The 72,089-nt window shown below is 37.4% G+C and overlaps 6 protein-coding genes across 8 annotated transcripts in view; 2 read left to right on the plus strand and 4 right to left on the minus strand.

Moving 5' to 3' along the window:
- The window catches only part of LOC126793569 (linoleate 13S-lipoxygenase 2-1, chloroplastic-like), a 5,200-nt gene extending 295 nt beyond the window's left edge, over positions 1-4,905 (minus strand). Inside the window, exons 1-9 of the mRNA XM_050520128.1 lie at positions 4,523-4,905; positions 4,076-4,353; positions 3,003-3,240; positions 1,885-2,205; positions 1,682-1,767; positions 1,444-1,554; positions 1,035-1,336; positions 671-937; positions 1-583 (exon numbers count right to left, since the gene is read on the minus strand). The exon at positions 1-583 is cut by the window's left edge and continues 295 nt beyond it. Coding sequence (XP_050376085.1) covers positions 1-583; positions 671-937; positions 1,035-1,336; positions 1,444-1,554; positions 1,682-1,767; positions 1,885-2,205; positions 3,003-3,240; positions 4,076-4,353; positions 4,523-4,835 — 2,499 coding nt within the window. The 5' untranslated portion in view covers positions 4,836-4,905. The remainder of the gene's footprint in view (positions 584-670; positions 938-1,034; positions 1,337-1,443; positions 1,555-1,681; positions 1,768-1,884; positions 2,206-3,002; positions 3,241-4,075; positions 4,354-4,522) is intronic.
- Positions 4,906-21,881: 16,976 nt separating this feature from the next.
- Positions 21,882-30,101, minus strand: LOC126793194 (AT-rich interactive domain-containing protein 5). Its single transcript, XM_050519647.1, has 14 exons — positions 29,880-30,101; positions 29,500-29,804; positions 29,281-29,411; positions 29,144-29,183; positions 26,550-26,602; positions 26,324-26,369; positions 25,389-25,481; positions 25,088-25,210; positions 24,924-24,975; positions 24,772-24,844; positions 24,208-24,274; positions 24,045-24,095; positions 22,941-23,033; positions 21,882-22,281 (listed from the first exon to the last, which is right to left on the minus strand). Exons 2-14 carry the CDS (start codon positions 29,779-29,781, stop codon positions 22,177-22,179), a joined length of 1,209 nt encoding a protein of 402 aa, XP_050375604.1. The 5' UTR covers positions 29,782-29,804; positions 29,880-30,101; the 3' UTR covers positions 21,882-22,176.
- A 928-nt stretch (positions 30,102-31,029) lies between these two features.
- Positions 31,030-36,768, plus strand: LOC126794154 (DEAD-box ATP-dependent RNA helicase 42). 3 transcript variants are annotated; one of them, XR_007672124.1, is made up of 4 exons: positions 31,030-31,207; positions 32,563-35,992; positions 36,340-36,396; positions 36,524-36,768. XR_007672124.1 is itself a non-coding variant. In XM_050520814.1 (3 exons), the coding sequence occupies exon 2, from the start codon at positions 32,572-32,574 to the stop codon at positions 35,965-35,967; it is 3,396 nt and encodes a 1,131-aa protein (XP_050376771.1). In that variant the 5' UTR covers positions 31,031-31,207; positions 32,563-32,571; the 3' UTR covers positions 35,968-35,992; positions 36,524-36,768. The 3 variants fall into 3 exon arrangements, 1 of the variants encoding a protein (XP_050376771.1); XR_007672123.1 differs by having other exon boundaries at positions 32,563-36,396; XM_050520814.1 differs by lacking the exon at positions 36,340-36,396 and having other exon boundaries at positions 31,031-31,207.
- A 3,707-nt stretch (positions 36,769-40,475) lies between these two features.
- Positions 40,476-43,525, plus strand: LOC126794020 (uncharacterized). The gene is made up of 3 exons (XM_050520662.1): positions 40,476-40,652; positions 40,839-42,108; positions 43,169-43,525. The coding sequence occupies exons 2-3, from the start codon at positions 40,916-40,918 to the stop codon at positions 43,281-43,283; spliced, it is 1,308 nt and encodes a 435-aa protein (XP_050376619.1). The 5' UTR covers positions 40,476-40,652; positions 40,839-40,915; the 3' UTR covers positions 43,284-43,525.
- Positions 43,526-62,940: 19,415 nt separating this feature from the next.
- On the minus strand, positions 62,941-66,844 carry LOC126794564 (putative pentatricopeptide repeat-containing protein At3g01580). The gene is given in 5 exon segments (XM_050521312.1): positions 62,941-63,522; positions 63,604-63,881; positions 64,986-65,464; positions 65,466-66,169; positions 66,172-66,844. Coding segments are annotated over 4 exon segments (2,070 nt in total). The 3' UTR covers positions 62,941-63,522; positions 63,604-63,667.
- Positions 66,845-66,984: 140 nt separating this feature from the next.
- On the minus strand, positions 66,985-69,532 carry LOC126794836 (ribosomal RNA-processing protein 8). Its single transcript, XM_050521620.1, has 9 exons — positions 69,294-69,532; positions 69,133-69,194; positions 68,753-68,804; positions 68,535-68,649; positions 68,310-68,404; positions 67,837-67,943; positions 67,642-67,756; positions 67,510-67,554; positions 66,985-67,392 (listed from the first exon to the last, which is right to left on the minus strand). Exons 1-9 carry the CDS (start codon positions 69,459-69,461, stop codon positions 67,321-67,323), a joined length of 831 nt encoding a protein of 276 aa, XP_050377577.1. The 5' UTR covers positions 69,462-69,532; the 3' UTR covers positions 66,985-67,320.
- Between the last annotated feature and the right edge of the window lie 2,557 nt (positions 69,533-72,089).

A 72,089-nucleotide genomic window follows, 5' to 3' on the forward strand; every position in this document is an offset into this window, starting at 1 on the left:
CACTTTTATGATAGCATTTTCAGCCCAAGATGACTCCATAATTTCCCCAATATACTCTTCATCAGGTGAATGATTCGACAACACGTCTAAAACAGCCATCACTTTGGTAGCTTGAATCTGTGAGGGGAAGCACATTAGCAATTCAGATTCTGGCTTCTTCAAAAAGTTTTGGAAGGACTCCTCAGATGGATCTTCAGTTGGCATGTTGGTTCGAGCTATTGTAGGTCGGTTTGGGAAATATCCGGCATACGTATATTGTCCAAAGTTTACTGCTGCATGATGACCAGCTGTCACCCAAATTATTGTTGTCAAAACCTGTGTAAGGTCTTCTAAGGTTTTCAGAACTGGCCACCATGGCTCGTCCTTTTTGTCAGCATGGCCTTTAGTTCTAACGTCTGTCCACCAAGTTTGGAGCTCTTGATCATTCTCAACGAGAGATGGGTCAGGATAGTAGTGGTTCACATAGTCCCTCACCCACTCCTTAATGGCATCCCATAGAATTAGACCATCATTTGCAAATGGGTAGTCTTCAATTGTTAGCTTCAAGCCGTGCTCAGCTGTGGGATCCTCAACTGCCATTCCCCTAATAATTGAAATTAAAGCAAGGAATTATACGGGGTACGTTCACAGGTATTAAGTAATAATCTAGATCCATGTATGTGTTAATTACCTTCTGATCAAATCTGCTGGCAAAGCTTCCATGTCAAAGCGCCATAACTTGTCATAAGCAGCTGAGCTGAGCTCCATGGAGTACTTGGCCGGTGAGAAGGTAGTCTCAATGATTCCACCTGCATTAATCAGGCTTTCTCGAGCCAGGGCATTGATTTCCATTGTGTACCGAAAATGAGGAAGTAGAAGTCTATAGATGGGATGCATTGCACTCATTTGGCGATTGGCAGCAATTATGTATGGCTCAGTACAGCAATGAGTCCTCAGCCTGTGAAGATATATATCAAAAGTACAAGCTAAGAAGTTAGTGTCCATGGCTTGGCTCATATTTTCTAATCCTAGTAATTGTGTTACCAATTGCTTACCAGTGGATGACGAGCTGATGATAGCCAGCATCATGAGCGCAAACATGCGCTTTAGCGATTCTCCACAGCCAGCATCCAGTGGCATCCCAGGTAGGAGTAAACACTTGCTTCCAGTGTGGCTTGTCGCCAACAGGCGGACGGGACAGTTCAATGGCAATAGGCCTCAACGTGCCCTCTCTAGTGAGGAAAAAGAGTGTCCTGGAACCATACAGTGTGGTTCCTTCGATTTCTCTCACTTTGTTCACGTAAGGCATGAGCAGATCATGATAATCCAAAACAAACATCTTCTTTCTTTTGATGGCCTGCATTTCCAATTCAAACATGTTGATTTCGGAAACAGACAATGAACAGTACGTTTCATATGAGGATTGTGACAATTAAAGAAAATATGGTCTTAGTTCTCAATTACCTCCTCGACAGTCATGCAACCTCTTATTTCGGTCTCCACTACCCCTGTGGTGATCAATGATTCAGGCGGACCGTAAATCTTTGGGTCAAGTTTGCTTCTCAATGGCCATTCCTGAGCGCATATAATTAACGAGGAAAAAGAATTTAGATTGATCACACCAAAAAGATGGCAAGATAAATAGGAAGAGTTAAAAGAGTTGTATCAGCAAAATTAAAAAAGAAGAAGAGAAAGTATATACCGTGACTAGCTCTATACTGAATGGATTAAGACCTGCTAGTGTTTGCCTAGAGAATTCTTCATCTCTAAACCAGGAAAACTTATCACCTGCACATTTCCAATGGAAGTTTAATGCACACATGGTTGTTTCTTATGGTAAAAAGGAACAAGATCTTCGTTAATTATATATTTTACAGAGAGAGAAAGTGACGGAATGAGACATACGATCAATTATTTCAGGCGTCTCAAAGAGCAAAAGATCGTCTTGACTTTCATTAATAGCCTTCACTAGTCTTGGGATGATGGATTGAAAAAGCCCAGTAGTTTTTGGCTTCGGCATTGTGACTCCTTCATCATACAGTGAATCTATGGCTGTGAAGTATGGAAACCCTAGGTTTGGATTAACAAGTGCAATCTCAAGCTGAGGAAGCAGTGCGTGCAGCACCGATTTCAGGGTCTTTGCCGCGAATGTCACTAGTTTCACCTCTGCAAAAGCTTCATCTCTTGGTACATATACATCGCTGCTTCTCTCCTCCGATAATGGATCTGCATTTATGTTACAATAGGGCACTTATTAAACATATCTTCTACAGTTTCTCAACAATGTTACATGCACGTTGAAATGGTCTAATGGTTCATCTCCAACAAGTTAGTATATATGACCTGTGGATGTATAATTTTTATGTTAGGAACCATACAAGTTAAAACGCATACAGATATATTCGTATATGTCGACAAATTACTTCTTCGCAAGAGTTTAGTAGTTAAGTACTAATCATCTAATTAGAATACAAATTCGCTCGAAGCTTTTTATATCCCAAGTCCCGGCTGACTTGGTGTGCTACCTTGTTTATTTCTAATAAGTACAATTACTAATTTACTATTTTGCTAGTATAGCTTTGTAAGTGTTTAGCAATGATTGATTTTTTTATTAATTAATAATAACTTCTTCTTTTTCAAGCAATACTTCTGACAATGCAGAATTGTTGATTTAATAATCGTAGCGCTGACATCATGATATATAAATATGTTCATACATACATAAAAAGTTAGTCATCTATCTATCTATCTGTATAGATCATATATATTTAAAGAGGTGCTCTATCATATATCCACTTTTAAATTTAAGCGAGAAATTTCTTATTTGGTTAATTTTCGATTTTATACATGCATATAACTTCTATTTCAAAATACAATTAGATTAAAATGACTGGTGTTTCAATCTTTATGCTGCAAGTAATTAACCCTTCGACGGAATTATTTCAGTACTATTATCCATGCAGTCCATAACCTAGATAGCATATAGAGCTAGCTTAAATTTCAAATGGTTAGTGGTTTTTTACCCTTTTTTGTGCGTGGCCGCCCTGTTCTGCAGCGCCTAGGGTATGGGCGCTTTTTGCCGCCGAGCACAGGTCTGGCCAATCCATCTTCGCTATCCGGATCTCCAAGATCATTGTATGTTTCATAATCATAAATCCTATCTGATGTTTTTCTTTCACCCTCTCCATTTCCTCGCAAATGTTGCAGCTCCAGTTCCCTTAGCCTCTTCAACCCACTCGGTGTCGCTGATGGTAAGTAAGACTGTTCCATATAGTTTACATTATTAATAGCCTCAGATATGTGTGTGTGTGTCTATATATATATATATATATATATATATATATATATGAAAGTAACATCGGAAAATAAAAAATAAGAAAGCTAAACGATTGACTAAACCCAATAGTACAATATCACATTGGCCTAAACTATAATGAAACCCCCTATGGGACACAGAAGCATATATAGTTCGAGCATGTTCGACTTATTGAAGTGATACAAAAATAATCAAGCCAGCTAATTGATGTTTTAATAGTAAATCAGTGATAACATACTAATACATCCCAAGGTTCGAAAAAACACTAGGCGGTAGCCGGGCAGACAGTCACCACCTAGCGCTTAAATTGCGCATATGCGGTTTTGAATTATTAAATATTTATTTATTTTTATACATGTATTTAATACTATTTATATGATTTAAATATATAATGAGTAAAAAAATGCTCAATATTAATGTTTAACAATCAAAATAGTCTCAACTCTCATCTAAAGTTCATACCATAATATTAGAAATTTAGAACAAAAGGTAAATACTTTTTTACAATCACAAATGGCCTAACCCCCAAATCCAAAAAAATGAGATTGAAAATAAAATAAAAGTCAAACCGCCTAGGACGCCTAATCACCCGACCGCTACGGATAACCGAATAGCCTAAAAACGCAACAGTGACCCGCTGCCTGTGTCTGTTTTTTAGAACACTAATATATCCCAATCTGGGCTGATGCCAATTTTTTACCAACCTAACATGTAATTTTGAGAAAGCAAAGTCAAATCTTTGGATTGATAAGATGTACGTAAGAGAACCAACCAACCAACCTTGCTGGTGAAGAAAATTCTCTTGTCTGGATTGACATGCTTGGAGTGAGCCCATGAATCACAAGGAACAATAACTGGAGAAGGATCGGGGAAGCCATTGATGTGTAAATGTATGGTCTTGATGTAAAGCTCCTCGTGGTGCTGATTTTCAAACAGAACAGCACCCACTTCTCCGAAACCAGCTGGGAGGGAGAAGGAGCTTTCGTACATCACCTCATCGTCGACTTTGCTCACTTTGTGCGCATATCCCTGGATTGTTTTCTTTTCTAATCCAGTATCTACAATAAGAACGCAGTAAAATGTATATGTTTATCACAATTCTGAGTTCTGAAAGTGAAGATCGATGTATTACGTTTACTACGTTAGTAATTTAGGATTTATCTAGAACAAAGAAAAACTGTAGTCGTCTAGGAATTTGAATTTCTTATCGTTGTAAGTAGTGCTTACTAGGGTCAAGCTCGGCGCTAACAAGCTCAAGAAGAAAGGTTCTGCCAAGCAAATCAGTAAAGATATCGAGAGGTGCTGTAATCCCAAATAGGTTGGAGAAGATGCTTCCGGCTGTTAATTTCACTGTGACCACAGCCTTCACTATAACTTCTTCCGTATTCTGGCCTAATGATGTTATAGCATTCATCAGAGATCGAGCTTCAACCTCAGTTGAAGTGGCAAGAATACGATCTTTTGTACTTGTCACGGGAAATGGAGATGACGAGGTGGAAGAGGAGGGGAGTTTCTGCAGGTGAGGATTGTTGATCATCATGATGTTTTGCTGGTCGTATAACCCAATCAGATCGAAGAGTTTGGAGATCGAGGAGGGATAAGTACAAGTAGGTTTAATCTATTTGATAGATCGAGTTGGTGCCGTGAATTTCTTCTTGGTATTGTGATGGTATATATAATACCGAGGACAGTGATCTCAAGTACTGCTTAATTTGATTCACGTGTATCGCAAGTTAAATAAAATAAGTAACTTACGCATGGAGCAAAAAAATTATTCCTACGATTGATTGTTCCGAAGAAAACAAAACAGCAAGTAAAACGTTGTGACATTATCATTTGTATGTTTTTACAGCAGCTTTTCTTCAAAGGCCGGTGTACTGATTACATGCATCACTGGACTAGTCAACTTTGATCGATCTTGAGATAGACACTGTAGCCTTAATAAGTATGATCAGATTTTTCATCTTGAGCTAGACTAAATTAGTCTGTGACCATATGAATCTAATCCGCTGCTAACTATTAAATCTTAATTGATCTAATACATGAATGTGTCAAGAAATTTATGTGTTTTGGTGCAAGAAATTTACATGACAACAAAGATTCAGTTATTTATTTTTTACTTTTTAACTTTAATATAGTTAATCTATTCTACCATGACTTATGAAACATAGTTAATTAGTCGCTGTTTGGTTGTTTTTTTTCTTGTTGTTTGGAGCTCAGGCCTATTTGGGAAATGTTCATATATTTAAGAGCAAATGCACTCCAAGAGGTAAAATGCAATGGTAATAGGGCGGTGACTTCCACCCTCGAGTATATACACCCTACTTAGGCATTGTGCATGTGGAAAATATTTTGCCAACTACTTTAAACATGTATCAGATCAATTCGACAATGGCGTTTCGGTATGTTATAATAGCTGAATTGCATGCTAATTAAATAATTAGATGATGAGTACGGTGGTAATTAGCTAATTGGTTTCTTAATTTCTATCCGAAAGTTCTTCTTTCTTATCAAAGATTACAATGAGGTTTTTGTTTTGAAACCCCCACTTAAATCTCAACTCATACCCAAAACTTTTTTCAATCTAAACCCAAATTAATTATTTTAACCTAATATTTTTATAACAAATATTTTTCATTTAGACTGGTTTCACATTTTTACCCTCTGGTTGAGAAATTGAAACTCTTCCTTAAAATTAGGTTTGATTAACTTTTTAATTTAGTTAATCTTTAATTGTATCTATCATAAATGAAAATTACAATTTCATTTCGGAAAAATTTGAGAAATTCGGGTATCAATATTAATTTAGATAAATTATAGAATATACAAGACTGAAATAGAGATATAATTGAATGAATTTTGAGTTTTTTTTTCTTATTTAAGACAATTAATTATTTTCATTTGTCATAATGAGTCTTAAATTTTGCCTTAGTTTTTGTTTCTCAATCTCTTGACGTCTAGTTAGCCTCCTATCACTTTATGTTATCAAAGATTGTTTTTTAATATACTTTTTATTCTCCCACCTATTTAGCATATTGAAAACACCTATCATAAACCAAAACAATCATATACACTATAATTTAAAGAACATAATGAAATCCCCATATTGCCTAATTCCAACACTATGGATGCAGATCTCACTAACTACTAAACAATTATACACTTTACGTATACTTGTTAAACATATGCAAATCATGTTACCTACTAAGTAGATTTTAATTCTCTATAGAATAGAACTTCTTACCTCAACTTTAGATGCACAACAAAACCACACCTACTCTACAGATACAAATCCAAACCAAATTGTAAAACTCACCTACTCAACAAAATTATGAAACCTATAAATCCCAACCATACACAAGTAACCATATGAATCCTCTCACATATTTAGCAGACTTAAGGAAAAATATACATATTTCGTAGAATCACGTACTCCACTGAATAATAAGGATTATGTTTTTACCGGTTACATAGGTTCTTCAGATTTAGCAAACACACATACAAACACACTGAAAACATAGAATAACAAAATACCTACTCTAAGGTAGTACTTGCGTAAGAGATTTGGAGGTGATAAGGAATTTCAAAAATGCAGGGATTTCAAAGTAAATGGATTAATATAAAGTGATGAGATATTAAATTGAAGCTACAATTAAGCAATTCAGAAACATACCAAATGTATTTGTACCAGTGGCAAATAAAGTAATTTTCATCAAGAACACGTTTTATTTCTTATAGCAAATAATTCTTTTTTTTATTTTTTTGGTACAAATGAGGCCTTTAGCCCAAGTAAAAAAAAAAGCAAAAAAGAAACTAGCTAGAGCTACAAGTCATAAACTCTCCAGCTCTAGAAAGACCAACAATGTCATCCAGTAGAGCATCGGAAACGAGCGTCGGAGGGTCATGTAAAATACATATTTCTCTATCATTAGAGGTACTATGTTTAGTAAGAATATCAGCTACCATATTCCTCTCTCTGTGGACATGCTTCACATTAATAAAATCAAAGGCACACATCAGGCTTATGCAGTTCATTATCAAGGTCCCAAGAGGATGCAAATTAATATTATCATGTTGAAGAAGATTGATAAGCACTAAAGAATCAGACTCAACTTCTAGTCTTGAAATTTTTAAGATACGAGCTAAGTGTAAACCATGAAACAAGTCACAAGTCTCAGTTTGTAGGACCTCCCTAGTCCTAATGTTCACCATAAACCCACTCTGCCAATAGCCAACCTCATCCCAAGCACACCCCCTGCTCCAATATTTCCATTATTCATCTTGGAGCTATCAACATTCAGTTTAAAATTTCCAATAGTTGATTTAATCCAATATAGCTGATTTTTTTAATTTCTTATTCAACCTAACCGAAAGAGATTTAAGAGTGAGTTTAGATTAAAAATGATATTGATTTTTGGGTCTATAATCAATTAAGAGCGACCTTCGAATGAATTTCAATTAGTTAATTAGTTTTTGTCGAAGCTTATTTTTCTCATGCTTAAGATACGATTGCTTTGCAATGTGGATTTGATGCCCGTACAGCATTTCATCACTACCAAATTTGACAATGGACATCAGTTGTCGAATGACAAAATGTCAATCGATTATCACTTGTTACTATTCCCCATCTTAATCAAGATTCATGAAAACTCTTCGGCACATGTCGTTGATTTTGATATGATGTTTGTTACTAAGCAGATAGATCTTCCTTGTAATTATGGATATTGCATGACAAAGCCTAAAACTATAGACAGCGCAATAGCAGAATTGTTTAGACACGAGAAAGTTATCATTCTAATACGTTTTTTAGTAAGTAGAACGTTTTTCATTTTCAACTTATTTTCCGAGTCATGGCCCTACGTTATTTCTTATCCAACCCAACCCAAATCTTTAGTTAACTTCTATCCAGAAGTAAATATACATAAACAAAGGGGAACGTGATTCTTGCTCCAATATTTATCTAATTCTTTTCAAGTCGTCAGCCAAGGTACCCCATGGGCGGAGCTATGTTTGGGTCCTCCCGGCCCGGACCCCTTCTACATGGATTAGTTAAAAATTAATTTGTGTGTAATCTGTATGTTAATCATGTAATCATACCACATTTGTATGTAATTTTTTTTTTGAAAGGTGCTCATTAATAAAAGCCTAAGATGACCATTACATATACGTCCGCTATTACCTATTTCAGGATAGACAAACACTCAGAATGCCCTAAGAGCAAACCACGATACATAAGAAAAGACACATATTCTAAATCCCCCCATTAACAAATAAGATAAGAGCATCATTTAGATGCGAAATTCCTAACACAGGAAACATGAGAAAGACCCAGAACATACCAAAAGAAAAAACGAAACAAAACAGAAAAACTAGAGTTCAAAACAACAAAATAAAAACAAAACAAAAAAATAAAACGACAAAAGCCCCCAAACAAAATCTTAAACTTTCTCCTTGCCCTTAGAACTAGGGCTTGAAGTCTTCACTAGCATTTGATAACTCAACTCTAAAGGCACTGACTTGTTCTTGTTCACTTTAGCCTTTTTATTCTGACTACCAATGGGACGCCCAAGCTTAAGTGCGTGAGAGGGAGTTTTTGCGATGCGACTAGGCCCAAAATCGATCGAGGAAATGATCCAAGAATGATTTTGTTGTGATTGGTTTGACTGTATAGTAACAGTAACAATTCACTTGACCGTAACAACGACGATTCACTTGACCGTAACAACAGAGATTTGCTTGGCCGTAACAGCAGCAAATAGAATTTACACAAAACTTACAGAAGGCATAGCCGTAAATCAAATTCACATGAAACTTACAGAAGACATGGTATGAGAGCTGGATGCTTGTGAGTTTAGTAGAGATGTGATCGCATGATTTGGATGATGATTAAGGGGTGGTGGGTAAGGGTTTGGATAACAGAGATAGAGCTTTCTCTTGCTTGAAGCTACTAGGTATTTTGGGTTGGGATCAGATCGGATCCTCTTTCTCTACAACAACAGCTACCGCCATCTTTATAGTGGAACTGGCAAAAGAAGGACAGCCTCAAGGACCGCTGGTTTATGGGATTCTTCTTCACCTTGTCGGAGGGAGAGACTGGTACAAGGGCGGCGGTGACACAGTGGTGGGCCGGTGTTTGCTCAGACCTTGGTTTTCTAGGTTCCTTAAATCACACTCTAAAAGATGAGAGGGTTGGAAATTGGAGAGATTTTAGAGGGATTTGCGCGTGATTGCTTATTCCAGATTCTCTGGTGCTGTCGGAATTAGTCAAGCACCAGTCCCAGCTGCAAAAGAATTGAACGTGTTTTCCACAATGGGGAAGAAATAGCTTATTGAATATGGGTTATCGATCATGGGCCATATGATGGGTTTTTGGGTCAGAAATGGGCTTGGGCTTCATTGCGTTGAAGATCCATTTCTCTACTAGCCCAATGTCGAATTTATTTCAACGATGGACCTCACAAGCTCTGTTACCTTCCATATCACGATCCTCGTGTAAGCCCTAAAGTGTAGCTTGGGTCTACGAGAATTACATGACATGTTTTAATCTATGCTTGGCTTGATATTAAGCTTGGCGTGATTTTAGGACCGTTGGTTCGGTTTTTCGCATGTCGGGCCTTGGCTTTGGGCTTGTGGAAAAAGAGGCATCAACAAAGTGTGGCCGGACGCTTAACACATTCCACTGCAGATGGTGATGTTGGCCGCACACGCTTCAGACTCGAGGGCGCAACTATTCCTCCAAAGGACTCCAAAAGGCCAGTAAATGACTAGATTTTAGAAAGCTTAGTCTTCAGCCCAAAAAGAACCGGTGGCTTACTTAAAACTTGCCCATCACCTTATGTTGGCTTTCCAGGCTCAAAAGGTGGCTCGGTCAAACCAGCAGCCTCAGTCAAAACCCACTAAACCCTAGCTTTTCCCGTTGAAAAAATCAGACGGAGCTTAGTCCCCCACACGCCGCTTCCCGGTGCCATCTATGCCATCTCTGAAAAATAGAATCTCAGTCTGACACACATCAAGATCTCCTAGCGGTTGCACCCCCTCCTCCGATCCATTCTCTAACGTTGAATACTTCTTCCTTTTCTTGACCCCAGCCTTTTCCAGCCTCGCCGCCATTGACGATGAGTCTGGCTACCCTTCACCCACAATGAGTCCCTGTCACAGTCACGACCCCCATAACCGAAAAAGCAGCACTCTTGGTAGATGCCATGACAACGCTCATACCGGAGGTTCAACATCACCGAGATCTCATACGAATAATCAAACCGAGATATTGCCACAATCCTCCGTCGCAGGTCATGTGTCACTTGAACTCGTTAAACAAGGTCATTTCGCTACAGCGCTGACGGGTCATATTGAACAAAAGAACCCAAATTATTTCCAATAAACTTTATTGCAATATACAATTCCAGGTGATTAAAAGATACCGCCTCCGAAGGCCCTATACCATCGTACTTTGCAAGCACCAACATATAATTGTTGAAATACCATGGCCCTCCATCCAGGATATCATTCCTCACCTTCTCAGTCTTGAACTAAAAGATGAATATTATTTCTTCCTCCTCTCGTATCAGAAGCTTCTCCGTGAGGCCCCAAAGCCTAGACACCGCAACAGCTAGCACCGGAATTACCACCGGTTTCTTCAAAGAAAGAAAACGACCGGACAAGTACGAGAAGGAGTCACGACCCACATCGCAAACCCCGATCTGTGCTACCGACTCTAAAGGCGCCTTTGTCATCACACAAGATCAGATCCGCCACTAGAGAAACCCTAACAGAGGATAGCCACAGTTTATTTTAGAACTTGCACTTTCCACATTTGTATGTAATTTGATTAGTGAACCCCACCTACAATTCCTAATTATTAATCATGCTTATGTTAATTTTCTTAATCATTCCCTTAATGATGTTCCATAATAGCTAGACTCATTAACATATATATATATATATATATATATATATATATATATATATATAAAATTTTATGGCGAGTTTCATAAACTAAACTTTATTGATCGTTTTGCTTATGAGAAAAATACATTCATACGTTATTTTACAACCGTTTTAATTGAGACCCCTCTCCATATGATAAAATCCTGGCTTCGTTACTGAAGGTACGTGCTTCTCACTTGATCGGTTAGAGCCTAAATTCATCGTATTATATATTGACAAGATCTTAAAACGTCACAATTAGATCATCATCACTAGGAGTTCATAGAACAAATGCTAAAACTTGGAGATTTTTGCACTTATAATCGTCGTACACTCTGTCGGCGATCCTACATTCCTACCTCTGATCATTTATGCTGTTTTGGAACAAATTTATTAAACATATATATAAGATGAAAGTCATGATCGAAACCTCTAAGGAGGGACAAGATTGAACAAAACTCAAAAAACAAAACAATTTGAAGATTTCTCCACAATTAAAATGCATAATGTATACTACGGTCAGTCGGTCACTACCTAAGCCGCGTGGAAATGATCGAGTTGGGTACCCCGTACTATATTGCGCATAGAACTTGTTTCCCAAGGGTTCAAAATTTTCTAGATCACCCCATCAATTAATTGCCTACTTTGGTGTAATAGTGATCTCTACTCTAGCGGTCTACGTACTCAATAATGGTGTCATATATAGGCCTCATCATTTAACCCGCGGATCCGAAAAACCCGCCGAGGCCGATGGGCTTTTATCCGACCCGGCCCGCGAGAAAGCCCACGAAAGCCCGAACTTAATTTAGAGGTGTGTAACCCGGCCCGACCCATAGGCTCGGCACGCCAAAAGCCCGCAAGGCCCGGCCCATAACAGTCCACCAAATAAAAAAATATTATGCATACATATTCTATTAGTTTTAGAATAAAACTATGGCATTATGAAGCAACTATATAAAGAAAACTTCTCGGGATTGATCGGCACCAGCCGATATGATCAGTATATATATTTAGTGATCCTATAAAATTTCATCTAATTTAGACATCGTTTAACCGTCAGAATTTCCGGTAAACCAAATTAGAACACTAATATGCTCTAAGGGAGGACCCATTATCAAGATGCGAACGCCGAAAACCGTTTGCATATCTGAAATCACCTAATGTTTGTCATCAATCGTGTGTGGTCGCATCAAGGAAACCAATTTGTTGAAGCCCCAGTCAATGAGGGTTTTAATATGTCAAAACGCCTATTTTTTAGTTAACCATAGATACGGTCAAACCATATCCAAAACGGACGAAATTTTTACAGGTTCCCTAAATATATATACCGACCACATCTGCTGGTGTCGATCGACCATATTTTGAACTGAAGTTGTCGATCGCCGAAGTGTCCATTAATGTATCATAACCTTTATATTAGGTTTATAATAAAACTATCTATTATGAAACTATTATATGAAGGAAACTTCTCGAGAACGATTGACACTATCCGATTTGATCAGTATATATATTTAGTGATCTAATAAAATTTCATCCAATTCGGACATCGTTTGACCGTCAGAATTTCCGGTAAACCAAAAACACAACAAATATGCCCTAAGGAAGACCCATTACCAAGATGCGAACACCGAAAACCGTTTGAATATCTGAAATCACCTAATTTTTGTCATCGATCGTGTGTGGTTGTGCTAAGAAAACCCATTTGGCAAAACCCCGATCAAAATGAGTTTTAATATGTTAAAACGTCTCTTTTTTAGTTGACCGTAGATACAAACGGTCAAATCTAGTCCAAAATGGACGAAAGTTTTACATTATGAAGCGACTATATGAAAGAAACTTCTCGGGATATGAAGTAAACCCTGCAAAGCAGTTGGTGGGGTTGTTCCTAGCCCCTAACAACGTCGATGCAGGCTGAGGTTCCAAGTTAGTACCCACAATAGTGGTTAACAAATCCATAGGAGCACTCACCATAGTATCAGTATTAGCAAACAGATCTAGAGATTTAGGTGGAGTATCAAGGGATAATGAAGATGTACCAACATATTTACGCCGAGAATGAGTAGGCAAAAGTCTCACACGCGGTGAATGAGCACTCATACCCATCAGAGCAGAGATCGACCCAATCAGCACTGAGTTATCCGTCGAAGGCGGTGATGCAGGCTTAGCGCGAGAAATGACTAGCACATGTTTCTTCATCTTGTCCATGAGCAGCTGCTAAAATGAGGCCAGAGAGCTACTCAAAGTGGACTGAAATGACGCATGCATCGACGACTCCATCATAGCCAAACGAGAAAAGTTTCATCTCTGTGAGTCTGCAGCTCAGCCTCAGGTGAAACATCTTGCTAGAAACCTCCGGCGCGTCGAGATCAGAGGACGACGGTGGGCGCTGGTTCTTAGGCTTCACCATGATCGATGGCTCGATACCACTTGTTAAGATAAGACCCAACGAGAAAGGGTTGGAAGAGAAGAGAGGAGGAGAGGAAGATAATAAAAATTAATATTAATTCATCGATAATCAAAATATATAGCTCTAGGCAATATATATCCTTGATTGGACCAACATTCAACTAACACGTGTCCGCAATATCCGGCCCGTAAAATCCTGCAAGACCTGTTTTAAGTAGACAGACTTAGATTTTTATATTTGTAAAAATACTCGGTCGTTGACGAGCCCTAGTCATATATGTGGCACTGATTATTGGTTCTCTGATACGGTGTTGTGCATGCTATGATTGTCTATGTTGCCTTTTAAGTTCATGGTGTTGATTTTAGAACCCCGAGTAGTTTGTTATCAATTTATTAGTGTTTTCGTTTATTATTTGGCGGAGGGACAAGTTGATGAATTGAACAGTAGTACTGTATGGTCTAAAACTGTAAATCGATCAGTCCTTTGCACAGCTCGACGTCACGTTTAATCCCTCCAAATTGAAAAGCTCCCAAGAGGTTTTCTTTCTTCTTCTTTTCTTTTTCTATTCATGAATTTGAACGATTTTTATTGTTTTCAGGGATTTGCATTTGGGCATAGGAGATATGATCTGATAGTGATTCCTCAACTACTGGTTAACATATAAAACTGTTCCCTTTGAAAACGAAAAAATTATACCCTAACATCTACTCATCTAGTAGGACGATTATGTATTTTAACACGTGTTTTATATATACAATTACAATTTGGCCACTTCAACGTACGACTTGTCCACCCTTAAATTTCATTTATGAGAACATGCAGCCTCGGTTTCCCTTGGGGTTACCTGAACTTGGACTACTTACCTGTGCGATGGATGGAAACAGAACTCCAGTTCTAAGAATTTACCCTAAAATAGGCTCGCGGTTTTCTCTTTTCATGTTCATTCCGGACCAAACGTGGTTCTTGCTTACAAAACTCAGATTCCTCATCATGATTAGGGTTAAATCCTAAGGTAAAGTTGGTAATGTTTTCTCTCTTTAAAAGCAACCCCTATCTAAAACATGAACCTCTTTTAGTTTGTTGTTATTCTAGATGAAAATTTACATGCATCACATTTATCGCAAGGGCAAAAACGTGTGCGTCTTGTATTTTTTTTTCTGTAATTAACCCTGTTTTTTACTCTATAACGAAATCCTAGCTAGCCATGCATGTCACCACCTCAAGACGTCGACCCGCTTTGCCCAGAATATTCTTCTTCCTCAACACCACGTTTTCCCAAATGAAACCGATGACAATTAGATGTATAGTGAGAACAGTGTTCTAAATATCGGGATATATTGGGGATATATCGGCGATATATCGGTGATATTTAGAAACCGATAGGATAAATGCCATATCGCCTTAATATATCGGTCAACTCAAAATATCGGGTCAACATGCGATATATCGGTGATATATCGGTGGATTTTTTTTCGTTTGACTTTTTTTTGGTGGACTTTTTTTTCCGTGGACTTTTTTTTTCGGAGACTTTTTTTTCGATAATGTTTTTTCGTTGACTATTTTTTTTGACTTTTTTTCTTGTTACTTTTTTTTCGGTGATTTTTTTTAAGGAGACGATGTCGTTTTGAGGAATTTCAACGCAAATAGACAGAAGGTGATTTATGAAGATGATTTTATCTCAAAAGATGAGGATGAAGATAATGGAGAAGATGATTTTGACTTTGATTCTGATGATGAGAGAATTTATAATGGATGAATGCATAATCAATATCTCAATCTATCTTTTGTGCACCTATTTTTGTTCAATTAGTACTTAGTAGTTAATATTATTTGGTATATTTTGAATATTTTGAAGTATATGTTTATAAATAAATTAAATTTAAATTAAAAATTAACAAAAACGATAAATCCGATATAATCCGATATATCTCGATATATCCCCGTTATATCCTTATTTTACAAAACCGATACGATGCCGATAACCGATATTTAGACCATTGAGTGAGAATTGCTGTTATGAGATTTGGCTTAAATCATGGTTTCTTGAAGGCATTAGGAGAAATGGTCTGGTATGTACGCATGAGGAGCACGTGATGGTGTTTATTTCTATTTAATTAAGCTAAGTAGGATTTAGTCGGGTAATTAACTCAATTATGAGGTTTCTTGTACCTGGACACGTGTTAGTTGAATGTTGGTCCGATCAAGGGTATATATTGCCCAGAGCTATATATTTTGATTATCGATGAATTAATATCAAATTTTATTATCATCCTCTCCTCCTCTCCTCTTTCAACGAGAAACTTATCCTAAGAAGTGGTATCGAGCCATCGATCATGGTGAAGACTAAGAAACAACACCCACCGTCCTCCTTTGATCTCGACGCGCCGGAGGTTTTTGGCGAGCTGTTTCTGTCACGCCCCCAAATCCGAGACCACTATTATATCGAAATATGGTCCCCGAATTAGATGTGTGACCTTTAAACCAATAAAATTTCTTCAATAAAACTGATAGAAATATATGTCTGAATAATACTTTTATTAGGAAACAAAATCAGAGTTATTTTACAATACAACGGATTTAGAAATACTGAAATTTAGCGAAGATACATGAGTCTCGCATTATTGTCTTGAAATAATAAGTGAAGAAAAACCATCATTTTATTTAGTAGATTCATCTCATTCCCCAAGCATCTACTCATTACCTGAAAATAAGATTGTGTAGCATCATGAGTAACACAGACCCAGTAAATACATAATACATTATAATAATTTGGCTAATGAGAAATTCAAATATGAACCACCAAGTAAAATGTACCAAGAATCATGTGTATTTGGTCACACGAATTCTTACTTATGCGTATAGATATACATATCAGCATCAATATATTCAATTAATTGTGTGAATTTTCAAGAAAACTTGTAATTAATTACAAAGTCAATGTTAGGGTTCACGTTTACCCAAAACACGGATAATCATCAGCATACCGAGGCCAACACGAAAGTATGTATACTCAAAGTGTCAGCTCCTATTCAAAGCTATTTGTTGGATATTCAGGATGCTTGTATTCAAGACCCTCATGCTAGTTCTATTATTTAGAAACTTCAGGCTGGTCCTTTTAGTGTTGTCTATTTCTCAATGCTTCACTCTCGGCTCATGCACAAGGGAAAAGTATATGTTCCACTCCATAGGGGCTGGGGAACTAAGATGTTATAGGAGTTTCATGGTGGCTTTATAGGGGGGCATGCAGGGGTGTTGAGAACAGAAAAGAGAGTGTCAAGGACCTTCAGTTGGCCAGGGATCCATAGAGATATTAAGTTATTTGTGGCAACTTGTCATGTGTGCCAGTTGAATCACTATGAGACAATCAAGCCTCCAGGTCTATTACAGCCTAATCAGATACCTGACAAGGCTTGGACTCAGATGAGTATGGATTTTGTGGAGGTTTGCCAAATTCTAATGGCAAAACAGTGATCATAGTGGTGGTGGATAGATTGACAAAGTATGCTCATTTCATAGCTTTGACTCATCCTTATACTGCTATGACTGTTTCTCAGCAATTCATTAACCATGTGTTTAAGTTGCATGGCATGCCAGAAGCCATAAGTATTGATAGAGATCTTGTGTTCATGAGTTCATTTTGGAATAATTTCTTCAAGCTGCAAGGTACTAAGTTGAACAAAACAACTGCCTACCACCCCCAAGCTGATGGTCAAACTGAGAATTTGAATAGGACCTTAGAGCATTACTTAAGATGCACTGTGGGAGAAAAGCCACATTCATGGACATCAGGTTTGGTATGGGCTGAATGGTGCTATAATACTTGTCATCACTCAGCAATTGGAATGAGCCCATTTAAAGATTTGTATGATTATGAAGCTCCAAGAATTATGACTTATGCTCCAGGTTCAATTGCTGATGATACTGTGGATGAGGAACTAAGAACTAGGAATGAGTTGTTGAACATTGTGAAGAGGAATTTGCAGGTTGCTCAGGCTAGGATGAAAATGCAGTATGATAAGCACCATTCTGAAAGATCTTTTGTAGTAGGAGACTAGGTATATTTGAAGCTGCAGCCATATAAACAGCAACTAGTACAGAAAAGAACTGTCCCAAAGCTGGCTTCATGGTACTATGGTCCTTACAAGGTCATAGAGAGGATATGTACAATGGCTTACAAGTTGGAATTACCTAATACTGCTAAAGTACATCAAGTATTTCATGTATCCTTGCTTAAGAAGAAGGTAAGAAATGATACAGTAGTCACAGCTCATCTACCACCTAACTTGGACCATGCTAAGATTCTGCAGAGGAGTTTGTTCAGAAAGGGAAATGGTCCTGTAACTAAGTGGTTGGTGCAGTGGCTAAGAGGTTCTGAGGAGGAGGCTACATGGGAAGAGGTTGATGAACTGTTGAAGAGATTTCCAGATTTTATAGCTCAGTAAAGGCACTTCAGGTCAAGCTTAATCTCAGGGGGTTGGATTGTTATGAGATTTGGCTTAAATCATGGTTTCTTGAAGGCATTAGGAGAAGGGTCTGGTTTGTGCGCGTGAGGAGGTGTGATGGTGTTTAGTTCCATTTAATTAAGCTAAGTAGGGTTTAGTCGGGTAACTAACTCATCTATAGTGTTTCTTGTACCTGGACACGTGTCAGTTGAATGTTGGTCTGATCAAGGGTATATATTGCCCATAGCTATGTATTTTAATTATCGATGAATTAATATCAATTTTTATTATCTTCCTCTCCCTCTCTCTTCTCTTCCAACCCTTTCTCGTTGGGTCTTATCCTAACAATTGCCAAGCTGTAAATTGTAGTGCGACGAGGCAAATGCCAATCTAAGGCATACTTGTTGGCATGCGAAAGCTAGTATTACTCGGGCCATGAGCTTGAACAAACACCAATATCATGAGTATTAACAGAGCTGGGTGTGCAAGGATTACACGGCCTTCTGGCCTAGTCACAACAAACGAGAGTTGCATTGTAGAAGACGCACCGTACCACCCTCATAAACCAAGGGCAAAATTAATCATTGCCCGGCGTACCTCAATGCGTTTTCTTGAGAGCCTTGAGCATTAAAACTTGAGGCGCATAAGGCGTAAGCCTTATGTTATAAAAAATTAGTAGTTAAATGTGTAAATACAAAATTATACACATACAAAAAGAAAAAATATACATAAGAACTTACCAATTTATTGCATTTAGATATAATGAAATTCATAATCCAAATGTTTTAGATAGTTTTTATCAAATTAAACACATTATATCAATAAATATAAAAATATACCTAAAAAGATTATTTTCTAAGGCGTAGTAAAATGTTTATAAGGCGTGAAAAATGTAGCATAAAGCGTAAGCTTTTTAAGCCTCAGTGCCCAGACCGAAAAACAGATGCGTTATGTAAGTAACCTTAAGCTTTTTAAGTCTCAGACGAGTCTTGAGGCGAGTTTTTTTTAAAACATTGCATATATAACACATATACATCCATCAATCCATGCGGCCAAGCTATATATGTACACATATCAACAATTGGAGCTTCTTTTTTCACAAGTGAACTGAAGATTAATTGAAACAAAGGTATTGACGTACGCTAGCTTTAATTTATTGTCAATACAAGCAAATAATTTCAATTCTAATGAACGTGGAGTTTTCTCAAGAGGTATCGACGAAAAACCTCACTGGTTGGCTTCTTCAAGGGCAGATTGAAGCCGAAAAGGTAAGTTCACGCCTTCACTGCTTCACGCCTTCACCTGACCGAGACCTAGCGCATAATACATTTTTTACTCTCTCTCTCTCTCTCTCTCTCTCTCTCTCTCTCTCTCATCGTCGGTTGTCGAACATTGAGTGCCTCGCCTATCTCCATTTATTTGACTGTGAGATTCATCGGTTTGGGTTACTAACCTCGATTGATACTAGCTAGTTTTCTTCATGATCTGTTTCCTTTTCAAAACTTAAAGAATATATAGTTTCTTCAATTCTCAGTACTCCACTGCCTCCACAAATAAGATGTAAATACCTTTTTGTTGATCTAGATGGATGGCGCCATATTCGGGTATCCGTTATATTTTTTTAATTGTTGATGTCCAAATTTCTCATGTCAGTGAAATATTTTAGAGCATCTTAGACAAAATACAAAAGATGGATTGAGTCCATGCATTCATGGAAAAACAAAAATTAATTTCATGTGCTGACTAAACAAATTAAAGGTCGGACCTGGGAATTTTTTTCATCTCTTTCGATCTGTAAGACTGTAACAAGCCAAATTTTTTTCATTTGGAATAGTTGCTCTATATCCTTAAAATCTCACCAAGCACCTTACAAAATGGATCGAAAGCAAAACCACCATGCATGCTATTCTTTATGATTGTAGTAGTGACGACGCACTACATGTCTATGCAATTTAATCTATGATATTTCACATTTCGCAGAAGGATCAGCAGACAATTTGATGAACTCTATGCAGTCAGAGATGGCGTCCGAATAAAACGAATTTGAGGAATTCCTGCTTCTGGTCATGTCACAATAGCTGTTGTTGTAGTTGCTGCTTCTAATTCCTACTCTGCCTTTCTTCAGTAATTTCATGACTCGATCAAAATAAGGGAACTTCCACTTAAGCTTAGAGAAGAAGCTGATGAAGTAGCTAAGGAATCTCACTCGATGCCATTGAACACACAATCGCCTTCTAACTGTCTTCAATTTGAAACCTCTTGCTCGATGATGCCACCTTTTTCTGGTTATCATGTCCGTGGCTCATATATGTTGTTCAACTGACTCCATCAGTGTTGAACTCAAGTCTGATCATATATATGTCTGGATTTGATTATATATAAAACTGCAATGTACCAAAGTAAAAAGTTGATAGATCCCAAGGATGATTCTTTCGCCCTTTGTGGAGAACAGTGGACCCTGTCAATAACATTGTGGAATATTGTCATAATAATTCATTGCCCAAAAGCTTCATGATCTGACTTGGGAGAATATAAGCAAACAAATAATTTTTTTTTCCTTTTTTTTTTCAAGTGACCAGAGTATTTTTATTAAATTTGAAGTGACAGACAGACATAAAGAGATTCTGATTGTTGAGGATTAGTTGATGACCTATTTGATTCACCTACTTATATTTATATCTCGATCGTTTAGATTGTAAAAATATATGAGTAGATCATCTCTGTAAATTTTTGTCCAAATTGAAAATCTTTAAGACATTCATTTACTCATTATGAACTTGAACGGTTCATGTCTGACAATTTTGGTCCGTTCACTAATTTAATCTACTTTGATATTTTAACGATTATTAAATTAGTTGAAAATTTGTAGAGGTAATCTACTTATATAGACCTAAAATCTAAACGATTGAGATGAAAAAATGTGATTGAAAAATATGTCTAATTAACAATTAATTAGAAAGTCATCAATTAGTCATCAACAAGATATTCCTCATTGGACAAACTTTCGCTACACTGCAAATATGTCATTGCTAGTGGTTTTTGACAATTTAAAAGGTTCATTTCGGTTCGTGGAGAATTATAAAGAAAGAAAGAAGTGTAACTAATAAGTATAAAGAAAGAGACATGGCACCCTTTCAGAAAAAAAAAAAAGACTACATTTTTGACAATTGTGACTGATAGTGCTCTAGCCAGGCAAACCACATTAAAAACAACAGTAATAAAGAAAACCCAGTGGACTACAGTAATGTCTCCTTAAAATAAGGTCAAACAGATTCAGTGGCTTGAATGTTCTTAAAGGTTTTCATATCTGAAATAATCAAAGCACATTGTAAGCACTTTAGCGGTTGGTGAATTAGACCATCTGGCAAACACTCGACAGCACTCTGTTAAATCCAGCAATTGCTACCACAACAAAATAATTGACATCGCCTGGCCTGACCTTCTGGAGGCCAACCAGGTTCCTGCGGAATCTCGGGGTTGGTTTCCTATTCTCTGAAAATGAGAATGGTGATCATTGTTGAAAAACAGAATGCTCAAAGTCAGAATACTTAAAGCCTCAAACCAAACATGAACATGCATCACATATCGTTTCAGGTGCAAAACCAGGTTCCGTTTTAATCTTTCTAATTCGAAAAAGACACCACCGCTATCAGTAGTTGATGGAATGATAGGGATCAATGCACTCAACTAACAAGTCATGTTACTCTAGTAAAGCCAAATGAATCAGAAATAACGATGGAATATCACCCCACATGAAGCCTCACCGCCAAGGAAGTCAGATATGATAAAGAAAGAATATTTCAACAGTTCAAATCTGCCATATTTTTGCTGATGCAAAGAATACAGTACAAGACATTTCAATTCTTTCGCATCATGCAAGAAATGAATCTAATCACAGAAGCCACAGCATGGACTGAATAGCCATAACTTGCATTAAAGTTGGTACATTATCTTAAATTGATTTCTGATCAAGTTATTACATTAGCTGGGTTGATTTTAACTTACATGAGTTACATCCTAAATTTCTCCCAAAGGAAATGTTGTCATTCCTATCCCTCAAAACTAACAATAGACCCATGAGAGGAATTTTCCAACCTGATCCCATTTTAAAATGATCCCCGTTCAAAAGGAACGCGCACAAATAACCGGCCATGTAGACTAACTACAGCTGATGTTTGTATTGGATCAATCCTTCCAGGTAAGCTCACAACCTGAAATCATAAAACCGGCTGTAATTATCAGATTTTGTTCTTTGTAGTTTGACGAGCTTATAATGTATATATGCTGAAGAGAATAAAATTTGATATTCTAAAAACTCGTGGTCTACAGAATGATTGGTCTAAAGAACACAAATGATTAAGAAAAAGTATCAAAAGTAGCTTGGTTGAACCCCTTAATTTCCCCAGTCTACTAGTTCTACTTACTCACCCTCACCTTCGTCTTTTTGTCCAATCTCGGGTCCGCTTTTCATTTATAGACCCCTTGTTCAGAAGGTGCATCAAACAGAGGCACCCCACTCTTGTTCAAAGGGGAAACAGTGCCTTGCACTGTATAACTGATTTTAGGAGAAAATTAAAGAAAGCTGAAGGTATAAGATAGAAGTTCCATCGAGTTTTAAAGAGGTGATTTTTTTTTTATGGGGGAGAATAATGAACAAATTAAGGACTCCAAATTGACAACCCAATATCATACTTATGCTATTGGGGGGTTGACATTGAACTCCCCAACAGAAGACACCATTCCTTTTACCAGTGGGGCATGAGTGCTTCTCATCTCAATGCCAAACCCATGCTTCTTCACAAGCTACCTCTGGCTATGCACAAACGTAAAGCATTACCGATAAGTTTACCAGTCAATGTTGAAGAGATACCTTTTTGAATGGAGTTATGCCCCAAGGGTTATCAAGATGCTCTGGTTGACCAGTTATAACCAGACGTCCAGCAGCATCTGATTGTACTCGCACCTAAATATGAGTATCACAAGTTATAACATTCAATCAGATGATCTAAGAATCCACAATAAATCAAGCGACAACAAACTGTCCACATTGCCATTCATAAAATATGTAGACTCAGACGTGAAGGCACATATGAATTCCATAAATACTTGCAGATATTAGAGGTATACATCAAAACACATGTTGCACACGCATTTTTATATACAGAGATAAACTTTAGAGGCATGCAGACACAGACCCAAGGTCTACATAACTGCAGTTCTTTAAATATAGCAAGAAGGATCGAAAACGTATAATAGAACTCATTCACATAGCCACATCAATTGTGAGGTCGATTCAGTTAGAAGTCTAGTAATAGAACTTGATTATCACAACTACTGCCAAGATCGTCTTGCTTACCATTCATTATGTAGATTGTAGAGTAATATGAATTTTAACCCTGAACTGTAGGTATGTAAATTTTCCCTACACGTCTTTAAAATTTAGTTTACCCCCTATTGCAAAAAAGAAAAGAAAAAAAAAGAGCCAACTTTCAAAAAAGTCAGGTGACCAGGTGAATCATCATTAACTTTTTGAAGGCAATTTTGAGCCATCCCCAAATTGCATTTAGATAAACTAGAAGTAGCTAAATATGATTCCCCATTAGCATCTCCATCGGTGTGAAATTACTCCATTAGATCTTTTCCATTTGGAGCCAGAATAAAGATGATGATATATCTTTGGGTTAGCTAAATAGTTAAGTCCAGCGTACCAGCGTACGCTAAACAACTTGCACTCAAAAAATGAGTTGTGTGTGTCCGTGCAACATTTTTCAAAAAGATGGGACTGTAGAAACAAAAAAAGTCCCATATGGGTACATTAGTATATTTTGATGTGCAAATTAGCCACTAAGAATGTGCAAAGACAATTTGGCAGAACAACTTCAGGGGACAACTTTCCAAATTACAAATTTCAAAATCAGCACAACATAGAGGTGAGTAGTAAGGTAAAATTAAAAACAATTTTACAAGAACTAACCTCCTCACGCAAAAGACCTGGTACCAAAGCATATAGCTCAAAGCAATCTTTCTGAGCATACAGGCAGTCAAAGTAATTAGGACCAACAAAAAGCACTCCGAAATTGCAAGAAATCTATTGTAGAAAGAATGAGAGCAAGAACAGGAAAATAAAATGCACTTACAGTTTCTCGCACAGTGATCTTCACCCAATCAGCTGGAGGTCCAAGATCGACAATATTTATGACTACCCTGTCAGATGCAAACAATGTACCATTGCCTTGATCAGAAAATGATGGAGAAAGAAACTGAATTCTCTATGTGCATACAGTCTTGTTGCTATTTTTTAGAACAAACCTGAACCTTCTTACTAGAGGATGTTTGACGCAATCAGGAATGTTGCAAATTACAACCTTCTAAATGTGAAGTATATTACTATTGCCGACCAATGAGGACACAAGGGACAAATATCAGTAAATGCCAATGGGCAAAATTCTTATTCCTTACAAAGTTTTACATGAGGTTTTTAGCAAAATGGAGATTTACCATCAAAACTGAGCGTGACTTTTTCCAAGGACATATATTCCAAATTCAAGAATAACACGAATTCCAAAAGAACACAACACTGCTGACATTATTACTTGTAAAAGTGTTTGATTAAGAGATAATAATAATAATAAAGAACTGACATAATAGATGACAAAGTAATCAGGGGTAATGAAATTGGAGTCGCAAGTAGCAATCTTAACTGCTTATCTGCCTCGATGATTGCAGTTTTCTCAGCATGATCCAGAATAGTTGGTGTTTTGTGTTTTAAAGAACCTGCCGAGAGAATATAGAGGGTAAATCTTGACACTTAACATAGATAGCTGGAGCAATCTGTAATAACAGGGGAACGTACCAATGCTTTTAAGATTCTTTTCACGCTTTGGCGTAGTACTTAAGTTCTTGTCCTATCAAAGTAAATGAAAAGAAAAGATTGAACTGGCTGACTGATGTACAAAATTTTCAGACATACAAAGCTCAAAATATGTAGCAGGATAGTACGAAAAAGTTTCAACAGACCTTGACAATAGGCTCAGCAATCTCACCATATCCAACAAGACGCTGTGCATGCCAACCCTGCATTGCACGCGCTGCAGCATCTCTCCGTGCCCTACCTGATCCAGGTGCTTGATGACTACTTGCCTGAACATAAATAAATTATCAGAGAGCTGGGTGAAGGAGTGCGGGCATATTCTGATGATTTATAAAGGCAACAATGAAAATGCTCTTTGTTGGTAAAATAAGCAACAACGATATAAACTTATTAGTAAAATGATCATTGACATATCTAAGCACTAGATTACAAATAAAGAGATTCAACCTCCTTCACAGCAGTTGTACTCTGAGTGAGTGATCCCATGGCTGCCTGAATATCCCCAGTTTGCCACTTATGCTTTTCATATTCCAAAAGTGCCTGCACAAGTTTATGTCATTAGGGAATAGAAGGCACATCAGAAAATTAGAAAAGTAAATATTACTACACAGAAAAAAAAATTTCCTCAGAAGATAGATGCTTGCAACTCACATTTAGAGGGCTGATGATGCCTATGGGACAATTCTAAATCATATGAATATTGAATCCAGTTTTTCTCAAAGTTCTAACATAGTTGACATGAAGATCCAACTTAAGCAACTACTGTGCAAATTGACCACTTTTGAGTTTGCATTTCCCAAGAGGCTGAAGGAAAATAGAAGCAAAAGCCTGGTAAAAGTTTAGGATTTAGGGTGGTGAAAGTTAAGGATCATCTGCTGCTTCATTGCAATGACTTTTTTGAAGAAATTGTTTATGGATCCCAAAGTAAATGGGATGTTCCAGTTTCTTGTAATGCCTTATTCTAGTCTACTTTGAGAAGAGAATTGGAGCTGGAAAGATGTGTTGTGGGCAAACTTTTGCGGGGTGCTGACAGAAGAAGTGAAGAACCAAACTGGAGGATGAGGAATCTACGGTGAGGAGGTAGAACACTTTGGCACAAAGTTTGATATTTAATCCAGCTTTTGCATTGGTTTCTCCAGACCACAAAGTTGGCTCTTCTCAATTCCATCCTATTAGTCTGATGTTTCTTCTGTTTCCAAAAGGTAGTTTCAGTTTAATAGAGATTTAAGTGGAACCCTTGTCCCATATTTTGTTAGTTTCTCACTTTATTCTAACAGTTTGTTTCTTACCAAATACTGTATAAATAGAAGCACATGTACGGTGACAATGATCATGAGTTAAAGCATACAAACAAGTTCATCTCATCCTTGTGCAATTATCACCTTCTCATAAAATATGCGGAACGTCCAAGATACAGTAGTGCATGTCCTGAAGGAAGGAAAGGGAAACAGGTGAGTAAAATGGAACAATGCATTAGTTGTTTCACTTGTTTGCAACTTCTTGTCTGTTTTGGATTATTGCTAGAAAATAATGCAGGTTGAAAAACTTTAATGAGAGGAAAGAAGATTCTGAATGATTGCTAAAAAACCATCCTAATTTGTTCCTTACTTGGGGGGATTAAAGGACTCTCCCACTTGCCGCCATAACTTTGATGTAGTCACCTATATTTACCCATAGATATCCAATTCAAAAATTGTTATACATAATCTGCTCCAAAATCACAATATCAAAAGACTGAAAATACATAAATAAACAAAAAATATATATTTATGTACATAGATTCCTGGTAGTCAATATTATGTTTTTAACAAGCGTGGCAAAAGGGCAAGCCTTTTACGCCCGCATGAGGAATCAAGGGAAGGATTCTTAAAGCTAAACAGCATTCGTCTTAGTATAAGCGCTCAATAGGATCTCTATTCCATCTCCTGCCGAAACTATAGCATATATTAAATAAGCCCTTTTCAGCATCTTTTAGTACTCAGGATAGGGTAAGACCCATGAGGCGTGCAATTCTGTGAAACATTATCACACAGCATCAGGGTGAAGGTTTGGTGAAGTAATTGAGCCTCAGCATAACTTTGTAAAGAAGGCCAATTAAATAGGACATGTGTGCATAGGAATTTTTAGTGTAAAACAAAGAGTTAGGAGCTTTCCTCGGTTTCTTACAAGCCTAACATTTTTCAATTTAAGCTCAAGTTTCTATAATGCTTAATGGAGTCTCGGATCCATGACATTGTTCTTGATGGACCGGTTGGCTTAAAAAATAGGGGAATTAAGAAACACTAGGGAATTCCAACTGTTGCAAACTTGCAATTAATGGAAAAGGGTGACCAACTGACCATTGACCTTTATTTAACCAAGAATAGGCTACAATTGATGACTTACGAATGTCAGATTGGAATCAATATTTCTGGACAAAGTGAGTGTTGTGTTTTGGCTCGTTGATGCATGTTGGAGAGTTAAGATTCGGTAATCAAATCCAGGTTTAGAAGGAAAAAAGTTAGCACAGCTTTTCTATATGTTTTAGGAAAAAATATCTTCCAATATTTTATTAGGATTTGTATTAGGTTTAGTAATCCTAGTCCATATTGTATCAGCAGTCCCTATTGAAATAAATAGGGCTGCAGGGGGGTTTTTTAGGTCGAGAGTGTAAGACAGAAAACCTAGAGCCAGGATAAGGGTGATAGAGAGATAAGAGCTAGACAGGGAAGGGTTTGAGGTCTGCAATAAGTACTTGTACCTAAATTCTTCAGTACTAGTAAATCGCTCAAGAGAGGTCACAGTGGAGGCAGGCTTCGGCTGAACCACTATAAACTTTGGTGTGTTTCTGTTTACTTTACTTTGCTTATATCGTGAGTATCTATTAAGATCTATAGGCGCTTACCACCACAGTGAGAGGGTTTGCTTCTGATTAAACTTCAAAACCAAGCAACTTGGGAGTGAGGGACACAGAGGATACTTGAGATAATATAAAAAACAACGGGATACTTAAATGAAATAAGATAGGGAGTCACTGTCAAGCTTGCTGGAGCGTCAACATTTCTTTTGAATAAGGAAGAGTACAGTAGGGATCATTCCTAAGATGCTATAAATAGTTACAAGAAGGCTAGAGAACCATCAGGACAGTCTAACAGAAAGCCAAAATCAAATGAAATCCCAACATAGTAGAATCTAGAATAATGAAATTTCCCAAACAAATTAAGGGAAGCAACAAAAAAAGACTAAAAGAATATTATTTCTTCCCCATAACCTACAACTCTCACACTTAGCTATAAAATAAAGTATAAAAGAAATTTTGTTGCATTTAATTGGACAAGTTTAACTGTCACAAACTTTCAATTCTTTTAGCAGTTTAGCACACACAAGAATGTAACAACCCCTGAGAATTGTAGTTCCTAAACAAAATATATTTAGCGGAAGTGTAGATCTCCATTGAAAATTTTATACGAAAAAACAAACTTTAACTATAAAGCTAAGGTATTTTATAAAGAAGAGAAATGTACAAATTTTGAGTGTTAACAAAACATTTATTTATTTTCTTTCTCAACCCAGTATTGAAAAGTAGAAGATACAAACTTTAATTTATGAAAATGCAACAAAAGTAAGAAAATGACATAGGCATTAACTTTTGAATGTGGAAGGAAAAGTTATTTCTATGAAGAGGTGGATGGAAAAGCTGAGATCATGATGGAGATTAATAAACAAAAATAGCAACGATTTTGCAAGAATAAAATCATTTGATCAAATTTGAGCAAAAATAATGAATTCATTTGAATGTACCATACAACAGTGCCATCAAATAATTGCATCGTGTGAGAGAACAACTATCCATCACCTTACATTCCTACTGTCACCAATATAGCTCTAACTGATTAGATCAACTTTGGACCAAAATAACGAATTCTTTGAATGTACCATACAACATTGCCATTAACTAAATGCATTGTGTCAGAAAACAACAATTTTAATTGGCTAACATAATTTTTGAGAAGTTATTCATAGTTCAGCGAACAATTCTATAACTAATCCAGGGAGAGATATGCAAGTTTCAGTTAACTTGTACCGCAATAGCAAGTTTTTTTTAAAAAAAAAATCTAGATAAGATACTCCGGTGCAAGCTGCATTTCCGTCAACATGTTCACTAATGATTTTACCACATACCAAGTTAAATTCTTTGCAAATGTAGTTAAATGAATACTTACCACATCATAGCCACCAAGTTTAATAACAGCCCTCCACAACCTATGTTGCAAAAAAAAAAAATTGCAGTAATTTAGTCCACTCCGCATATCAGACACATAGTTCCAATGGTGAAAAATCATTACCAACAGAAACTTACTTGAGGCAATTCAGTGGTTCTCCATAAAACTTCGGGGGCTTAAATTCCAAGGACCTCTCCTTATGGAAAGTCTCGAGCTCCCTGAGGAATGCTGCTTGCTGCAATGGTGTCCCGTCCTCCCAATCTTCACTCTATTGACAAATGTAGCCCATTAAAAACAGCATTCATTACATTCAATCATTCATACATACACCACAGTGTCTCTGGAAGTAAAACTACCTCGGAATCAGACAACCAACTCTTCGAAACCTGTTTCTCAAGAGCTTTGAGTTTGTTAGCGACCCTGGCACTACCGCCATTGCTCTTTCTTCCCACGCACACCTCAGTAACCTGAGCATCATTATCTTTAGCATCACCATCGACCTTGAGCTCATCGACAGCCATGTGATCCTCAGCGGGGTTACTGTCGGCACCGGCTTGTGTTTTCGGTGGCCGAGTAGGCTTCTCTTTGGCGCAAGAACCATTCTGCAGATCTTTGCTAGGTTTTTCCTTCCCCTCCATCTGAATTATACTGCTTCTACACTCTGAAAATGAAATGAAATACGTCAGGATACGTACATATACGAGTGGAATACAGTATTTGAGCGTTTTGAGCTCACATTTATAGGAAGAGACCATGGAACCCAGATTTGTTGGGGTTTGCGGCGGATAAAGAGAGAGAGAGAGAGAGAGAGAGAGAGAGAGAGAGACGGCTGGGCTTTGTTCGCAGTACGATTTGGCGGTGGCGGTGATGAAGAGCGGCGGGAGGAGGATGCAGGAGTTGCTGCGACGGAGGAGAGAGAGGTAGAGTGAGGCACGGGTCTGATGGAGAAGGAGAAAATGAGTGAGATGAGATGATTTGTTAGGAGAGAAATTTACTTTTTTGTTCATAGAACGGAGAATAAATAACTAGGTTATCAGGTGCAGATAGAGGGCATTGTACGAGATGTCTACTTCTGTCACTATGCTGTGACAAGAGAAAGTGTGAGAAAAAAGAGAGGAAAAGAATGATATGAAATATATGTGCTGATATTTTGTGTACTTTTTAAATAAATTAATATGATTTAATTATCAATATTGACGTTGTCATGTCGAAAACTAGTTTGATACACTATTATTCACTAAGAAAAACAATAAGCCACACTGTATTTTGACAGTTACACGATAATGTCTTACATACTCAAAATACTAATTTTGACTTGTTGACAATATATTCACCGTTGGTTTTCATTCATAGTTAGAATTCAACTGTTGAGATTGATGTCAACATGATTAAGTATAAAAACTCTGAGCGTATAAGCATTTTCGTAATTATACAGTTTCAAGACTCTCATCCCTCAAAAAACTTATCAGCACCACATAATTCATCTTTCGAAACAAATCTTCTTTGCTAAAATAAATAAATAATCTAGAAGAATTACCTTTGGTTGGGGATATTCTGATGTCTAGTTTATGGACTGGTTCCTCCGTTTCATTATGCAACGGTGTATCACCGTGGAATATTGAGAGGTTTTCCTCCGCTAAGTTTACTTTCGGAGCCCACATAAAAATGTCTTAGAACTAGAACTAAAAAAATAAAATAATAGTACTGATAAATATAATACAATAAAAAGAAAAAACTAGTGGTCATCTAAATAATTTTCTCACAATTTTGTGTTTTGTGCTAGTAATAAGTAATAATTGAGTTATTCCATTTACATTAAAAGAAGCCCTCGTTGAAAAACGGAAAAACTAGGTGAAGAAAAAAAAGAGAGAGCGTATAAATTCTCTTATTAATTGAGAACAGACGATAAAATCTTAAATATCGTCCTCACCTCACCGGCGTGAAACGAAACCCCAATTCGTCGAAGAGTTGCTTTCTTCTGATCTATCCTCGACGAAGCAGCACAGCAATTCCGAAGAGCGATTCGAAGAACCCTAAAAGCCCTACACTATCCCAGGGTTTCCTGTAAACTTCCTTTTAAGCCTTTTCCAATCTTTTTCTCTTTGTTTTGCGCTTCATTCCTGAGATTTGGATTTTTGATATCTTATCTTTGTTATGGTTTTTGGAGTCAGTGATTTTTTTTTTTGCTTTCGGCGATGATGCCCGGTCTCTAGCAGTCTAGGTTTCGTGATTAGGTTTACGATTTTGTTAAATTGTGATAGAAATCATGAATATTATGTCTTTAGGAAATCTGATTGATGAAGAATAGTTGATGATTAGTAAATCTAGGGTTGTAAAAATTGACATGATAATTGGTGTTACTGGCACATAATTTGATTCAAGTTCAGGTGGTGTTGCAAGTAGGAATGTTGTTCGTGACTTATAAACAATATAGCACTATTTTGGCCATCTTTTGATTGAGAGTGTAACTCGGTCGCCGATGCTTTAGCACTTTTTGGTTCTTTGTAATTGCCTTGTATTGGATCAGGCTACATCAGGACTCCAGTGAGGCATCTCTTGGCGGAGATTAATATGTATTCGGTTCTTTTCTGTTTTAGGTATTAGGCACCTTTATGTGTTGCAAGGGCTGAGTAACACATGTTCCATAAAAATCTGAAGTGAGAAAATAAAGGAATGAGTTAAAGCAGGCAACTGGAGTGTAATTGTGGGTGTTAGTATTGTGTTTACTTCATGGTGTTTCCATTCATTCAATGCCTGCAGTTTAATGTTCTGTATTCCCGGTGTTTATATACGTGTATGTAGGTGAGCTTAGGGGTTCATAAAATCGGGAATAAAGTAGGTCTGCTCCTTTAAATTGGGTTGTGAGAGTTCACTGGATACCGATGGGGATGAACCATGGTTTACAAATTTTAAGGGTTGCGATCTCAGCTTAATTGTTGTAGTGTTTTCACTTTCGGGTACTGCCGGGCTTGCCATTTGATCAATAATATATATATAGTTATATACAGATGCTTCACCTTTTTATTTTCAGTAAATAGTACTGCCCACTGGCGTTGCATTGTTTTTGCTTTGTTTAATGGCATTGGTTTGCAATCCTCAAAGACACAGTTGCCTGGGCAAAACCGCAAAATATTATCATATTTTGTAATTTGGTTAAATATTGACTTTACACAAAATCACATGTCATTTCATGTCTGATTTTAATGAGGTCTGAGTATTAATAAAGTGGAGATCTTTCTGTACTTGGGTTAATTTATAATTTAGGTGAATCCACTTGTATGGGCTTTTGAAAGGAATCTATGTTTTTCATGTGATTCCACATACAAAGTGATGTTGATTTTTCTGTTGCTTGTGTTTGTTTCCATTATTATTTTGGGATCAGTGGTGACTAATTTTCTGTTGGTTTGTGAATGACACAGGACAAATAAATGGAAGAGAGCAGGAAAGAAGGGGAAACTAAGAGGAGTCACCGAGATCGGGATCGAGAGAAGGAGAAGAAAGGAGATAAACACAAGGACAAAGATAGAGTAGATAAAAGAGACCGTGATAGCAGACGATATGAGCGAGAAAAGAGTTCTGATTCTGAGGAGAGATACGTGAGAGAGAAGCATCGAGATAAGGACGTGGATAGAATACGAAGCAGAGATGATGAACGAGAGAGAAGCAAAGATAGGAAAAGGGATAAAGGTAAAGAGAGGGACAAGGAGAGGGAGAGGGAGAAAGTCAAAGAAAAGGAGAAGAGGGAGCGGAAGGAAAGGGAAAAAGAAAAAGAGAGGGAGAGAAAGGAACGTGAAAGGGAGGCAGAAGAGAGGGTGAGGGACAAGAGGGAGAGGGAAAAGGAAAAAAATCGAGAGAGGAGGATAAGGGAGAGAGAGAGGGAGAGGCATAGGGATGTTAATTCTGATGATTCTGAGGATGATGTTAGGGAGCGTAGTAGGAAGCGGCATAAGAAGAGTGACAGTGAGTACAAGGAGAGAGATCGGGAACGGAGTGTTAGTAGGTCAAACAGACACAGGGATGATGGAACTGAGAGCCCAAAAAAGAGGAGTGATGGAGCTGATTCGGATAAAAAGGAGAAGGCAACCCGTGAGGAGGAGCTAGAGGACGAACAACGGAAATTGGACGAGGAAATGGAAAAGCGGAGGAGGAGAGTTCAGGAATGGCAAGAGTTAAAGAGAAAGAAGGAAGAAGATGAGAGAGAGAAGCGTGGGGAAGAAACTGTTGATGAAAAAAAGTCTGGAAAGACCTGGACTCTTGATGGAGAATCTGATGACGAAGAAGCAGGGAAATCAGAGACAGGTATGGATGTTGATGGGGAAGGTATGGATGTTGATAGGGAGGTCAATGGGGAGAATGTTACTGACGGTGAAATTATAGATGCCATCGTGCCAGATACTGATAATACAACAGCTGCTGCAGAGGATGAGGAAGTCGATCCATTAGATGCTTTTATGCTTTCTGTGGTGATGCCTGAAGTTGAGAAGCTGAACACTACTGTGGAACCTTCAAGTGTTGATGACGAGAACAAGGAGAAAACGGTTGATTCAACTAATGGTGAAAAGCTGAGGGCAAGTTCAAAAAAATCTCTTGGCAGGATAATGCCTGGGGAAGATTCTAACTCGGATCATGGGGACCTTGAGAATGATGACGATCCTTTAGAAAATGAAGATGATGATGAGTTCATAAAAAGGGTGAAGAAAACAAAAGCTGAGAAACTTTCCTTAGTTGACCACTCAAAGATAGATTATATACCATTTCGTAAAAAATTTTATATTGAGGTGAAGGAGATATCAAGGATGACACCGGAAGAGGTGGGTGCATACCGGAAAGAACTGGAACTGAAGATACATGGTAAGGATGTGCCAAAACCCATTAAGAGCTGGCACCAAACTGGGCTTACAAACAAAATCTTGGAAACAATAAAGAAGCTAAACTATGAAAAGCCAATGCCGATTCAAGCTCAGGCACTCCCTATAGTTATGAGTGGTCGAGACTGCATTGGAATTGGAAAAACTGGATCGGGCAAAACCCTTGCATTTGTACTGCCAATGCTGAGGCATATCAAGGACCAGCCACCTGTGGTAGCTGGGGATGGACCTATTGGGCTTATCATGGCACCAACCAGGGAGCTTGTTCAGCAGATTCACAGTGATATCCGAAAGTTCGCCAAGGTTCTGGGTCTAAGGTGTGTGCCTGTATTTGGAGGTTCAGGTGTTGCTCAACAAATAAGTGAACTGAAGCGGGGTACTGAAATTGTTGTCTGTACCCCTGGTAGGATGATTGACATACTTTGCACAAGTGGAGGAAAAATAACAAATCTGCGTAGAGTAACTTATTTGGTCATGGATGAAGCTGATCGAATGTTTGATATGGGTTTTGAACCTCAAATCACTCGTATTGTTCAAAATATCCGTCCAGATCGCCAAACTGTGTTATTTTCTGCGACTTTCCCTCGCCAGGTTGAAGTTTTGGCTCGTAAAGTCTTGGACAAACCTGTGGAAATACAAGTTGGTGGAAGGAGTGTTGTCAATAAGGACATCATGCAATTGGTCGAAGTGAGGCAGGAAAATGAAAGGTTCTTGAGATTATTAGAGTTACTTGGAGAATGGTATGAAAAAGGAAAAATTTTGATATTTGTACAAACACAGGACAAATGTGATTCTTTATTTAGAGATCTACTTAAGCACGGATATCCTTGTCTATCACTTCATGGGGCCAAAGATCAAACAGATCGAGAGTCCACCATAGCTGATTTTAAGAGCAATGTTTGTAATTTGTTGATTGCAACCAGTATTGCTGCCAGAGGGCTAGATGTCAAGGAGCTTGAACTGGTGATCAATTTTGATGCTCCCAATCACTATGAAGATTATGTTCATCGTGTTGGACGTACGGGTCGAGCTGGCCGGAAAGGATGTGCTATAACTTTTATCTCCGAGGAAGATGCTAGATATTCTCCAGATCTTGTCAAAGCATTGGAACTTTCTGAACAAGTTGTCCCGGATGACTTGAAATCTCTTGCAGATAATTTCATGGCAAAAGTAAAGCAGGGACTTGCACAGGCCCATGGGACTGGTTATGGAGGAAGTGGTTTTAAATTTAATGTAGAAGAAGATGAAGTGAGGAGGGCGGCAAAGAAGGCACAGGCCAAAGAGTATGGTTTTGAGGAAGACAAGTCTGATTCAGAAGATGAAGATGAAGGTATTCGAAAGGCAGGGGGTGATATCTCACAGCAGGCTGCTCTTGCTCAGATAGCTGCTATTGCTGCTGCCTCCAAAGGTACTACTACAGCAATGCAGACACCTGCCTCTGCTGCCCAACTGCTTCCCAATGGTGGACTTCCTGTTTCTCTTCCAGGTGTCCTTGGTTTAGGTGTCACGTTACCAGGAACAGCAGCAGTTGTGCCTGGGACTGGTCTGCCACTTGTTGGCAATGATGGGGCAGCTCGGGCTGCAGCACTTGCAGCTGCCATGAACTTACAGCATAACCTGGCAAAGATTCATGCTGATGCAATGCCTGAACACTACGAAGCAGAGTTGGAGATAAATGATTTTCCCCAGAATGCTAGATGGAAAGTCACCCACAAGGAAACATTGGGCCCAATATCAGAGTGGACTGGAGCTGCCATTACTACTAGGGGTCAGTATTTTCCACCTGGGAAGGTTCCAGGACCAGGAGATCGCAAGCTCTACTTGTTTATTGAGGGGCCTACTGAACAGTCTGTCAAGAGAGCTAAAGCAGACTTAAAAGGTGTTTTGGAAGAGATCTCAAATCAGGCACTATCACTTCCTGGAGGAAATCAGCAAGGCAGATATCAAGTTATATGAGCGTCAGTAATTAATCCAACTGTAGGTATGATTTTATTTGCCTATGCTGATATTTTGATGATTTTAAAGTACTTGTTAATGGATCTTCAGTCACATAACGAGCTTATAGGAATGATTCTAGTTAATTTGCTTTTCACTTTCCATATCACATGTCACATCTGTTCTGAACACTAATAAGAAACTCATTTTACTCGATCATGAATTTACTTAATTTCCACTTGTTGCTCTGGGAGTCATTTGAATTTGTCAGTGGGTAATCAGATGTTTCAAGTTGTGAGTTCTTTATGAATTTGTTTTAATTTGCACAATTTTCGGCACCTTTTGATCGTCTTTTCTTTTCCTTCCTTTGCTTATCATTTCCCCTGGCGCGAGGGATGTTGTATGCTTATGGTCTTCCAATTACAAAGCTGGCCAAGAGATCTGAACGTGGTGCGGCACCTTCTCCTGATGCCAATATTGTTCAGTTTAAACGAATGTGTTCCATGAGTTGCTATCTATGATTACTTCATCATGCATTTGACTAATCTTTATTCGATGTTTTTGTTTTTGTATCTAGGCTGTGTGGGAAATTCCATCCTGGAGGCAGCAGCTACTATATATACAGATGCTTCCTTGCAACATTGCAGAGATCACTAGTCCATCCACTTTCTGCTTTGTTGGCATGCCACGTCACTGTCTCAGATCTAAAGTTGATGGATGCTTCTACCTGTATTCACGGCTATTCTATCATTTCTATGCTTGTATCTTTTTTATTTGCTGTAAACTATTTTACTTTCTAGTAAATTTATCTTCTTATTATCAGTTCTCATCTGCCTCCCTTGTTTTTGGATCTTAGTGGATCTTAGAATGGAGGCTTTCTGTCTTATCTATCTCCCTTGTTTTTGGACATTAGAATGGATGCATTGTGTCTGTAACTGAGCAATGGAGATGTTTTAAGGGACAAATTTTTAGTAGCGAGGCTTATGAAGGTTTATAGGCAAGAAACCGTCATGACTACTTTGAGAGAGGAATGAATTGTGTGAATGACAGAATTGGCATTTTTCATTTGCAAAAGGGTGGGAAACCAATAGTATCTAGAGAAAAAACCAAAATGATATCTAAAGTATTGTAAAAGGTCTTTTTGGTACCTACAAATTTTTGTTATCCGAAATAGTACCTGAATTATTGTACCGTTACCCAATATGGTACATTTGTTAGTTTCTCTGTTAAATTAATGACGTGACATGTATTTATAAGGATAAAATGGTCTTTACACAATTTTTTAAAATTTCCTATCTCCCTAATTTTTTTATTTTTCCTCCAAAATTCTCACAAATTCACCAAATTGATTGAAAATTTGTTGGACTTGATAAATCATACCTATATTATTTTCTAATTTATTTACAATATTGTTTTATGAAATTTGTAATTTTAAGATAAAAATCAACTCTTGTATCACAAAACATAACACAAGTTTTAGTATATATTTGTTTAGCAATAATAACAAAATTAATTTTAATTTTTTCTCATTACTTACAGTAAAACCTCTATAAATTAATAGCTTTGGGACTGATAAAATTTATTAGAGATATTAATATATTGATTTATTAATTTATTGATTAATTTATAACTTATTAATTTATCAAGATATAATATATATTTTGTTTCACTTTTTCGAAGAAAAAAAAGTTTTTACTTAAATTGTTTAATTTATTATGTATACCTTATTAAATATACTGTTTTTTATGTATTACATTGTTCAAAATATTATATTGTTTAATAATGATTATATTAATTAAACTCCTTAATGAAATCCTCATAAATTTAAAATTTATTATATAACTTATGACACTAATAATTTATATATTCAATGGGGTCTATATAAAATTCTTAAATTTCTATTATCTTATAAATTTAGCGAATTATTAATTTCCCACGTTGACCTTGAGTTGTGACCGACAAAAATTATTATTTTAGCGAGGTTATTAATTAATCGGGTATTAATTTAACGAGATTTTACTGTATTTGGTAAAAAAAATTCAAAATATATGTCACGTCATCAATTTAACGGAGAAACTAATTGATGTACCATATTGGGTAAAGTGCAATAGTTAAGGCACCATTTCAGGTAACAAAAATTCGTAGGTACTAAAAAATACATTTCACAATAGTTCAGGTACTATTCTGAGTTTTTACTCTAGTATCTAACCATCAATACTGCACAACTTGAATTTAAATTTGTGAACTAGCTACATGTATATATATTTTTGGGCACTTGCTTTGGTTTTTTTCAAATACAGAATGTGATATGAATATGAATTATAAAAAGATCATTTAGAAAAATCTAAAGGACAATTGTTGATGTTCAAGGATTTTGTTTTGCTGCATTTCAAATTTGGATATCTTGGCCTGAATCGATCTTATTATAAATGACTACTGGTGTGCATGTCCAAACTACTTATCATATCCACGGTTCCAGACCGTTTGGATACGATTGCAAAGTTTATTTTTGTGCTTTTCCCTTTAATTAGGTTGATGTTGAACTGTTTATCGATGGTGCATTTTGGTTCTCTACCAGCCATCGCAGGACTTACAAATTGACGTGCGATTTTTAGGCTTAGAAAATAATTTTTGTAGTTTAATTTTGGAATTTTAGAATCTGGGAGGATCGAGGTTGCTACTGGACGCGATGTTGGTTTTGCAACAGAAGCTTTGCTAGCAGAACATGGGAAGTCGGTGAAGGGCTTGACTTTTGCTAATTATTCAGATACTTATGTTCCATATTCACATTTGTTTGTTTTTTTTGTTTGTTAAAAGCTTCTATGATTCAAGTGAAGATGATTATTGGAACTCAGGTCAGACTGCTTTCATTCTAGCTTGTCTCTTGTAGCACTAAATTCTGGTACGTAATTGATTTCTGACTAATACAGATTTTATCTAAGTAAGGATTTATCAATTATCATCCTCCAAGATATATATGCAAATGTTGGTGGTGTGACTGTCAGCTACTTTGAGTGAGTTTAGGTGACTATGATTCAACTTCTTTCCCCCTCATCGAGTTTGAGTTGTGTTTTTGAATTAGGGAGTTAATCTAATATGTTCAAAATTTATCTCATCCGATATTGTATGCCTTAGGGGGACTGATTTATTCTAAAATTTTGGTCTCTGGAAAGATTGAGAACGATAATGCAATGTAGTTTAAAGTTGTATCTTTATCCATTGGCTCTTGTGTGTTTAAATGAACTTCTCAAACTTATCTTGATCCAGATTCATAGTGATTTTAACTTCTTTTTTCACAGAGTCAGTGACATGTGAACTCAAAATTAGTTGTAGTAAGATATAAGTGGTTGAAGCAGATGCATTCTTACTGAAGCACCAAAATATCAAGAACAACAATGTAAGAGCTCTTAGATAAGGCATATGGCTTGGCTCTGGTTCACAACATGACTAAGGCACATTCCATATCAGCAAGAATGGCTTGGCTCTGATCCATTCTCACTTGCTTGAAAAAATATTGTCATGTTGTGATTGTCATGACTTTTTGTGTAAGAACTCATGAACATGTGAGTAGTATTGAATGAATGTTGTTGTTGTACCTCTTCTTTTCTTTTTCTTTTTTGAAAGAGATTATACGTCTTCTATTTTCTTTATGTTTATGTATATTTCTAGTGTAGCTCTTCTATTTTTTTTTATGTTGAGATTGGAAATGAAGCACTTTAATTATGAAGCGTTTAATGAATTGAGAGTAGAGAAGATAAAATTGCCTAGATCACTCAAACATATTGATAACTAATCTTGAAACAAAAATTATATACACCAGGAACTCATGAAGTGGTAGTCCAGTGCAATGCACGTATGCCACACCAAACATGAGACATCACTATTTTTTTAAGTAATCCTCCCTATTCCTTGGCAACACCAAACATGAGACAAAGTTAGTGCAACTTAAGGCACCCCACGTGAGAGTAAGACTAGTAAATAAGGAGGTTCACACTAGTTCAGGGTACCAAACATGCACATAGACTATTAACTGCTACATAGTAGATAGGCCGAGTAACTTTGACTCGAGAACTTAGTACATTGTTTTCAAATACAATATCCCATGTCAGTCCCTTAACGTACTCTTGTGCACCATTCAATGTGATGACAAATAAAAGTTCCCATTGTAACACCAGAATGAATCTTTGCTCATCTATTTTTACTCAGTGACACCAAAAGTGATATCAACCAAATGTATTTGTTATCTGACAGTCCCAATTATATGCACATTATTATGGAATGTTTGGATGAAAGACCGCAAATTCCACGGAGAATTGGAGATCATGAAATTTTACATTTGATGCTAACTTCAGTATGTTATTATTACACTGACCGATCAGTGTTCCATTTAAATGTGTTGGGGTCCTTGAAAAAAAAAAAACAAAAAAACAATTGGTTGGGGTGCTTTCCGGTTCGCGGATGGACACTTGAACCCGGCCCGTGCCTAGGCCCCTATGAAAAGCAAACGAAGGAATGTCCATCGTCGAGAGAGAACAGTGTCACAAATCCTTCTTCGTCTTCAAGCTGCAGCCTTGAGCCACCCCCAATCTTAGTTCTCCAATCCACGAAACGACCACCCCTCATTGATTCCGATTTGCAGTACTACCGAGACCAGGCTTCTCCATTCCACCGCTTCAAATCTCCGCACAACTCTAATGAGCCACCCGGTAAATTTTAATGTCACTTTTCAGATAATATATTCATACGTAATTGTTAAGTTTCCCTTCGCTTAATTCCATTTCGATCTGATTAATTCGTAGCGCTCAGTTTCTGGCGTTCTTTTACTTTTAGGGTTAGGGTTTCAAATCACTTGCTATTAGTTAAATTAAGACTCGTTTTGTTGTTTGTTGCAGTGAGGTTTTGGTTCAACGTACTTGATAGGATTAGAAACCAGGAAGAGAATTGAGATTTTATAGTTTTCGGAATCGCAATGTCGGTGACGGCAGGTGTTAGTGATACTGTGATTGCCATCAGGGATAAGCTGAGAGGTAAAATCGGACAGACGAAGGTTAAGAGGTATTGGCCTGGAAAAGCTCCCGAGTGGGGAGACGATGCGGATGAGGATGGCGACATTAGGATGTCCGCGGCGGCCTCGCTGGAGAAAGCCTTCCCTTCTCAGGATTATTCGGATGCTGGAAGGAAAGATGATCCTAGGCTGCGTCGTTTGGCTGAGAGTAGGATAGATAATAGGGAGGATGTTAGGGCTGATCATAGGCGTATCCGGCAAGCGGAGATTGTTTCGACGATTGAGGAGGAAGCCAGGGTGCAGGAAAGGATTGATGCTGAAGAGGATGATCCTGATGCTTTAGAGGAAAGGAGGAGAAGGATTAAGGAGAGGTTGCGTCAGAGGGAGCAAGAAGAAGCTCCACTCCTGCCCTCAGAAGATGAGGAAGAAGAGAAGGAAGAGGAGGAGGAAGAAGAGGAATCAGAGTATTCAACTGACTCGGAAGATGAGCATGGTGGTATGATGATGCTGAAGCCGGTTTTTGTTCCCAAGGCTGAGAGAGATACCATTGCTGAACGTGAGCGGATTGAGGCAGAAGAATTGGCCCTAGAGGAAGCAAGGAAGAAAAAACTGGAGGAGAGGAAGAGAGAGACAAAGCAGATTGTGGTTGAGGAAATCCGTAAAGATGAAGAGATTCAGAAGGGTATGGAACAGGATGCTAACATTGCTGATATTGATACTGATGATGAACTTAATGAGGCAGAGGAGTATGAAGCTTGGAAGGCAAGAGAGATTGCCAGGATCAAGAGGGATAGGGAGGAGAGGGATGCAATGTTGAAGGAAAGGGAAGAGATAGAGAGAGTAAGAAATATGACCGAGGAAGAGAGGAGGGAATGGGAGAGAAAGAATCCTAAACCTGCTCCGAAACCAAAGCAGAAATGGAGGTTCATGCAGAAATACTATCACAAGGGTGCTTTCTTCCAGTCTGATGGAGATGACCATGCTGCCACTGTTGGAACGGATGGGATTTTCACTCGTGATTTCTCTGCTCCAACTGGAGAAGATAAAATGGACAAAACTATATTGCCGAAGGTCATGCAAGTCAAGCACTTTGGTCGTAGTGGAAGGACAAAATGGACCCATCTTGTCAACGAGGATACAACTGACTGGAACAATCCGTAAGTTTACTTTTCTAATTGAATTACTCATTTAGTTTTTCACTTAACTATTTGTGTTTACTGTATTCACCATTCACATAAGAATCTATGGGAAACACTAAGATATGGTGGCATCCGTGGGGCTCTACCGTAGCATGACATTGTTGAGTCCTATGTGTTGATTGTTAAATTAAAGAGTAGCTGCTTAATTTGGAGTTCTGAAGGATTTATTGGTTGAAAGAAATAGCATATTGATTGAGTAGACATATACTGTAGAGATTAAAAGGATTTGTTGTTTGAAAGAAGTAGGATGAAAAATTCTTCGTATTCAGCTAGAAGAACTGCTGCTGAGCCTTCAAATAGGCCGAATAGATTGTTTTCTTTCTGTGCTTTTTCGACTTTTCGTTTTGTCCTTTTTAGGCCTGTGTCACCCCATCAATACCAATTGGCGAGAGAAAATTAATGATTATGGCATCATATATGTGAATCAAATTTCAACTTTTTATGGTAATTAGAATAGTGGGAAACCTTCTTAACTATAGAATATTAAAGCATAACAGTTGATCTGTGTGAAAAAAACTATGAATACTAAGAAATATTCTAGTTGATGCCAGGAATATCGGATGTCAATCTTGAAGCGATTTTTAAGATACCTTTACTCTGACTTCAAACTTGGAATCTAGTGCCACATTTTAGAAGTTAACCAAGAAGATTCTGATTGTAGGTTGGCTGTTCTGTATAGATGAATGTCACATTGTAGAGATCCCTACTGCTTGTCATACTTTTTTTTAAAATTTCTCGAACATATATCATTTTTGTTTTATTTATCTACTTATAAGTTATAACAATTGTTTCTGGGCGTATTGTTTGTTTCATTTATTTTGATACTGTGCAATATTGTTATTTCGATGAGAGAGCATTATGTGAGTCAGTAGTTTAGAATTAATTGTTATTTGCAGTCTTTAGGTATGCTCTGTGATGTCTTGAAATGCTATGCATAGACCTTAAGTTGAATTTACTGTGGCTAGAACAAAGTTTCACTTTGGGTCTGAGGTTGACTTTACTGCTATTTGCATTTCAGGTGGACCTACAATGATCCTCTTCGGGCCAAGTACAATGCAAAAATGGCTGGAATGAATGCGCCTATAGAAAAACCCAGAGGAAGCAAGAAATTGAAGGATAAGAAGTATTATTGAGGTTGACGACCCTCTGTCTCGTCTAGGTGCTAATAGACAGGTTTCTGTTTAAAGTTTCTTTTGGATGATATACATGCTCCAGGCGGTCATAGTGCATGAATCTCCATATTATAGAACTTGCTAGTCTGAGTGCAGGGGTGTATTAATCCTGGTCCATAATAGGATTGATGTAAACTCGAGATTAGATTTACAAGTGTTGAATGATTCCTGAAAATTTGACCTCTGTTGTCCTAATTAATTTTCTTTAGTGTATGCTTCTCTCTGTTGGTAAAGCCTTTCCATAGGCAGGTAGGAAAGCAACATTATAGAATGATGAACACTTTGGTCATTGAAGAATTTGAATCCTACATCGAAGTTCTCCAATAACCCCCATAATAGCTACTAGTGTGCGTATAAGTTCGGAGCATTATGATCTACAGTATTTGCTCGACGGTTTGCATAAAGCAACAATGCAGCTTCATCAATATTATTACCCTTCAGCCATCTTCTTTTCGGTCACTTATAGCTTGCACCACCTGCAAACAATCACTCTCAAATCGCCCTCAACTGCATGCTGCAAAGATGTAGCGCGATGGCAGCGCCATCTTTCGAACCGGGAGTTCAACTTAAAATGCAATCACTCTCGTATTGCATGCTGCAAAGATTTAAACGCGCCAGTGTGATCACACAAGCTTTGGAAAGAAGATAGCAGTTCATCAGATACGTAATAACTCATCATTCGATACCTTCTGCTCTAAGTATTCGAATGCCTCTGCTTTTAATTTCCCCACATGAGTTGGAAGACCCAAATTCCTACAGTATCTCCAGTCCTAACACTGCTGCCAGTTTCACCTGCACCACTCTTTGAGAAAGCCATACTGCTTTTAATCAAATTAACCTCTTGTCCAAAGCCATCTCATAAGTGTACAAAATATTCCTCAAGGACCTGTTGGCATTCCTCAACCGTAGCTGTATCAAATAACAAACTAACATCAGCGAACAAACAAATGATGCAGCTTTGGTATCGTAGAAGCTAACTGCACTCCATGTCGTCAACCCAGCTGCACAAAATAAGATCAATGATGACAACCCTTCGGCACATAAGATAACTAGATATGGGGACAGTAACCACAATAAGGATCCCCTTGTCTAATACCCCGAGAAGGCACCACAATAACCACACAGTTCTCTGTTCAAATTGAAATGATACCGAACAGAAGTAAGGCAAATCACCAACTTCACCCATTGTACACAAAAACAAACCTTCAGGATAATTATTCTGCAAAAACCCCTATCACTAGTTTTGATGTTATCAAGTTTCAACAAATAAGGACTGATACTCCATTTCTTCGATAAATGCATCTGACGAGCTATTACATGTGCTACCAAGGTGTTGTCCGATATCAGTACATCCAGGACAAAAGCTGCATTGGATGTGGAAACAACACTGATGACACCTCTTTTACTTGGTTGGCCAAAACTTTAGCATAGATACGAATCACATCATATTAATGTTGCAAATAATAACAAATTCATAAGAGCTCACAACTTGAAACATCTGTGTACCCATTGATATAATTAATTGACTACCAAAACAGTACTAGTGTAAATAAACTTCATTAATGATTCAGAATAATGAATTTCAGTATAAATTAACATCGTAGGTCAAAGGTTGAATATAAACATTAGAGTTCAGGAGGACAGATGCGACATATGATATGCAAGGGGCAAACCAAATTAACTAAATTCATTTCTGTAAGCCCGTTACGTGACTGACCACCCATTATCAAGAACTTGAGAATTATATTAAGATCAGCATAGGCAAATGAGAACTATGGCTGCAGCACACCAGCCTGCTGTGATAACAAAGCAAACGGTCTCAACCATTTCATATCCTCGGGATTTTCAACCTTAGTGACATGTGTATAATTTATCTCTCGAAGCACTGCACCAGACTGAAGAGCTCCCACACAGAGAAAATACACATCAGGACCAACTGCACTCCAGAGACTCTGGTAAAAGAAATGGTGACATACCAAGGAGGCAATTTAAATATCGGTTTTTTCACTTCCTCATCTGTATTACTATATACTCTCCGAAACCCCAAAATCTCCGCATTCCGAACTTGAGATACACCCCCTTTCTGGCGAGCCATAAACCGGTCCCTTTTCATTGGGTTTGCTGGTTTTAATTGGTGGACGAAGCTTTCATTGCCAATTGGTTGTCCAGGTATGTTTTCAACAGTTGGTAATCTGGAAGGGTGTTCTCAATTGGCATGAGTTTTCAGTGTTCAATAGTGTTGTTGACGCATTGGACATTGTTGCATTCTGATGAACTTGTAGGAGGCGTGGATGCTGTAAGGAACAGGGAGAGGCTGCTTGACGACCATGTTGGTGAAGTTGGGGCTGTACGTTGATCTGGACTGTTGTGGTCTTGATGGGGCTACTGGGGTCGTCTAGTTCTTCTGAGTCTGTGAAATAGAAGGTAAACTTGGGTTTGGAGCTGAAGAAGCTAATGAAATTGACAAGGTGTTATTATTGCTGAACATAATGAAACTGAGATCTTACAGTTACATTTTTGTTTTTTATGTGTTTTGGAAACCCATTCACCTCTACCTGATTTCATTCAGAAACTTAATTCAAGGAAGTCTTTATTGTTGTTTCAGTGAGTCTCTATTCTAATAAACTGGTATGCATGTTGTGTTTGTTCTTGCTTGTATGCAAATAGAAAAAGGTTGTTGCTTTTTTTCATGGAAATTCAGGATTAAAGAAGATATGAAGGTGTGTGTTTCTATAATTGGATTAGTTGGGCATGAATCTGCAACAAGACACCCTCATTCATACATTTTAGCTTTTCTTTTTTACAGATCGAATATATAACATGCATAGATGCATCAATTTTCCTGCGTTCTTTGTATGAATTTGTCTAGTAAGAATAAATCTCGGTCAAAGTCTTCTAGTATTGGATTCTAATTGTGACTGGTGCCAATGGATACCTAGTGCTATTAGCTAGTCTAATATTGATGAATAATAGTGAAAATATGCATTCTAGTTCATCTGTCTTTCTTTTATTTCAGCACTACTAGAGTATTGAACCAGATTTTTATAATTTGAGATTCTACTAGGACATAGCTGCGTGATTAATTCAAATTTTTAGTTGGGATTCTCTTATGAGAGAACATACAACAATAAATAAATCCTTCAAGAACCCATCTTCATTTTGCATTTGGTGGCAAAGATTTTGCTTCCTACTAGAATATGGTTGACTTTCTGCTCATAGTGTTTAGATCTTAAAAACTGGATGGTTTTGATTTGATTATTGTGGAATATGTTCGTGGTTTTCTATAGTATCTAGTTATGTTTAGAAGTATGTCATGCTACGGTGTCTGCTTCTATAGTTGGTACAATGCTCCTTCTGCTTTTATTCTTCCATGATGTCTTTGTTTTTGGTAGTTTTCTGGAGGAGTAAAGGATTGTCCACCCCCACTGTAGTTTTTCTTGCACCTTCTGCTTGAGAAGCCTTTATTTTCTATTACATCTTCTGCTTGAAATTAAGGAAGTGGGAATTGTTTTTTTTTTTGTTGAAATTTGAGTTTGAGATCGTAAGATTACAAAAGTATGCCAGAAGATTCAGACCATGCTATTTTATTTTTTTTATTCTTTGGAATAGATTTTTAAGAAAATACTGCTCTAGCAGATGGGACAAAACTTCTTTTCAAAGAATTTTTTTTCCATCTAGAAGGGTCTAATCAGATCAGGAAATGGATACACTTTTTTCTATGTTTGGCTATCTTCTACATATTCTGGAAATTTTGGTGTTTGATATTATCATTTCGCATTGGCCTGTTTTCCAACGGCCAAAATGCTCTCTATATATGTATCCATGAATGTCATTTGAAATCTGATATTTACCATTTTAGGTTTAAGTTAACATTAAATTTTTCCTATCTTGCTATACAGAATTGAAAGCATTAGATTGGCCAACTGGTTTCTTTGGATTCAAACATTGTATCTAACTCTAGTATCATATAATGGTGTTTATTTCGATCTACTTGGTATGATCCAGGCTAGTTTCCCTAATTTTTTAATTATCTGTTCAATAGGGCATGTGATGACAGGAATCGGTCATGATACCGACATAGACATTTGGAGACCGAAGCAACTAAGGGTTAATCTGTATTCCTTATTGGGTGAATTTTCAGCTAATGACTCTCAGATACTGAACTTCTTATTTACTGCAAAGAACCTTACAAATGATGAGTGCAGGTCTCGCTTATCATATCATCAGTATTGTACAGCCCTTCTTGGCTGCGGAGGTCCGCACCACTGTTTTGGTGCGGATTTCCATTTTTGCACCACTTTCCGATTGAATTTCCTCATCTCCACCGTCTAGTATCTAGATAATATTGTGTAGATCACCTCTGCAAAATTTCAGCCAATTTGGTGATTGTTAAGGCTCTCAAAATTGCGTTTTTCTGTTAAAAACATGAACGGTTCATGTTTGACAGAATTCAGTCCGTCCATTTGTTATTTGAGGACCTTAGCGATCACCAGATTGGCTGAAATTTTGTAACGATGATCTACACAATATTATCTAGATACTAGACAGTGGAGATGAGGAAATTCGATCGAAAAGTGGTTCAAAAATAGAAATCCGCACCAAAACCATTGGTGCGGACCTCCTTATTTGAGAAAATCTGCAGTATTATTGTCATAAATGGGTATTGTTTTGGTATAAGTTTATGTTACATTTTTCTACCTCATGTTTCAACAGTAATTATGTTTTTAGGGAGCTCGTGGTCCAATATGGCTTGTTTTGTGTGACTCGGGCACAAATCTTTTGCCTTGCGCCTCTCAAGTATTTGTCCAGTTATGTGCGTATGACATATCAGCTCAGATTGACGATATCATTTAAAGCACCATATAATATGTCCTAACTTAGTTGTAATGTTATGGATATGTCATTCACATATGCAGTGAGTATTTGTATGACAGTGTATCCAATAGTTGGTTATTTCCAACTTGTTTTGGGGTATGTCATTGTCGAACCATTTAGTTAACTTGACATGATATTAAGTTTTTAAGGGAATTATATAATCACACCTTTTCATAGGAAAGAGCCAAGCACTATGTGCCACAAGTACCGCTCAATGTATGGACTGATGATACTGTGAGAATTTGTAGGCTACGAAGGTTTCATGGACGTATGAAAGATTGCGAACATGTAATGCATGTCTTCAGGTTTCCATTATAAGAAATAAAGTATATGGGCATTAAAGTTTTGAAATTTATAATTTAAAGCACTACATTGCAGATTATCATTCCTTCGCATGATAATCTCGAAAAGCATTGGTTTTTATTAGTTGTTCACATAACACACAAGCAAGTTGAGCTCTGGGATAGTTCTCGGAATGATGGAGGAGAAAAAGGACGTATTGTTATTGCTAAAACTGTTGTGAGTCGAACCTTACAAGTAGTTTAATCATATGTGCTTCACACTATTCTTTGATATATGATTATTTTATTATTGAGAATGTTTATTGGATATATGATAAGCATTATATAACATTTTTACTATGTTGGCAGATCTGGTTGCTTGACAATGTTTTTGAGCATGATTTGCGAATTCCTTTCAAGGTTCCATTTCAGTTTTCTTCTTTCACTATCATCAATTCAAAATCTAACCATATTCAAGATAATGACCACGATGGTGGAATTTATGTCATAAGGCATATGCAGTACTATAACAATAGATGGTACGAAGGGGTACATTTTTTTGGCCATACTGTATGATGCAATTTTAGTGCGCATGCCAATAGCCTAATAAAAGTTCTACATGCATGTGCAGTTCAATTCTGTGGATCAAAGCAAACAACTAGCATTGGAAATAGTCAAAAATCCTCAAAACGAAGTACATGATGCCGTCAACATTGAAAGAGTTTGCAGCAGCAAGCCATCACCTAATTTGTTTTTCCTCTATAATTATCTACTTATCCGTATTTGTCTTTTCACATGAGTTGAACAAATAAATAAAATATAAAAAAATGGAGGTCTACACAGTAAATTTAGAGGTGCTACTAGGATCCCCTATATTAAAACCTGAAAAAAGAACTTGCAAAAAGTATACAATTTAAACGCAAGATTCACTTACTTAGTGCGATAATGTCAACTGACAACAAAATATTGTACACAAAACAAGAGGTTTTGTTGTTGTCAAGATGGCTATATCTGAATATATTACACAAAAAATTCATGCATAAGTTGAGTTAACTTGCTCTTGGCCATTCTCCGAATATATCTCACAAGATAGAGTTTTGACGTCCCCCACCTCCCAACCCCACCGCTGCTCAATTATCGTCCAAGTTAATAAACGCCAGTTCGTTTAAAGGATGATAAATATAATCCAAAATCAGTTGAACACGCTCCTCATGCGAGTGATACTATATAGAAATAATGTTGGTCAGGTTCTACCAAACTACAAAATAAATATATAAAATTTTGTGTGGCATATTGCTATATACTTACACTAACATACCACCTCTCTCCATGGTTCTGCATGGTTCTGATTACATAAATAGCACAGTCGTGTGTATATGGCTGACGTGAGACATCATTTTGTGCAAAAGTAAATGATGCGAACATAACTCGATTCTCATCGTCAAAATGCAGCAAGAGTTCAGTTTGCAACACACAATCCAAGTATGCCAGCTGTTCAAGTGATTGAAGGAAGAATAGTTCAATCAATCTAAGAACAAAATAAAGTAATTGTAGTAGTCAAATATACAACTAATAGAACCATGGAACATCACATTAGAACCAAGTAGCATTCTCAATGTCAATTTTAAATAAAAATCTTCATATACTGCAATACCTACAATGGATTGGGAGTTTCGGGAGTATCAAATTGCTGCAACTGGGTCTGATAAACTGTCCCATATCTGATGTGTTTTTGTTGCAACTAGTACAACCATTAAGTACCAATGTTCACGTGCCTCATCGTGAATGGGGATATATATCTGCCAATTTAAATTGATAGAAACTGTTTTATGAAGTTTAAAATGCTTAATATGTATTTGATCACCAGCAGTAACTAACCTTTACGCAATTCACAATCATTCCGTCAAACTTATGAAGCCGACAAATTGACCTTTTATGAGTTATCCATTCACTCATTGGTTCCAATAATTCAGCCTGATCGAGGACTCTTTTTTGTAGGGCTGGAAGTTGGTACCGAAAAAATGGTACCGAAACTATTCGTCCCATACCGAATCCTAACGGGATGGGATGAAACGATACCAATTTCCAATACTGAACCGATACCGATATCGAAAGTATATAATCGGTACATATCGGTTTTATTAGATCCGATACCGAATATACCAAACCGTACCAAATAAAAACTCATATTTTGGGGGGGTTTTAGGGTTCGCAAAAGCCAATATACCCTAACCCATTTCATCGAAAACTCATCGCCTTCATTCATTTCACGACTTCATTCTTTCCCTTCGCGTTTCGCATTTCATTCTCAATCACTGACTTCGCCCTTCACTCTCATTATCAAGTCTCAATCGCAGTCTCTTGGAATCTCGATGGAAAATTGAAGGTAAGCCTTAATTCAATCTCGAATTCTTAACAAAAACTCTAAAAGTATGAATTATATATGCAGTTTGGGTTTTGGGTTTTACTTTCTTTGGGTTATGGTTTGATTTTGTGTTCGTTTCAAATCGAAAGAGTTTGGGTTTTGTGTTTACTTTCTTTGTGCAGAAGTATGAATTTGTATAGTCTAAAACTCTCAATTTGTACAGAAGTATATGCAGTTGTAATAATTGCTCTCAGTTTGTATCTTTTTAGCTTTGTGAAAATGTGAAGTATGTTAATTGTATCTTTTATGTGAATTCTATTCATAATTGAACCTAGTTAGTGTAGTGAATAATGCATATGTAGGTCTTGTGGAATTGGTCAGTTTGGTACCGAACCGTACCGAAACCGAACGGTATCGGTTCAATTCGGCATTGAAGTTGAAAATGACAGTACCGAACTGATACTGAAATATAAAATCGGTATAGTATCGATATGAGCACAATACCGAACCGTCCCGCACCGATCCCAGCCCTACTTTTCTTTTGTTACCATTCATATTCCAAAAATAGTTGTTATTAATGATTATATACTATTGTGGCCCTAAATACAGGTTCAACTATGATGGTCCCACACTTTGAGAAATCCCAAAAAATGAAGCTCATGTTTAAAAAAAAACAATACCTAAATTTTCATTTAATTTACACCCAGTTCACCTAGTTGAACCTTCCATATAGGTTCTCACTTTGACTTGTTTGACTATTCTGCTATTCTGACTAATTAAATATTCATTAAATTTAGTTTGCTGACTATAGTATTAAGAAAACTTCATTATTCTAACTTTCATGACATATTTAATGAAAATACAATAAAATTTTGACAAACAAAAAGATCTACAATTAAGGTATTTAATCATAAAATTAATCTTGCTAGTTGGCTACTGTTTGTCAATTATAGCAATTTGTTTAATTGTGCTAGAAAATCTAATAGGCTAGTTGATAAGAATTGAGTTTATTTCAAAAGAATTTTATGAGTGGGTTTATCAATTTAGAGGTTAAAAGATTGGGAGTACAATGAAACGCCGCAATAATGTATGGAGATGAACATACCGTAAACAAGGTCGAAAAGTACCAACAGTTGGTGCTACTCCTACTCAAATAGTCAGACCAAAGATCAATAACCTACAATGTTGTACAAGATTAATAGAATTAATATCATACAAATAAGTTATTACATCCTCTCCTTATTTAATAGTTAATTTATTTCCCATATTTGAATAAAAACCTGAGCTTTGATGTATGTCCTAGGCGCTAGACATGCAAACTCACGCCGAGCAAGAGAAGATGATCTCGTACGCACTATTTCAATGCTATACAAAAATTCATACATAAGTTGTACGTACTTAACAATAAATCACAGTATATACAGCAAATAAAGGTACATTCCGCTATCTTCTGTAAGTCCCCCACTAGGGAATATGGACACAATCGTATTAGCATAGCAGGCCGACAATACATGCGCCAAATGAAAGGGATCAACCCTCACTCGACGTACTCTTTCTTCTCTAGCCGATTGATTGGTCCGTAGCCCAACATTTGACTGAAAATGTGGTAGAATAGATCTTACATGTTATGGATCTTATACACGTTAAAGAGACACGTTAAAGAGAAACTGGATCTGATGTACTAGCACATGATTTTATAACTTTTAACAATCACATTATGACGCAATATCTGAAACACTTTTATAGTTATGAATCTTATACATGTTTCTATGTATGTACTAACACAAGCTTTTATTACTTTCAACAATCACATTATGAAGCAATATCATAACATACACTTACAGTACAGTTATGATATTACTGTAAATGAAAAGCTTTTAAGCGTTATCACATTGTTGATATAATGAAACAAATAATTGCAAGCAATTTCATACCCCAAAAACCATTGCCTCTTGTGAACTAGAGGGACCGTCTGAATTGGCAACAGCTGCAGTATCTCCCAATAAAGGACCAAGGTTCTCTATTTCCTTCCCTTTTGCCTCTTTCACAGGGTATGACTGTAATATCCTTTCTCCAGGAAGATATTCTCCGATACAATGTCTATGTTGCAGAAATTTTACAACCTTTCTAGAAATGATGTTAACAAAGTTAATCCTGAGATCAGACAAGGGGGACTGTAATCCTCCATATGTTTCTTCTATAGTCAGCAATTTGGCTTCCACCAGTATAGCTTTGCCACTAAGTCTACTAGACTCTACTATCGATCCTTCCAGATTAATTTTCAAATTTTCCACTTTTTGGTCTAAATTGAAGCCACATTTCGGACTTGTTTTACCGACTTTTGAAATTGTATCAAATATGGATAGACTGTAACATCCCCAGTTTCTCTCAACCCAATCAAGCAACTTCTTCACCTCCTGATTACCCCAAGCCACAATTGGTACAACTCCCTTATACTTGAGCAAGGTGTTGCGGGCAACAACATCAAAGTAGAACAATTGCAGAAATAGAATGCACCCTATTAAGTATTGTGGTTTGTTCTCCTTGAACGCTTTGAGGCCCTGAATCAGCTTGTCAAACAGATGTGAGAAAACTAATCTCATACTTCTTCTGGTTTGGAGTGATGATGGGGTTCTGTTTTGAAGCTGCTCTTTTACCTTGTCTCGAGCAAACCCACTATCTCCTAAGAACATTACCACGTTGCCCCTTATCCAGCTTATGACATCTAATACTAAACCCTATCACTCGAGAGTAACGGGAATAGAACCTTTCAGCCTCGTCGATGTCTATAAACTCTATGTCCTTGAAGTCCTTAATAGTTAGCTCCTCATATTTTTTTACCATTTAAACCCTCTATTTTATGTTTCCTCAACCCAATCTATAATTACTGTGTCTTTTGTTATTGTTGGCACCCCTACTAGCACAGAGCTAGTATGGCATGTCACCGAGCATAAGCATCACTCTCTAGGCGGATCTACAAGTCACTATGTGGCTCAACCATGATATTCATAGCTTACCTCGTCATACAAGCTTTCCAATGATAGTCAGAACTCACCAAGACACCACCGGAAAGTCACCTTTCCGACCTCATCAAGATGACTCCATAGTAAGCCTAGAGGGGCACTTGTCCCACATTGAAGAATATGTAAATGAGAGGGGTTCTCTCACCTATAAAAGGGACCCCTCATCCCACTTAGAAGGGGGATCACTACTTGTATAACTCAAGGCTATTTGCTTATACTAGTGAATTCAAGTGGACGTAGCCTACCCCAAGAGAGGGAGGTGAACCACTATACTTCTTGTATCAAACTAACACTCACTAATAGCTAACCGTGTGATCAGCCACCCATCTGGTAATCACTACGTTAACATTGGCGCCTCTGTGGGAAGCTGACAATTAGCTTCGTCGCTCCCCACCAACAGACCTCCCACGGTCCCCCACACCCCATAGTGCATGAGCTCACTACGACGCAGTCAGATTTAAAAAAAAAATTTTTTTGACTCTCCCGTGTTCCATGCCTTCCACGGTGGACGTTCTTCCACGCTCCTGCTAGCGTAGTACATGACTGCTAGCGTAGTACGCGACTGCTAGTACGGTGCAAGACTGTTATTGTAGTCCGTTGACTGCTAGCGTAGTACACGACTGCTAGCACGGTGGACGGCTGCTCCCGTAGTCCCATGACTGATGCTCCCATAGTTCCACGGTGGAACTCCACAATCGACATCCACGGTCCTACTCCACAGTCGGCTTTCATAGTCCTGCTCCACGGTTGACTTCGCAGCCTTCCGTAGTCGCCAGAGAAAAGAAATCATTGGCACAACGAGACTTGCTGGCAAAGCCAACCAACCCGCAACAAACTACTACCATAACACAGAGAATTGAAAGGAAAATCTCTTCAAACTGGACATCTCCTCACTCAAATCCGGAGCGGCTACTTGCAATCATTCCCCGCGCAAAGGAGCGTCATGCTTGGACACCTCCAACATGATTTTGGTACTTGCATAAAGCGCAACTCCACTCCACATCGGCATAAGATAAGTAAAATGCTATGCCTCCCTACTCCTACTGTAGAGTTAATTATTTCCATGTCTTAGCATGATTTTATTACGCTATAAAGCATGCGTACAACATACCGCACTTGATATGCATGCCCGCATGGTTTTCACGCATTGCCTACAACACTTTGTAGAGTTAGCTAGCAATGGCACTTAGCCATATCTTATATGCTTAGAGAATGTGTGACGCACACACTTGAATGTCCAGCTTGATTGTGCTAATGAAACTAGGAATTTTTCTAACCATTGTTCAGGAGAACAATTAAATTCCTTATGCAGACTGTTTCATCACACAACACTCAGACATCACAGAATCAGAAATTCTTTCCTCACCAAAAAGTGAGAGACTACGCCCAAGAGGGCTCAAGACGTCCTACGCGAAACGCTTATCTACGCTATGTGGATGCACTACGCCCAAGAGGGCTCAAGACGTCCTACACGTAACGCTTATCTACGCTATGATGGATGCACTACGCCTAAGAGGGCTCAAGCCGCATACATACGCGCACTACGCCTAAGAGGGCTCAAGACGTCCTACGCGTAACGCTTATCTACGCTATGATGGATGCACTACGCCCAAGAGGGCTCAAGCCGCGTAAATACGTGCACTACGCCCAAGAGGGCTCAAGCCGCGTAAATACGTGCACTACGCCCAAGAGGGCTCAAGCCGCGTAAATACGCGCACTACGCCCAAGAGGGCTCAAGACGTCATATGCGTAACGCTTATCTACGCTATGATGGATGCACTACGCCCAAGAGGGCTTAAGCCGCGTAAATACGCGCACTACGCCCAAGAGGGCTCAAGACGTCCTACGCGTAACGCTTATCTACGCTATGATGGATACACTACGCCCAAGATGGCTCAAGCCGCGTAAATACGTGCACTACGCCCAAGAGGGCTCAAGCTGCGTAAATACGCGCACTACACCCAAGAGGGTTTAAACACGTCATACGTCTAACGCTTATCTACGCTACGATGGATGCACTATGCCTAAGAGGACTCAAGCCGCGTAAATACGCGGACTACGCCCAAGAGGGCTCAAGACGTCCTACGCGTAACGCCTATCTACGCTACGATGGATGCACTACGCCCAAGAGGGGTCAAGCCTCGTAAATACGCGCACTACGCCCAAGAGGGCTCAAGCCGTCCTACGCGCAAAGCCCACTCCGCTCAGAGGACGCACTACACCCAAGAGGGATCGACATCCTACGCGTAAAGCTCACTACACTATGATAGTAGCTTTACGCTCAAATGTCAATGCCAAAAAGACGTCATACGCGTAGCCTATTACGCTATGATTGACGCACCACGCTCTAATTCAACGTCCAAAAGACGTCCTACACATAGGTCACTACGCTAAGATGGATGCACAACGCTCTATGTCAGCGCTCAGACGTCCTACGTGCAAAACTCTGCGCTAAGATGGACACATTACGCCCGTAGTGGCTCAACGCCGTCCTACGCACACTGCAATATAGGACGCACCAGCCTATAGAGGTCTCACTAGCCTTCAAAGGCCATATTGGCATATAAAACCCACACTCACCCGTAGCGGCCATATTAGTCCAAAGCGCCATCATGCAAGACTACTTCGCCTAAGCACACCGCACACATAGGCCATATCACTCGAAACTGCCTCGCTGACTAGGGGTTTCGGGGACTTACGCACACTCGCGTACTATATCATATTCGGGACCATACATACACACGCATCATCATGTGTCAAACACACATCGCGCCCGTACATTGTTATGTTATCCATGACAACAGACATACTTCGTGCACATATGCTTTTATCTTTGTTTTGCAGGTTTGAGAGTCCCTTCTTGCTTAAGGAGACTGATAGGGGTATGCCACCGCCCGAACACTTATGCTCGGTGACATGTTGATTGAAAACTCCCCAAGCAAGAAGTTCCTCTTACTTAGGGACTGCGAGGGGACATGTTGGCATCCCTACTAGCACAGAGCTAGTATGGCATGCCACCGAGCATAAGCATCACTTTCTAGGCAGATCTACAAGTCACTATGTGGCTCAACCATGATATTCATAGCGTACCTCGTCATACAAGCTTTCCAATGATAGTCGGAACTCACCAAGACACCACCGGGAAGTCACCTTTCTGACCTCATCAAGATGACTCCATAGTAAGCCTAGAGGGGCACTTGTCCCACATTGAAGAATATGTAAATGAGAGGGGTTCCCTCACCTATAAAAGGGACCCCTAATCCCACTTAGAAGGGGGATCACTACTTGTATAACTCAAGACTATTTGCTTATACTAGTGGATTCAAGTGGACGTATCTTACCCCAAGAGAGGGAGGTGAACCGCTATACTTCTTGTGTCAAACTAACACTCACTAATAGCTAACCGTGTGATCAGCCACCCATCTGGTAATCACTATGTTAACAGTTATCTTATCCCAATCTTCAGTTACAGTGTCTCCTGTTATTTCATCCCAATCTTCCATTGTTGTGTCTTCTGATTCCTCATTCCAATCTTCCATTGTTGAGTCTTCTGATTCTCCGTCCCAATCTTCTATTGAGCATTCATCATCCGCCACTGTCTGATGCTCCTCTCTATAATCACTCAGAGTCCATGGCAGGATGACCTGTTATAAATGTGAATCAGCTAGGCAAAAAGGTATAGATGTATATTCTATATTTTAATTAGCACTACGTTCAGACGGTTCGGTTGATGCTACACTTGAACTCATCCTATGAACATATCCAAGCATTCAACAAACACATTCTATTCCTAAACCAAGCAAAACAGCCTACTGTAACACTCATTTATATCAGATCAAAACACCCTTTCAACAAACACATTCTATTCAGATCAAAGACATCAAATAGAAATACAAGTACCCAGTTCATACACGTCTACAATAGTATCCAATCATTTAAATTGAATTACATTATGAAGAGAACCCGTCGACGTGAGCAGAGGAAGAGTCGCCGTGAGCAGAATTAAAGAGGAGTAGAGACGCTAGACGGTGGGAAAGAAAGAGTCGATCTGGGTCTGATTTAGGTTTTCAAAAAAAAAAAAGTATATATATATATATATTAGAACTGAAAATTTGTCCCATTTTTACAATCGATACTCCTATTACGTTCGAATGGGTTCGATTAACCAAACTACCCTCTATTTATTTGTCAAAAGTCTCAACTTTCCGATCTCCACCATCTCACCACTACACACCACAGTGACAACATGACCCTCTTGATCTTCTCTCTTCCTCTCCAATTTGTGTTTAATTTTTCTTTTCCCTCAAATTCTCCGGTCAATGGAGTTTTAATATGTGAAAATGTTTTTTTTTTCGGTTGACCGTAGGTTCGGATGGTCAATGGAGTTTTAATATGTTAAGCACCGGTCAATGAAGTTTTAAAATGTGAAAATGCATCTGTTTCGGTTGACGTATGTTCGGTTAGTCAAATGATGTTATAATCCGACTAAATTTTTATGAGGTCCCTAAATATATATACCGGAGACATCAACTAGTGTCGATCGACCATATTTCGACATGTATACATTTATACACTTTATCACTTAAATTGGATTCAATATGGGTACTATTATATTATTTGGTAGAAATTCGTAATATTTTGTAGTATTTCGTAACATTTTGTATCATTTTGTAGAATTTTGAAATATTTCCTAGTGTTTCGTAACATTTCGTAATATTTTGTAAACTAAGACTAACTTTGGACTTTTATACACTTTCTCACTTAGATTAGGTTCTTTATGGGTATCATAATATTATTTTGTGGAAATTCGTAATATTCCATACTTTTGCTTAACACTTTGTAGAATTTTGTAATATTCGTATTGTTTTGTAAAATTTCATAGCATTCTGTAGTGTTTCATAAAGTTATTAACAAATTGAGGTATTATGTAAAGTAAGACTAACCTTAGAATTTTATACACCTTTTCACTTAGATTAGATTATTTATGGGTACTGTCGTATTATTTTATATAACTTCGTAATACTTCATAGAGTTTCGTAGCATTTCGTAGTGTTTCATAACGTTAAATGTGTATCTATTAGAAAACTGCATTGACCGGTGCAATCCTAAATAGAGCTTCGAGATCATACCGCATAAGGTGATTCTCCGTAATTACATGGTCTGGCAGATACAAATGAGGTTCAGCTTTTGTGTCTCGAAGATGGGTCTAACCATGGAGCGTATAGTGGTATTTTTGGTTCTAACAATGTTCGAATGGCCAAACGAGGTCTAAATTGAACGAAAATTTTACATGATGTCTAAATATATGTACGGAAAATATCCTACGGTCCGATTGATGTTCAGAAGTTGTCTTCATATAGCTAGTTCATAATGTGACTCCTTTATATATAACATGATATAAATGTTATGACACATTAGTGGACAATTTGGTGATGGACAACCTAAGTTCATGGTATTATCAATCGAATAGTTATATGTGATCAGTACATATTTTTAGACACCCTATAAATATTTGGTTAAATTTGGACAATTTTTGACCATCCAATCTTCTAATCAACCCAAATAAATGTGTTTATCTATTAGAAAAATGCATTAACCGGTGCAATCCTAAATAGGGCTCCGAGATCAAACCACATAAGATGATTCTCCATAATTACGTGATCTACTAGATGTAAACGAGGTTCAGCCTTCGCGTCCTGGAGATGGGTCCACCCATAGGGTGTATAAGTGGTATTTTCAGTTCTTATGTTGATCGGACGGCCAAACGAAGTCCAAATTAAACGAATTTTTTTATAGGATGTCTAAATATATGTACGCAACACATTGTGTGGTCCGATTCATGTTCAGAAGTTGCCTTCATATACCTGGTTCATAATGTTATAAATGTTATAAATGTTATACACTCTTAAAGTAAGACTAATTTTGGACTCTTATACACTTTCTCACTTAGATTAGGTTTTTTATGCGTATCATCATATTATTTTGTAGAAATTTGTAACATTTCTTACTGTTTCGCAACATTTCGTAGAATTTCGCAATATTTTATAGTGTTGCGTAACATTTCATAGCATTCTGTAGTGTTTCGTAAGGTTACTAAAAATTGAGGTATTTTGTAAAGTAAGAGTAACTTTGGACTTTTATACACTTTATCACTTAGATTAGGTTCTTTATGGGTATCATAATATTATTTTGTGGAAATTCGTAGTATCTCTTACTTGTTCGTAATATTTCGTAGAATTTCGTAATATTCGTAGTGTTTCGTAACATTTCATAGCATTTTGCCGTGTTTCGTAAAGTTAGTAACAAATTGAGGAATTTTGTAAAGACTAACTTTGGACTTTAATACACTTTCTCACATAGATTAGGTTCTTTATGGTTATCATCATATTATTCTATGGAAATTCATAGTATTTTGTACTTATTCGTAACATTTCGTAGTAGTTTGTAGTGTGTCGTGATATTTCGCAGTGTTTCGTAACGTTTCATAGTATTTGTAATGTTTCATAAGGTTACGCAAAAATGGATATATTTTGTTAACTAAGACTAACTTTAGACTTTTATACAATTTCTCACTTAGATTAGTTTTTATGGGTACTATGACATTGTTTTGTAGAAATTCGAAATATTTTGTAATTTTTTTTAATATTTCGTAGTGTATCGTAACATTTCGTAGTATTTCATGATATTTCATAGTGTTTCGTAATATTTCATAACTTTTTATAGTGTTCTGTAAGATTAGGCAAAAATGGTTTGTTTTGTTAACTAAGACTAACTGTGAACTTTTATACAATTTCTTACTTAGATTAGTTTTTGTGGGTCCTATCACAATATTTTGTAAAAATTCGTAATATTTAGTCGAACTTTGTGATGTTCATAGTGTATCGTAACATTTCGTTGTATTTTGTGATATTTCCGAGCGTTTCGTAAAGTTTCATAGCATTTTGTAGTGTTTCGCAAGGTTACGCAAAAATAATTGAATTTTGTTATCTTATCTAACTTTGGACTTTTATATTAGTTCTCACTGAGATTAGTTTTTGTGGGTGTATCACAATATTTTGTATAAATGCATAATATTTCGTCGAATTTTGTGATGTTAATAGTGTATCGTAACATTTTATAATGTTTCGTGATATTTCGTAATATTTTATAAGGTTACGCAAAAATAGTTGTATTTTCTTAACCAAGACTAACTTTGGAATTTTATACAATTTCTCACTTAGATTAGTTTTTTATGGGTACTATCACATTATCTTGTAGAAATTTATAATATTTTATTTATTTTTGATATTTCGTAGTTTATCGTAACATTTTGTAGCATTTTGTAGTATTTCATAAAGTTACGCAAAAATAGTTGAATTTTGTTAACTAAGACTAACTTTAGACTTTTATACAATTTCTCACTTAAATTAGTTTTTGTGGGTACTATTACATTATTTTATAGATTTCGTAATATTTCGTAGAATTTTGTGATATTCCGTAGTGTATTGTATCATTTTGTAGCATAATGTAGTGTTTCGTAACATGTCATAGAATATTGTGATATTTCGTAGTATAACATATTTTGTAGTGTTTCGTGATATGTCGTAGTGTTTGATAACGTTTCATAGCATTTTACATATATGATAGTATTTTGTAAGGTTACGCAAAAATGTTGTATTTTGTTAACTAAGACTAACTTTGGACTTTTATACAATTTCTCACTTACATTAGTTTTTGAGGCTACTATCATATATGTAAAAAATTGATATTTCGTAGTGTATCGTAACATTTCGTAGTATTTTGTAGTATTTTGTAAGGTTACAGAAAAATTGTTGTATTCTGTAAATTAAGACTAACTTTAAACTTTGAATCCTAATCTTTATTGGTATTATCGTATTATTTTGTAGTTTTCATAGTACTTCATAGTGTTTCATAGCATTTCACCGTACCAAGTTCTGAATACGACAATAGACATAAAACGTTAGTAGACATTTCAGTGATCGACAACTCTGGTTCGGAATACGGACAATCGATACCAGTCGATGTGATCAATATATTTTTCTAGGGACTCCGTAAAAATTTCATCCAATTCGGACCTCGTTTCACCGTCCGTACTTTAGGTCAAAGGAAAAATAGGCGTTTTTCACATATTCAAACCCCTTTGACCATGGCTTTGCCAAAATGGGTTTCCACAATTCGATTGTGCTCGATCGGTGATGTAAATTAGGTGGTTTGATATATGTAAAGCGCTTTCAAGGTTCGCTTCCAGGACATGGGTCATCTCTTAAGGCATATTAGGTGCGGTTTCGGTTTACATGAAATTCCAATAGTCATATGGGGTCCGAATTGAATGAAATTTCAACATGGTACCTAAATATATATACTGATGACATCGGCTCTTGTCGATTGAATGTGAGAAGTTTGAGTCATATAGTCGCTTTATAATGCGATGGTTTTCTTTTAAACCTAATAAAAAAGTTATGATATCTTAGTAGACATTTGGATGATCGACAACTCTAGTTAGGAATACGGACGATCGACACCAGCTGATGTGATTAGTATAATTATCTAGGGACCCCGTAAAAAATTCATCTAATTCGGACCTTGTTTGACTGTTTGTAATTCTGATTAACGGAAAAATATGTGTTTTTCACATATTTAACCCTTTTGACCGTGGCTTTGCCAAATAGGTTTCCGCGATTTGATCGTGCTGGATCGGTGGCGTAAATTAGGTGGTTTGATATATGCACAAAGCTTTCAAGGTTCGCTTCCAGGACATGGTACCTCTCTTAGGACATATTAGGGGCTTTTTTGTTTACATGATATGTATACTGATGATATAAGCTAGTGTCGATCGACCATATTTCGAACTAGAGTTGTCGATCACTAAAATGTCCATTAATGTATCATAACCTTTATATTAGATTTAAAACAAACTTGTCGCATTATGAAGTGACTATATGAAAAAAACTTTTCGAGATTATTTTGTAGTATTTTGTAGTCTTTAGCTATATTTTGTGAACTTTCCTAATGTTTCGCAGCCTTCATTGAACTAATTTTATGCATATATGTTTCTAAATCTTTCAGACATTAAATATAACTATATAAGTTATAATGTTTGTAATATTTTGTAGACTTCTGTAGCGTTATGCGACATTTGTAGTATTTTGTAAACAAAAATCCACGAAATATAACGAAGCACTACAAAACATTTTGAAACTTTAGTTGTAGGAACTGCACATATTAAATATCAAGGTAAAATGGACTAAATCCACGGGCTGTTATAATGAGGTTATGGGAGTCTGATAGTTGAAGCTGCAGTGGCGAAATTTGGCCCATGAGAGAAGTTTGTCCCAAGAGAATCCAAATATGCCCTTGGATAAGGTTGACCAAGACTCTTTGCTGAACCACAATACAAACTACTTCAGATAACCAAACAATGCATAATACAATCTCTCTAATAAACTGAAATGATGAAACACAAACTTTATTCAATAATAGAGTCACAGGGAGAAGAGTAAACATATGGAAACTGGAACGTCTATTCAATATTTAATCGCATTATTCACACCATCATGAATCTCCAATCTCATACGTACCAATGCATAAAATGACCACTTCTGTTTGTCCTTTTACTGATATTGTAAACACTACCACTCTAATTTCATTCATCATGGCTGCATAAAACAATTGAAATTAAGTATTACTAATTGGCAGGGTATATGGTGTAAATCTTTACAAGCAGACCAATGGCATACCTTGGCTATCAACATGAGGAAAATATTTAAACCGGCACTGGAGAATCACCTCCTTTATTTCTCCCTATATACGCTTAACAGCTTCAATTGCAAGTTCTGTCAGAGTTGGTCCCATAATGTCGCCAGAATTTCCGTAAGACCAGAATAAGAAAATATCTGTGTCAGCGAAGAATCTCTGCATTGCAACTGGATGTCCAACTGTTGCAGGATTGCTTATGTATTCACTAAAGTAATAGAAACCTATAGGCATATGTTGCAGCCCTTTAACCTTCAAAACAGTTGTGTAGTAATCAATGGTCTGTACTTTACTGAACAACTCCTTTTCTCCATCACTCATATCCATCACTTCAATCTTATGTTCTGCTATTAGGGATTTGTAGTTAGAAATCTCACTAAAGCCAAGTAATCACGAAATTTGTAATAGAAGAAACCATAGGGATTGAGTAACGAACAAACCTGTTGAATGTGAAGGTGATATGTAAGTCCTTCCATAGTTCAAAGGAAATGAACTAGAGATAATGATCTTATCAAACACCATATTTTGGACTTCACCATCACTTTTTTTCACATCGACACTAACATAATCAGAATAACGTCCGACTGCCAACACTTGGGTATTGCAGCGAACCGTTGGAAGTGATTTACTGATCTTCTTCCAAAGACTTGTATATCCACACTTGGGTATTGCAGCGTTCCGGTCCGGCAGTAAAGCCAATAAGCCATGGTCCTTGCAGCAACTCGATTTTCAAATCCCGTCAAATCCTCCACCTCCATCTCCTTTGACGGCCTCACCACCACCGGTCCCGACCTAAACGACGACGCATCAAAACAATACATCAACGAATTCCCCGCCTCGAATTCGCAGTGGAGTTGCTCTCCATCGAGGAGACGGTGAATCTGATATTGAGGAGCTCAAATAACATCCAACCAAGCAATTGAACAAGCCCAATTCAAATTTCTCTCTTCTTTTATCTTCAATTTCACATAATAGAAAATCTTAAATCGACCTCAAAAATACCTTGATTGCTGAAATTGAGCGGCGCAGCACAAAGACCCAGACATATACACAAGATCAAGATTGAGCAAGGCTCAACAAGGCTCTCAGGAGGATGTCGAACTTTTGGGTGAAGTGACTGAAGTTGGATTCGAAAGAAATGAAGACTGGTGGTGAGTTGCTCGATGATGGAGAGGGGTGGGTTGCAGATCCTCTGCATTGTACTAACAAATTAAGCTAACAGTTTCGGTTTTTGTTTGACTTCTTTTATGAAGCACAATCGTAGATGACATCAAATGGTTGAGATATTGCCACATCACGATGACGTCATCATTTTCAAACATGGTGTATGAAAAACCACAGCAGAATTGCCGCTTCTACCTTGGATTTTCTAATATTCAATACATTTTCCCAAATATCATCCGTGGCGTATATATTTGATAATAGTACGTAATAATCTGCAGCATCGGGCTCTAACTCCAAAAGTCTCTTTGCTACAACACCAAGCTGGTGAATCCGACAGGCACCAAGCAAGGCTCCCCAAACATGGGGTTCAGTTGGGTTTGGCATTTGCTCAACAATCTCCATGGCCTCGTCTAACTCTCCTTTGCGGCCAAGAAGATCAACCAATATTCTGTAATGCTCGCGTCTAGGCTTTAGTTGGTATTGATGCAACATCATATGGAATATCCCCAAACCTTCTTCCACCAAACCTGAATGGCTACACGCAGATAAAATAGAGGTAAACGTTACATCATTAGGTGTAACAACTGATTATCTAACCATATGATCGAACACATTCAAAGCTTTTCTTCCTTGTCCATGGACTCCATAACCTGCAATCATTGCAATCCAGATAGCAACATCGATCCTTGTACACCATCCCTTCAAATAACTTGACCACACTGTCTATGCTACCACATTTTGAGTACAACTCAATGAGTGAAGCTCCAACGAAGACGTTATCCTTGAAACCAGTTTGAATCACATAAGCATGGAGGCAAAGATCTTGTTGAAGATTCCCTATTTCTGAACACGCTGCAAGAATCTTAACTATAGCGACAACATCAGGTTGAGTTTCATCTAATAACATGTCGCGAAAGATCCCCATCGATTTGTATGCCATTCCATTTTCAGCATACCCACTTAGCATAGCTATCCAAGAAACCACATCCTTCTTCGGCATTCCTCTGAAGATATCAGCTGCTTCTTGAGGTGCAGAGCACTTCATGTACATGTCTATCAGGGCTGTAACTAATGTGACTTCTAACTCACAACCTTTCCTGATAGCAAGTTCGTGGATCTTCTTACCCTCGTCTAACTTACAAATGACTGCACATGCTTGTAGTGCATTGGTCACAGTTACTGAAATAGGTTCAACTCCCTAATCAGTCATTTCCTTGAAAACGTTCAACTTGAAGCGTTCATCCCCATTATGAGTGTAACAAGCAATCATGGAGCTCCAAGAAATAACATCTTTCTTTGGCATCTTCCTAAACAATCTAGTAGCAATTCTAACACAACCAGTCTTTGCATATAGATTCAGCAAAGAATTCACCAAACATAAATCGGATCCAACCCATGTCTTATCGCAACACCATGAACACAACTTCCAAGTCTTAAACTCGCAAGCTGAGCACAAGCAGAAGCAACACTTACAAGCGTAACTCCCTCAGGCTTAACCCCACCAACCTTCACCATCCGTGATAATAACTCCAACGCTTGTGCAGCATTACCATTCTGCTCATACCCAATAACCACATTAGTCCACAGAAACACATCCCGCTTTGAAAACTCCTCAAACACATTCAAAGCCTTTCCCATCTTCCCACACTTGGAATAAAACTCAATCAGCGCCGAACCCACAAACACATCCAACGCAATCGTCTCCTTCCTCTTCACAAACCCGTGCACCACTCTCCCATAACCAAGTGCCTGCAATCCGGCACAAGCCTTGAGAGCAATAGATATAGTGAAGCTATCCGGCTTCCAACAATCCGATACCATGTTGTGAAACAAAGACAACGTCTCTTCCCATTGCTTCTTTCTACAATAGCTCCTCAGTGTAGCGTTCCAGAGATGGACGCTTCTCTGAGGCGTTTCGTCGAACACAATTCGGGCGAGCTTTGTGGCGAAGAAGGCGTCGTTAGAGAGCTCAGATTTGAGGGTCTGGGAGTGGAGTTGTGTTAAGGGTTTCCTACTGTTGCATGCTTGAAACAGATCAACCAGAGCTTCCCACCTTTTCATAACCTTAGGCTAACTTGCAATTCACGTTTGGGTTTCAATTATTGACGAAAACATCAATCTTTTTGCTAGTTTGATTTGCGAAAACAATAGTTGTGTACATCAGTGTCTTTGAACTCAAATGGCTTAGGCAAATTAAAGTCGGATCAAAATTTGATGCATTAAAATTTTCTTCAGCAAAATTAATGCATTACATAAAGCATCAATTACAATTTAAGATCACAATTTGATGTTCTTGACCAAGATTTAAGCATCACATAAACCATATCACCTTAGACAAGGGTACAAGGTGACACTGATATACGGGGACAATTGAGCTGATGTTCTTCCCCAATGCTCTCCATCAATTATCAGCGAATTAGGCTGCCTGCAGATAGACCATTTGTTCCACGAAAGGTCCCAATCTTTTGGGCAGTTGTGTGACTGTGCCGCATTGCTATCTTTGCAAACATGATAAGTTCAGCATACATGGTGACATCTCAGCGGCGCTTATACAAGCAAGGTTTCAACTCAGGCCAATCAATATCCTTGTTCTTTGAATTTTGCTCCACCTAGAGAACCAAAATGAAAAGATCTTAAAAATTATTTAACCTTGCAGGAAAATTCAGAAATATCTATTTGTATCATTGACTTATTGAAAGACAATATTCAATCTACTGAAAGCTAACCTTTTTCTTGAAGTAAAACAGTATAAACATCTTATTTGAGTAATCCTGCAATAATACACTTCAGTAAGCTAACTCAGCATGCTAAAACTTGACCAACAACCCACCCGAGGAAATGAGAGGAATGTAATCTACCTTAGCCACGGAGGTAAATCCTAAATCACACACTGCTTTTGTAAACTTCTTCGGGTCTGCTCCTCCAGTATTTGAATCAAATCTGCTTTTGACTTCTGCTATCAAAAGCCAACCACTGAAAAACAATCCATCAGTTGGACTTGAAGGTCATTCGGTCAAGATAATCAAAAGTTTATGAGAATATCGTGAACAGACCGTGGCCTAAGAATTCTGTGTGCTTCATTAAGATAACTTGGGAAATTAGTCCCCATCAATGACAAGCAGAATACAGCAACATCTACGGATGAAGATCCAAGAGGGGTCTGCAAGAACAAATTATAATTTATTACGTTCTCTGTATCCCCTTTCTCGACAGTATTGAACAACTCAGTAGATTTGTTTTTGACAGGATGAAACGTCTCAGTTGACAGAAATGAAAGAAGTTCCTCATTTCTGATGCATTACCCAATTGTCAACAGTTTGGGGAATACTAAACTTAATGCATAAATGATTTAAGAGATATTTAAACAGCATGTACATGAGATATAAGTCATATAACACATAGGCTAAAACATATTTTCACTTTATAGAAGCTGAGTCATTCCAAAAAATGAAAGGGGATGCATAAATCTTTTATAAACTATTGCAGGACAAGAAACTAATTAATCAATTGAGTGGAAGCAACATACATTTGACATATCACAAGATATTACTGAAGGATCATTTGAGATGAGATCAAATGAGAAGACTTTGTTCTTCACACCTTTAGCAAGACGTGCATCCCCTGGAATACAAATGAAGAAACTGCATAAGCATCCAATTTCACACCAGTGTATGACAGATGCGATAAAAAATAAATAATAATATGTCATTAAAACAGTGAGGAATGATAATTGGAGTAAATCAAATCTTACCGCATCCAAAATCAGCCACGACTAGAGACAAACTGTGATCTTTTAGCCATTTTATGATTATATTCACAGGAAGCTCAGGCCAATGTGACATTTGCTCCTGATATCCTGCATGGTACTGCCAAAGCAAGTGAATAAAATCCATTAATTCTTACAGTAAGCTTTGATATCAATGCATAGTGGATGAATATTGAAACTAAAGGACAAACTAGAAATCTTACTGCATCAAACAACGTTGGGTCGTCATTGAAATACTCAAGCGCTTCTTCCCCACTGAAAAAGAAGAATAGATCGTCATGTTCTTTTCAAATTCGCATACCAGTCATTCATTCATCTAATACATGTAACAGTGAGACACATCAAAACCTATCTATATCGTCAATGTAATTACTTCAATTGGCATTTACAACTCAAAAGAGCACAAATTTGACTGCACCCTTTTTATTTCAGACACCAAACTGCTCAAAACCAATGTGAATGACTTCAAAGCTTAGAAATTTAGCCTAAAACTGAGCAAAAAGAAACTAAATGGGTTCAGTTTACAAGATTCAAACTTCCAAGTCATAACTCAAAAGCGTTTTGAGTATAAGTAGAAACTTACGTGCAAGTGTAGAGCTTCTCATTGAGCATTCTGAAATGCCCTCCTGACAGCTTAGCTTTCATCTGCATCCAAACCCCACCATTCCCAAATCCTCAAACTCAATTCAAACACGAGACAAGTACAAACCAACAAAACGACGGCGTTCAGAGATAAACAATAACCTTATCGAGGAAACTGGAGGACTTGGAGACCAGCCCTTCAGATTTTCTGCGCTTGGAAGCTTTTGGGTTTTGTTCTTCTTCGATTATATTGACTCTTTCTGCTTTGGAGTTTCCATTTGATGCTGTGTGACGCCTCTTCGCCCCATTTAGCTTTTTGCTCGACTCCATTGCTCTGTTGCGGTCGTCTTCTTCTTCTTAGGAGCTTAGGAAGTCTCAGACCTAGAGATCAGTTCGCAAATAGAATTTAAAGGGTTTAAGTAGTTGGGCTTTGTTTCAGCCCCATTTCAATTTATTTTTTTCTGGAATAAAACCCCATTTCGAATTTAAAGCGGCACTGATTATTAGTTTATTACTAGTAAGTGTTTAGCAGAAAATCAGCCCAATTTGGGCTGAAAAATCCAATTCTAAGTGCATGTTTGTTTGCACGTTAAATACATGTTTGGCACAACTTTCAAGGGAGTGAATGGTACAGCAGTAAATTGGAAATACCAAGTGGTGTGACATATATTTGGTGCGAGGGAGTACAAAGTCAAATGGTATTAACTAGGACCTTGTTTTTGCCCCAACCTTAAGGAATAAAAACAAACAATTACCACTTTTGATGTCCCTCGATTCTGCGAGTTTAGAAACTAAGAAGGCTAGTTTTATTTTGGGTACTCACTTTGGAGTTCTCCATTTAACACCAACACCCTTCTCTTTAGCTAGCCTCACTAAATATTGTCCAAAGTTCAAACTAGTGTTGAATAAGCTTATTCAAGTGAGAGTAGGCCAAGTGGTAATAATACAGTGACTCGCAATAATAATGGGTAGCAAAGGTGCACGTGTTTAATATTAACATGTATAAACTAAAATGAGCCTAAGTAAGCCACATTTCTAAATTCACTTTCTTATGTGGTGTTAAATTGAGTACGAGAAATTCCCTTAGACATTGGCGGATCCACGTACAACCAAGCCTAGGCACTTGCCTAGACTGAGTTTCTTACTTGCTTGGAGAGTAGAGGTTTCCTATGAATAAGCCATTGAAAAAATGGCAAATCTTTGGTCAAATTTTGGGCAAAAGAAGATGCTCAATTTTTTTTCTTTCCTTTCTTTAAATCTAAAAAGGTATTGTTTTAGCATCTCTTTATTAGTTAATCAAATCTCAAAACTGTCATTCATCTCTTTAAAGGAAACTAAATAAATGAAAATAAAAAAGGAAAACACAATACAACAATTAAACCACATTGCTGATCAATACTACAATTAAACCTGGTTATAACTGTAAGCTCATAACCTAATCAACATAGAACATCTCTCTAGTACTTCTCCAAAACCGAAAAAGGTTAGACCCTAAGTCGAAAGAGTTCTCTCAAAATATGAAATCGAGTCATTAATAACTATCGTATCGTCAATAAGTGACAGATTGTCTCTTTATTATTGAGTTGCATTTTCAATTATTGCATTATGTTCGTATTAAAATTTGAGTTGTGCTCTTAACACACTATTATTCTATCACTATAATTTAATTGAATCTACAAATTCACCCATTAAATTAGTTTTATTACCCTTTATGATTAACTCGTATCATAAATGGGACGTATGACTAGCAATTTAGTGTCTGTTAGCACAACCCTAAATTTTATTTTTTTGCCTTGGCTGATATGTATTTCTCAATCCGCCACTGCCCTTAGATAGCAAAGTCACCAACTTGAACACTCATTTTCCTTCTTAATTCGCCCAACACTGCATCGTTCCATCTCATATTCAACAACATGCAAATTCATCTATACCTACATCTCACTCTTCACTTCTTGATTCAATAGTTCTCTTTCATGATAGATACATAGATGATTTATTTCTTCAATGAAAATTCAATCAACTTTACCTCTTTTTGATTGGTAATTCCATCATAATCATAATCGACTAAAACGAGCATTGAATAGTTATGAAATCAATACATAGAACTCAATCCTTCTCCTCCCAATTCTAGCCTTGAATTGAAAAACAAACACCTCCTCATCCTCTTGGCTTACCGAATCCTCTCCTTCAAGCTCCATAATGTGGAGATCACCGCCCGCAAATGATGGGGTCACCAACCTCTCTTTCGCTCAAGATTATATCCAGCCACATAAATAGGGATATGATCGAATCACATATCGTCTTACCATCATCAACAACTCACAAAGAACTCCTCTATAGCCGATGTTGCCGCCACGTCCCCAATCCCCATAGTGTACGTAGGAAAGCTCGAACAGTTGAGCAGCTACGAAACCCTAACAAAGCAACGCGCAAAATTGACAATGGACTAAAAACCACAAACCGTAACCACTCTATATAAGAAATTAATCTGCAAACCATAACCACGGTCTCTGAATACAAAAACAACATTCCCCATTCCAAACTGGGATGTGAGCATGATATAGTTTTGGGGACGGGGGAGTGAAATCTTTCTTTTATATGTTAAAAATTGATGTTAAGTAAGGGTCTATTTGCACCTCTAAATTTATTAGGGAAAATTACTTATTGGTATTAGAACATATTTAAATTAACTAAAAACTCACTTTTCATGTTTATTATATAAATTAAGACATAAGTTTAAGCCCAAAGAATAAGTAGAACAAAACTGATTAATTAATTAATTTAAAAATATCCAAAATAACTTTATTTTCGTGAAAATTACCAAATGTCACTCTTAGATCTAACAAATTTCTCTCTCCTCATTTTTTTTTCCGGCAAATTTAAGTTTTTCAGCCAAACCACATGTAATTTGGAGGTAAGCCAATATATAAAGTTGTTTCTTATGTCATGAGCTTTCAT

Source organism: Argentina anserina, chromosome 5 (genome assembly GCF_933775445.1).
Source record: "Argentina anserina chromosome 5, drPotAnse1.1, whole genome shotgun sequence".
NCBI lineage: Eukaryota > Viridiplantae > Streptophyta > Magnoliopsida > Rosales > Rosaceae > Argentina > Argentina anserina.

Excerpts from the sequence above, each read along its gene's own strand:
- LOC126794836 (XM_050521620.1), bottom strand. The coding sequence starts at position 69,461 with ATGGAGTCGAGCAAAAAGCTAAATGGGGCGAAGAGGCGTCACACAGCA. Across the intron at positions 67,944-68,309 it reads TATCTTGTGATATGTCAAAT|ACCCCTCTTGGATCTTCATC; the intron begins GTATGTTGCTTC and ends TTGTTCTTGCAG. Across the intron at positions 67,393-67,509 it reads TGTTTTACTTCAAGAAAAAG|GTGGAGCAAAATTCAAAGAA; the intron begins GTTAGCTTTCAG and ends TTGGTTCTCTAG.
- LOC126793194 (XM_050519647.1), bottom strand. The coding sequence starts at position 29,781 with ATGGAGGGGAAGGAAAAACCTAGCAAAGATCTGCAGAATGGTTCTTGC. Across the intron at positions 29,184-29,280 it reads GAACCACTGAATTGCCTCAA|GTTGTGGAGGGCTGTTATTA; the intron begins GTAAGTTTCTGT and ends TTTGCAACATAG. Across the intron at positions 25,211-25,388 it reads GTACAACTGCTGTGAAGGAG|GCAAGTAGTCATCAAGCACC; the intron begins GTTGAATCTCTT and ends ATTTATGTTCAG.
- LOC126794020 (XM_050520662.1), top strand. The coding sequence starts at position 40,916 with ATGTCGGTGACGGCAGGTGTTAGTGATACTGTGATTGCCATCAGGGAT. Across the intron at positions 42,109-43,168 it reads ACAACTGACTGGAACAATCC|GTGGACCTACAATGATCCTC; the intron begins GTAAGTTTACTT and ends TTTGCATTTCAG.
- LOC126794154 (XM_050520814.1), top strand. The coding sequence starts at position 32,572 with ATGGAAGAGAGCAGGAAAGAAGGGGAAACTAAGAGGAGTCACCGAGAT.